We start from the raw sequence: 72089 nt of genomic DNA on the forward strand, positions 1-72089 counted from the left end.
GTATGTTTCAGGAACAATATATTAGCTGAGAATTATTCCTATGTCTCAGGAGTCTTTGCAAAGAGACACCCTTCATCCTGAACAAGTGCCAGCTATGTTAATTAAGAAAAACTCGTGAAACACAAATGAAACTACACTGCAATATTTGGTTAAAACTGCTTCAGTAAGTGCTTAAGATACTTCATCCAAACAAACCTTTTCCTTTTCCTTTTGTCTTAATAGACAAAAAATCAGATGAAGCTCCCTAATCCTAAGAATGTCTAATTTGGGGCCACCCTGAAGATCATAGAATCACAGCATGGCTTGGATTGGAAGGGACTTTAAAGATTGTCTTGTTCCAACCCCCCTGCCATGGGCAGGGACACCTTCCACTAGACCAAGTTATTCAAAGCTCCATCCAACCTGGCCTTGAATGCTTCCAGGGGTGGGACATCCACAGCTGCTCTGGGCAACCTGCTCCAGTGCCTCACCACCCTCATCATGAAGAATTTATTCCTTGTATCTAATCTAAATCTACCCTCTTTCAGTTTAAAGCCATTGCCCCTTGTCCTATTGCTACATGCCATTATAAAAAGTCCCCCTCTAGCTTTCTTGTAGGCCTGTTTCAGGCATTATAAGGTCTCGCCAGAGCTTTCTCTTCTCCAGACTGAACAACCCCAACTCTCTCAGTCTGTCTTCATAGGAGAGGTGCTTCAGACCTCTGATCATCTTTGTGTCCCTCCTCTAGGCTTGCTCTGTCTTCTTATTTCTGTCTGTTAAAAGACCTCCTTTACTGGTGTATGAAAGCACATTGTAGAGGTTGTGCCTATAAAAATTAACTGTATGTATGTGCAATTGCATTGATTGGTTCCTTTAACCGATTTTAAAAGTACATGTTCTTAACAAAAAATGTGGACTTACTTTCTACAGAACACATCACCCATTATTAACACACTGGAATACTATCCAGGTGTTCTGATATGCTGGAATTTGGGAGCTCAGGTCAGGCTGCAGCCATGATCAAGAAGCTATAATTATGAAATTTTGTCTTGGACTCATATCAATACCTCAGGACACTTGGCTGGCATCATGGCTGCACCAGGAAAGCGACTGATGCAAAGACCTATGGCACAGGGTCTTGACTTCATGAGATTCTCCATTGCAGAGAATGCAGAGTAGGTTCAGAGAGCAGATATATTAGCTAGCCGCTAACAGAACTGGCCAAATGCTAAAAGTGAGCACAGATGATCATCAAAAACGTGGGGAAACATGCACACTGAATTGATATGTTGCAATGCTACTGAAAAACCCTGTTCCTTCTGAAATACTTTGCACTGTTCCTCACTGCTCCCAATGTCCATGCCTGTCTGTAAACTGCTCAGCCTTGCCTACGCTTTGATTCGCAGTTGCAGTTTAGACTTGCATCAGATACTGCTCTGGAAAACACATTGCACTAATTCTGGTAAAAGCAGAGTGAATTGAGAAGCAGCTGGATTTTTGAGGAACGCTTTCTGTGCTGCAGATTTCTGATTTTGTAAGGACAAACAAGTAAAGACTTAGCCTGCTCTCGTTACAAAGCAGAGGAAATCACTGGCATCAGATGAGTACTGCTACCACATGGGAATACAGATAAACAGGCTTAGAAAAACTGAGACATCTGGAAAAATAGAGTAAAAATTATACACAGAATACAGTATGTAACCATACAAATGGCTAATGTAAAAGCAGCTCCGGGATGCAGCCAAAAGTCTCTTCACTTGGGACTGCGCTCACCCCAGTGGTTCACGCTGGATCTGCCCAGTTGCTGAAAACCACCAGCCAGGTGAGCAGTATTGGAAAATTGCTGTCCAAAAAAGGTAACAGTTCAGAGCACTGCCCTTTAGCCCCACTGTCTTTCACAGAAGTAAGAGGTACATGACTGTCCCTTTTCCATGCACAGAAACAAAAATTTCACACAAACGTGGTTCCTAAGGAGTCAGAAAGAAGTAAAACCAAGATGATGAAAAGTAATCCCTTCTTATTCTGTGACTTGGCAAGTTACCTGAATTGTTCATTACCCAGATGCTCTGAAAGTAAGCTGTGAGTTAAGGGTTCTCAGTGTTATGCTATTAAATGCAGAGGTATATAATTAAAGCCCTTCAAACTCTCCAAATGAAAAGTAGTTCATATTGCTCTCGTATTTTTTCTCATGATGTCAGTTCTCTAGATGACTGTGTCCTCTGCTGAAGTCATCCTCGAGGTAGGGTACTGTTGGTCTACCTGTCAAATTGTTCCTCACCTTCACACATCCTTGGCATTGGGCAGTCTGCAGTTCTCACCTTGTAATCTGGCTGGTTCTGACAACTCCCAGTTTCTCATTTCTTTCAATGCTAGATCATTTATTTGAATCAGTTCTTTGAAAAAGTGACCTTTTTGCAGACCTCTGATGTATTTCTTCCTTCTCCTCCAGGGAATCCAAGACAAATTGCTTTATTCTGAAGGTCTTCTTTTACTACTGCATCCCAGTTCCTCTGCTTTTTAATCAAACAGATTTTCCTCTGCGTCCACTGCCAGATTTGTTTACCAGTAAATATTCCAAAAACATCAAGACACACCATTCTACTTTCTCCCAAATTGCCTTTTATGCATGGGAGGCATTTCTTTAATTAATTTCAGCTCTGAAACTCTTTGCTATAATTCTAAACAGCTGCTGTGCTGTCCCCACTGTTAATGAGTTTTGTCTTCATATGACTGGGAGAAGGACAGAAAGGGGCCATGCTGGCTAAAATTGTTTAAAATTGGTTTTCAGCATGCAGAATAGACTGGACAGCTCCTGCGTGAGACTGATTGTAGTGTCACTCCCCCCTCTGCAGAAATGCAGTCTGTCTGGCTAGGGAGGATGAGACTCACAGCAGGGGCAGAAGGTATTGACTTTTCCACTTAAAAAAACTTTTTTTTTTTTCCAAATTTACAGAGGCTGTTCCATCTGAATTGTCAGTGTTAAATAATTGTCCTAGTAGGAGCAGTACATTTCAACCTCATGCCATCCTTTGAAAATTTAGGCTAGCTGTTAGACAGAGAGATGCAGCCTGACATTCTGAACCTCCACGCAGTGTGAAAAATTGCTTTGATAAGGTTGTGTTTATAATTTGAGGCAGTAAAATAGAATTCTTACTGATTGTGTGTAAGGCATGATGTATTGTGTAATCCACAGAGAAACTAATTTCAAAAACACTGTAACCATAAAACCAGCTGTTCCACTGAGTCATTTTCCCAATGTGCAACTTATAACAAAGCAAAACAGAGAAAAAGTCTCTCCCAGTTGTAACTTACTTGTGTTGATATGATTATGGGGTAGAATAATGCTAGCAGTGTGGGGAGAAACAACAGAAAACTCATCTCCACATTCCTTTTATGCCAGAAGTTTGGAAACAGGAAGAGCCTTCGGAGTTAAAACCAAGAAAAACCTGAGTTTTGAAGAGATATTGGTACCTAAACTAAATGATGAACAGCAAGATGCGTCTTAATAGTCAAAAATAATTTCAAAGAGAGAGTGAGTCTGGGATTAGAAGGAATGGAATTGAAGTGATAGAACAAGATACTTCAGTTAAATACCTAAAAAAAAAAAAATCATGCCACGTTTGTGCATGTGTGCATATGTTCATGGTTGTTCTATAAGTATAATACAGTCTCTGGAAGAGATAGTAAGATCTAGTAAAGGAGGTGGAAGAAACTGCACTACATAAAAGGAAAATAAAGAAAAAACCAAAATGTACTGCAGGCATTACTCTTTCGTCAGTAGAAAGTTGAGTGAACAAGTGAACAGCCCTTTTCATATTTAGGATGACCCTCCATCCCACCCAGGAGGGAAATTATAAACTAAGTTCCATAAGGATGAGCCTTATACTGAATTCCAAACAAGATTAAATATTTTTTCTTGGGGGAAAAAAAAAAAAAAAGAATAGAACATTGAGTGTGTTTCTATTATATGACTGTTGCAGGGACCAGAATGTAATTTTTGTAGACCTGCAATCCAGAGATGTTTACTTCCCATATTGTATGCCCTGGAGATGCAGAGCTCCAAAAAGCACAAAGATGTGACATGCATGTGTTTTTCTTGTTTACAGATATCTCAATAAGCTTGCTCTCCCTAGTTGTCACAGCCTGTGGTCTCGCTCTGTTTGGTGTCTCTCTGTTCGTGTCCTGGAAGCTTTGTTGGATCCCTTGGCGAGAGCGTGGTCTGCCATTTGGCAACAAAGACAACAAACAAGAATCACTGAACTACACAGATACAGAGACCAATGACCATGACTACAGTGAGGATTATCTGGGTCAGCCGACAGCCTATCCGGAGTCCTCCATGAAGATCAGCCACACCTCCCCTGATATTCCATTAGATGCTCAGGCAGGAACGAAGGAGAACTGCGTACACAATGTGCGAATGCATCGTCAGATCACTGAACCAACCTCTTCTGCTCGGTCAGTAACTCCAATTTCTCTCTGCTTTTAATGAATACAGGTACAGTCAGAAGAGCACAGCTTGATTATCCAGTACACTGATCTATTAAAAATGCATAGTTTACTTTCCACAGTCTTAAAAAAAAAAAAAAATTACACATAAATTATTCTTTGAGGTGCACAGACCTCTTAGGTTGAAAGGACAGGATCACAATGCTATTCCAGTTTTCTATCAACTACTGTCTCGTTTGTGCCTCTCCCTCAGAAGCTGGACAACACAGAGCACTGTGTGTCCCTTAAAGCAGCAGAACAGCCTACATTTAGCTTGTAAAGCATATTCATTTGCACTTAGCACTGATGCTGAACACTCAAAGATTTTTGGAACAGCCAAAGAAGAAAAGTAGGGCAAGCTAATGAAACACTTGCAAGAGTTAGAAATAGGATTAAAAATCATATATTTTAGCCACAATCATGACTGTGTGGGGAAAAGTGACTGAAGAAGAATCCATGAGGTCTCCCAGGGAACTGGAGAACCAGTACAGGAGGAAAGAGGGAGGGTGAGAGTATGTGCAGGGGCAGGTGATAAAAGGATTATGTTTCACACAGTAAGAAAAAGGATCAGCATGTGAAGAGCCAGTAAATTTCTGAGTTGAAGCAGATGCACGTCAGCTGGAGAAGGTACAGCACTAGCCCAACTGCTCTTTGCTAGCCTCCTTTCTGGCCATCGGGGAAACCAAGTTTAGCCAAGACTCTTGCCTGCACATATCATCTTACCTGAACCTGGGCAAGATGACAGCAGCTGGCAGCCAGTTCAGGCTGCCAGTTGTCCAAAACATGCCTCAGAAAGAATTTGAGAAGTTCCCAGAACATTATTAATGCTATGCAGCAAAAGCTCCAGGTGCCCTTCCTCCTTAGATTAGCCTAAGAATGGCTTGGGCTTATATTGCTGTAGGAATCTATGGGGAGGTCAAAGACATAATTATGGATAATGAAACTTGCCCTGCCATATACAAGGTTGAATTCCAGCTAAGGACTAATAGTCCAGAAGTACAGTACAGGCCTGGTGCTGCTGTGTTTTCATACTGCTGGGAAATACGCATGTCATGAGATTCATTAACAACAGAAGATTCATATCCAACATCTAACGCCAAGAGCTCTTACATGTGTCTTCAATACTGTGAAAGTATTGAGTCTGATACAGGTTTTGCTACAGCAGGGCAGCAATTCTGGTACTTAAACAAATGACATATTCACAGCATAGTCATCTCACAAGAAGCAGCAGTAATCCCAATCCGTAAAAGAACTTGCCTCAGCATCGTCAGTGCATGGACAATGTCTTCATTCCTGTGTTTCTCTGGAGACCTTTTTTCTGGCAACTGTTCCCAGTCTGGCTCTCTCCAGCAGGTGTTAGAGTAGCTCTCTGTCCACAAGGGTATGGCTTGTCCACCCCTGCCCTATACTGTTTGCTGATACAGGCTTTGCTCTCCTTCATTGTCCCTTACTTTTGCCCAGGTCTTCTCCAAAAGTCTCTTTCACTGAACAGGAGGGGCCCATCTGCCTTGTCCACCTTTGCTGCTTTCTGGCATAACTGGGTAGCCAGCTGTGGCTTTCCTGTGCGGCCACGGCGACTGGGCACCTGCCCCTGCTGCAATCCTTGTTAAGCTGGCTCTCCAGTACCCTCCTTTTTATTCCTCCCCAGGATATTCTGCACCTCCCACTGTGATGAGGAGCTTAAGGGTTGAGCAATATAAATCTTTTTTTTTGACATGATAATATTTTATCATGGAAATGAATAATGTGTAGCTATAAAATTATGTATTTATTATGCAACAAAAGAAAAAAAATTAGGATGGTATATAAGAGGCTGTTCCTGTTTTAAGCATGCGTAAACATATATTTACAAGGAATGAATGAACAGTGATAGCAGAGGAACTATTGCTGATTGCATTCAACATAAATAGCTTTGGACTAATCCTGTGCTAGCATTTTCCATGTGCTCTTTCTATGTTCAAACACAGCTCGTGGTACTCCCAATACACTGACTGGTTGCTGCATAAGAATATGACAAAAAAGTGGAAACCAGCTCATATAAGATTAAGATTTTACCTAATCCCACTTTCCCATCCCACTACCCTGACAGGGTTCACAAATTTGATTTCTGTTATCATCTCATGAAGTGGAAATTTCAATCACAATAACTGAGTGACTCCAGGTAATAAATTTCACTGGATGGAAGCTAAAAGCAACTTTCTCTCCTCAGAGTAATGAAACTAAAGGAGCTTTTCAGCCAAAGTACCACAGAACTTAATTACATCAGGTATGAGAGAAAAAACAAAACAGTTGTTGGGGTGGTCCACAAACCATTTCAGACCAGAACAGCTCACTTGTAAATGAAGTAGTTGTAGAATTCAACATGTAATTAAAATGCAGAGATGTCAGGAATTGTCCTCCTTTGTCCAGCTTTACCTTAGAACCAGAAATCAGCAAGCTCAGCTGGCATAATAGGCCAGATCCTGCTGCCATTTACATAATGGAACTCATTTCATAGGCATTAATCCAAAGGATTAATTTGAAAATGGTAACTGATAAGAACAGCTACAGTTCTTACCGTATCACATTATACTTGCCAATAAGGCAGGTCCTTTGGATTTGCAATGGCCATGAATTTGCATTTGTTACTTTCTTCAGCCAGGTTGGGAGGGTGCATACCACTAGCTTGCGATACAGGATGGAAAAATATGTGTTATTAGCTGCCTAATGCTGAAGGTGAGCTCTCCTAGCTGTTGAGTATCACACTCAGTAATAATCTGACCTTGGCGTACATTACAAAAACATGTCAAAAGAGAACAGGATCTTTAGTGTGTGCACAGATTCTTGTAATCTTCAACACAATCTATTTCAATTTTTTCATTTTTGCTTAAGGCATAATTCAATCCGAAGACAGCTCAACCTCTCCAACCCTGACTTCAACATCCAGCAGGTTCAGAAACAGGAGCAACTGACGGGGATTGGCCGCATTAAGCCCGAGCTATATAAACAAAGATCCGTGGACACAGATGATGGCCGGAGGAGTAATAGCAAGGCATGTGGAAAACTGAACTTTATTCTGAAATATGATTGTGATTTAGAGCAGCTGATAGTGAAGATACACAAGGCCATCAACCTGCCAGCAAAGGACTTCTCTGGAACTTCAGATCCATATGTGAAGATATATCTGCTTCCTGATAGGAAAACAAAACACCAGACTAAAGTGCACAGAAAGACCCTAAATCCAGTATTTGATGAAGTTTTTTTATTTACTGTCCCATACAATGATCTGAACGCAAGGAAACTCCATTTCTCTGTGTATGACTTTGACAGATTCTCCAGGCATGACTTGATTGGCCAAGTGATAGTGGATAATTTTTTAGATTTGGCAGATTTTCCCAGGGAATGTAATATTTGGAAGGATATTGAGTATGTCACCAATGTAAGTACTATATTTTTTCTTTTTGAGATATTTTTGTTTCTGATTTTAACTCCTTAATCTGATTATAATTTAAATTGTCTGATAAATTTCTGAAGGAAAATATTCTCTCTCTTTTGCAAGCTTTGACCTTAATCCAAGGAAATTCACAGTACATTTTCAGACCTGATTTCTCATTCTTTGGATATATTAAAGAATGTCTTATGTAGGAGATAGTGGGTTTAGTCATTACCCTGCTGAAAGGGTAGAAAAGCTGGAGAATGTTTTTCTCTTAATCTCACTTAATCTAAAACTTACTTAAGGGAATACTGCTTTTCTAATTTTGCCTGTCTTTCTGTGGTTTGCATTATTTGCCACATAAATTACAGCATATGAATCAGCCAGAATGGCAGATTAAAGATTTCTTATGTAGTGATCTTCAGTCCTTCTAGAGACTATATTCTCATAAATTGAGGTAACACCACATCTGTAATCTGGGCAAACAGAGTGCAGACAAATGCTGTCCAAAACGCAAGTGTCATCGGTCAACCTATAAAAATTAAAGCTATAAAAAGTGCAAAGCCAATTAACTATAAAGCCTACACAAACTTAAAAACATAACCACCACTTCAGCACATGTTCCATGAAAGCAATGAAACACACTGGATTGTTTTAACTCTTTGTTTGGCATCACTTTGTTACATAGGGAAATGGGGAATTTATAAATCTATCTTTCTGTTGTCCCAAAGTCTCTGGTATCAAATTCCACTCAGGAATCCCATTAGTGATTAGGTACAAACCCACAAAAATTACTTTTGGAAAAGAAAGAACTTTCTTCTCTTCTCAAAGCATGAGCCAACCTCCTTGTAATGCTACTAAAAATTAATCACGCGCATCCTATGAAGAACAGATCTTCAACGAGAATGATACATTACAGAAATCCACAAAGGTGAAGCTACTGGTGCCAAGAGTCAGTAAATATTTCATTTGCTATGTCAAACCATACTCAAATGGAATGTACACTTTATAGTCAAATAAACCAAACATCATTAACAGTAAGATCAAAGTGGAAGTTCGTTAGACCTCAGTTCAGGAAAGCATTTAAGCATATGCTTAATGTGTAAGAAGTGTAAGAAGCTGATGAAAAGTAGAGGATGTTCTGAGACAAATACTTTCCTGAATTCAGACCCTCACCTTATACATCTGTGGTCTGGTAACATGCCCATATTACAGGCCAAATGGATTGAATCCACTCTTCTGTTTGGAATTTCTTTTTGAAAATTGATACTGTCCTTGTTTTAACTTGATTTCTCAGTGTTCTTAGTCAGCATTACGGATCCGTGCATGGAACATGCTGTGCACCCGCTGCACAATCCTCTTCCACACTAGGATGAAGCTGCAGCAGGAGCACAAGCAGTTCCCCCACTCAAGGTACAGGCGGGGGCACGGACACTCAGTGTTTGAGAGGGATGAACCTGGCTTTCCTGTGAAAAGTTACTGCTCTTCAACTGCAAGGGAAAAGAATCTGACAGAGCAGATGACAGTCATTCTAAGTGAAAGCCTGCCTTCGTACAGCATTAAGTGTCCCAAGCTCAACTTTCCAGTTTTGCAGTCAGCTAATAGTTGAATGCACATGCACACTGGAGTTACTTTGGTACGTACTAGGCCTTTTTCCATGCTTTAACTCAGGCAAAAGATTGGCTCTGGTATTTTCCTTTTAATCACTGCCCCTTTCAAATTTCAAAAGCGATGCAGCATAAAGTTTGTATTCGGATTTTCTGTAATCTCTGAAATTAAATTCAGAGTGAAACATGAATCATGTATTAATTCCTACTAATATTAATTCCTGTGTGAAGTGTAACCCTGTTTATCCAAAGAGAACACATGACCTGCCATCTAGACTTGTCACTGGGTTTCAGCTAACAGAGACCTTTTCAAAGCAAGTGACTCATAGTACATAGGAGACACAACCCAATTTTGGCTAATGTGAGTTCTGAGATAAGAGTATCAGATAAATGAAAGTGTGGAGTACTCAGCTTACTAATTAACATTTCCAAAATTTCAAAGGTTAGAACTTACTCCATAAAGTTATGAGAAACCCTCCAAGCATCATTTAAGAAACCCAAGTTTCAGCACATTTTCTTGTCTGCGTAGCTTAGCTATCTCGCAGACTGACAGCAGAAGCTGAACCCTACGGGCTACACGGTGAAGCTGCTGAAGTGAATATTCCTGTGGCTGCACTCCAAACCAGGCCAGCAGGCAGTATTAGTGAAGCTCTGAAATAAATTTTAGCAAAGTTTTGAGCACTGTTGAGCAGCTTGTGGTTGCAAACAAAAACTGCATCAACTGTAGTAGGTTTTCAACCATTTTATCTTTGAATGACTTCTTGTTTCAAATAATAATTACAAAACAGACAAATGCTGGGCAAACTTACTGAAGGAAATTCACTCAATGTAGATCAAAAATGAGTGCAGCACAGGAGGGAAAAACCAAGGAAACGTACTAGAAAAAGGGAAGGTCCACACAACTACACATGACAAGTTTGCCATACTTTTGAAGAGTACATTCATTTTAATTCCTTGTGCATCTCACTGTGCTGCATAACCAGTGATCCCAAAGGCCTTTATTTTACATTCTGCATTTTATTATGTTCTAATCCAATTTGACACAGTAATATAAAGGAATGTATCAAATCCTTCTCTGCCCAGCAAAATGGCCTACTTCAAGTGAGCCCTGCAGATTATGCCTGAAATGTCAGCTTTACTGCAAACAATGCCATTAAATTGACCTATTATGCCATGTGCTTTTTTCTGTTTTCTAATAACACTGGAAGATTTTTTTTATCCAAAACCAACAGTTTTGATTCTTTGGTCTATAACATCTGCTACTATCCCAGAGTTTGAAGTTATTTCATAACAGAGACGCATGTCAGCATAAAAATTTTCTACACGCTCAAAACCCACAAATCTCCAATATCAAAATGATTGTTCTTCTAATCCCAGGTCCTCTGAGCATAAAATCTCGCTCCTGTAACACTGACACTTTTTCCAACCAGAAAAGAAGCAGTAGTGGGCTGTTTAATGGAAGAAATAATTAAGTGGGTCAACTTTAGATGAACATGAAATGAACTAGATAAGCTTTTTATGTATCTACCAGACAGATTGCACTGGTTTCTGCCTCATCAAGAAAAAAAAGATACTCTTTATTTTTAGGATGGGTTTCAGTAGTTGGTATGTTTTGTTTAGTAGCCTCTAAATTATATTCAAGGGTTTGGGGTGGGGTTTTTTATTTGTTTTTGTAATGTTCATAGACTGATGGCATGTTTTGAAGAGAAAAGAGTTGTTAATATTTCCTCAGTTGCCATCTTCACATTAAAATGTGATCAGGCAAAAATACATGGCTTTGTCACAAAATAAAATAAACAACTATGAAGGACTGGAAGCTGTCAGAAGGTGCTCTTTCAGAAGGTGCTAAGTACCCACTTGCATAACTTGCTGTGCACCTAGAAAGGAAAATATTTTCTGAAGAATTACTTGTTAAACATCATCGGGCAGCTGTAGGGTACAGAGAAGGATTTCTGTCAACTGGAAATCTAGCTCTGGTTCATACTGGCTGTTTGGGTTCTCCAAATGCTCAGCCTTTGCCACTTGCTAAGCAGGTGATCTTTCTAGACAAGAGGAGTATTTAAAAATGGCCTCCACTGAGAGCAGGGGGATAATCGGAGTAAGAAAGAACAGGGTAAATTGCCATTCTTAGCTGTGCCAGCATTTTCCAAAATGACTACTCATTTTAGGAGGCAAATTTGTGACTTTGATCTTATAGTATATATAGCTTTTGAGACTGATCTTTTCAGTTGTCAAATACAGTTGTACTTGACATCTAGGCATGGTACTATGAAAACCGTTCTTTTTCTGAATGTCTAAGCTTTTACATACACTTAAAAAAAAAAATCTTATTCATTACACCCCATTGGCACCTTTGCCTCGTCTTACCCTGAGGTTGAACATCCCAGACTAACCTGTTTTCATGAATCTTTCTATAACATTCTATTCTCAAAGGACATTTAAAACAAGATTTGCAGTGACTATGCACCTAATATTCTAACCTGTAGTTACCATATTGGCTGCTACCATTTATCCTTATCTTGTGGTTCCTCTAAGGCTCTTTGCTGTATTCACTTCCTATGAAGGTATGAAGTAAATTGAAACTCTGGTAAGGGTGAAAGCAGTTGGTCAGATTCAAACCATGGTTTATGCTTTATCTGCAAACAATCAGAGTACTACAAAGGATTCAAGATGTTTGAATCCTTTGTAGAGGTTTGAATGTGGCTATTTTGAAGTACTTCTGTTTTTCTTCCTATCTAAGTCTTGAAGAGTATAGCGTCCAGTCCCCAAAGTTAAAAAACAGGGTACAAAAGGAGAGTGAAAACACAGAAGAAAAATATTTCTGAAAGAAACAGAGAAAAGATTACAGAAAGAAAACCCTGGGTAATACATGTAGAATTTGAGAAGTAACATGTCACAGACTTTAGAGAATATGTATAGTTCACTGAAAACCCAAAAGATAGTTATGGAGAGTTCAAACCTATGAAGAAACACAAGCTGTATATCAAATTATTTACTCTGACACCCAGAAAGAGCCAGCATATGCTAGAAGTTGCAAAGCCAAGAAACTGATTGCATCTGTTTTTAAGAATCTTCAAGCTCTTTTAGGGCATATGTAGCGGCAAGAATACAACACTGTGTCAGCTAATGCTGAATTCCTTTTGCATAGAAGCAGTAAACAAAACCATATTTTATTTTATTTATTTTTTAGTTATACATGCTAGTGTTTTGGCAAAGAGAGTGTTAAAAAGTAGGATGGTTATAAGTATTTGAAATTCTGGATTCTAGAAGTGCAAATTGTTCGCTGATGTTGTTCTCAAGTTTGCCCAAGAAAAAAAGATTTGAGAATTTGTATTTTTAGGCATTTGTGTTGTATAACTGAGATGCAACTGGAATCATAACATCACCAGAAGGAAGTTTCAAGTTCCCTATTTCAGAGATGTTATTGGCAACAACAGTATGTGTGGAAGAGAGACAAAAAGAGACTAAATTATTTCAGTCAGTTGTTTATGGACAGCATAATAAAAGTCTAAAATTTTGAAACCTGACCAAACCCACCAGATTTGCTGCAGTTCAAAACTATTCTGTCCTCAAACTGAAAAAAAAACCTTCCTCAAAGGTTTCACTGCTCAGGACCACTCCTGCTAAGAGGCTGTGAGAAATTTAATTCATGCCAAATGCACATGTGTAAGTGCAGGTCATATTCCTTAGGGCTTACACCCTCAAAACTTGAGGAAAATAAACTTCCTTCTTTGAGAGAAGTAGGTAAATACCATCCCTAATTCACTGAGAGTGGAACAGAATCAGACAAAAAGGATGTGACTTGCTTAAGACATGACACTACTTAATAGCAGAAATGAGACTGAGTCCAGGATGTACAGATTCCTGGCACCAGCCTTAATTCACTCGATGTAGCCATGCTTATCTTCTTCGACAGTGTGCAGATACTGTAGTTGGCAGTAAGTCAACTAAGTCCACCTACTCCACTTTTAAAAAATGTTTAGCTTGTCAAGATGTTTTAGCCAGTATTTCTAAAATTCCTATTTTGGCAAGTTGCTGGCGTTAGGAAAGTGATGGCATTGAGCAAGATTTCAGAAAAGCATTTAAAATGTTTACAATGGTTAACAAAAATTTTTGAGTTAACAGTTTGAGAAGGAACAGAAACAAACCAGATCTCCTGCTCTGTGTATGAATTCAAATCCAAACCGTCCATGTTAAGTGCCATATCTACTTTCTAGGACTGTAGCAGTAAACAGGAAACACTAGGTGATTTTTTTTGTAACACAGAAAACTTATCTGGTATTAACCTGACATTCCATTTGTTTAAAGCAGGTAGGCTTTGGCATCAGGGAGGCAATCTGGACAGGTACCTATTTAATTGATTTGCAAATGCAAGTCTCTAGAAGAGATTTGCAAACCCATGTATCTTGCCCATGTTAAAGCATACTTCAAGTTAAAGGAGCAACAACAATTACTCCATGTCTAGACAAATTAAAGCAGTAAACACAAGTGGTAAGATTCACCTCACTTCAGTTTTAGATTTATTAAAAAAAACCAAAAACCACAACCAAACCCAGAGGTGCTCAAAAAATACAGAAAGCATAATTACCTTCAAGAGGCAGGTCAGTGGATATTTATCTTCTAAGTTGCAGAGGTCACTGTGTTTAATGATTTTTTCTGACTGTTCTTACTTAATCAAATGTACAGAAAAAATAAAAGTCCGCATGTAATGAATCATTTCGTAGTCAAAATATGCTGAAAAGGCATAGAACTTTAATCTTTCAGATTTCTAAGGGCCACCACAGTAAGGATGAAAAAGAAATTAATTAGCCTTCAGCATCAGCACAACAGGTATAGTAGTTATAGTACACTGGAGAACAGCTGCAGCCAGTGTTCTTCCTATGGTTTTTACATTTTTTAATAACCACATATTTAAATGAGTTAATTTTAAAAACTGGGCTTTTCCTTTTGTCTTTTTATGTTTCTTTTTTAATCTAATGATTTTGCTAATTACTTTGTAGGAGGAGATTTGTCAGAAAATATGTTTAAGTGATTAGGAGACAGCACTCGGCTAAACAAAGGACAATTATATGGGGTAGAGATAAAATATTGACGTGTTTTCAGAAAACTTAAAGACATTGGATGCCTAGTTTGGAGCAACTGGGTAACACTGAGAGCAATATTCATTAAAACTTGGGATGGGTCTGAAGTAAAAAAAGAAAAAAGTGAAATGCCTTGAAGAGCACTGAAGTTTGAGCTGCAGCTAGGCTGGTCCCAAGCTTGGCTCTAAAAATGACTTTTCAGTGCAAGTGATTCCTAGCAGCCTGGTAGCCCCACGGGCATGGTCAGAAACAGGATGAATCTTGTAATATCACTGAGCCTCAGCTAACATTTATTGGGGCTTGGGGACTAGTCTCAGAAAATGGTAATTCGGAGAATTGTGTATCGTGTATGTACCCCTTGAAGTTAACAGAACGCAGGAGTAGAGCCATCAGAGTTTCCAAATGAGCTTTTTCAGCCTGGATATTTCTCTACAAAAAATGTACATACAAGCAAACAAACAAAAGAAACAAAGCCAAAACTAAGCAGACGTGTAGTAGAAATGGGACCATTTCAGTTAAAGAATTTAAAAGAAAACGTTCTTGAAAAGTCAGTATTTCGAGAAGACTGAACACCCTTCTATTGCAGTATTTTCAAATATTTTAGAAGTTGAAGTAGGAACAAAACACTGGTTTTTATCAAAGCAAAATGTTTCAAGTCAAGTGAGGGACATTCTGCTTCAAAATGGAACTAGCTCAAAATTCCTTATGAAATTAAAATCCTGGTTACCATGCTGTTTCTCCCCCCACCCATTCAATGCTGCGTATTCTTGACCACCCAATTCTGTCTTTGTCTTAAGCATGTTACCCTGGAGCACCAGCCCCAGACAGCAATGGTGTATGAAGAACACTTTCCTCCACACATTAGCTGCATGCTAAAAGAAGATTAGACCCAGTCCTACGTTCCTGTTTTTCTAGATTACTGGGAGAGACTGTAACTATCCCTCTGCTACCCATCCCCCTTCCGCTTTCTTCTCACCTTCCTCTGCCAATTCTTTTTTTCCAGAAATCTCTCTCTAAACAAGACTCTCAGAGATAGCCTTCAGTGAAACAGCTCACGGTAACATACACACTGCACATAAAGCAAAGCCAAAATGTGATCCCAGTCAGCCAAGCATGTCCTTCCATTATACCATCCAAAATTGTTAGTGGGAGACGCAAACACCAAAAAATTGCTTTATTATTTTCAATTCATAGGCAGCAATTCTTCAAGATGAACAAAGAGCACTCGCACAGCATTAAGGCTAAAATAGCTGTATTAAGATGATCCTGGCTGTAATGATTCTGCACATAATTCGAGATTAGACTGTGCCACAGCCTTTTTTTCTACAGGGTTACATAACTTTCAATTTAAACATGTATTTAGCCAGGCAGGGAAAAAAAATCACTTCGAACACGCATTTAATTATTGAACAGTTTTGGGAATGCTTGCTTTGTCTTTTTTTCTAGCAGAGGGCACAGAAAGCACTTCAATAGCTTATGGATTCATCAAAATTTCTGAAAAATCCTACTCTTTAAATTTAGTTTCAATATTTGGAGCAGAACTTGAAAGTATTCTTCCCTCTGAACATACTGTGCTTATGTGAAAAGCCTCAAGCCATTTTTAGTCTTTAATCCCCACAAGATATCACAGCCATCAGGCATCTTTCTCCGCCAAACAGGGTATTTCAGAGTTTTACAGTTTTCCTCTGTGTACAGTCTGTTTACCCATTTCTCATGTTATTTTCCCATGGTCTTATATTTAAGCAGAAAGTGGACTTTTTTGTTACTGTGTATTATTTACTTAGGGATTAACTGTACCTGTGCTCTGAACTCTTACCAAGACATAGTGGGTATTTGTGCAGGGGATAGCCTAGCTACTTGGGAAGCACCTCCTGCACACCATACCTGACGGGCTGGCATCCCAACACGATCCAAAAGGTGTGCTTGCTGGGGTACAGTCCCCAGGTAAATAGGTACAAAAGAAAGTGCCACTATACACAGGCTCTTCTCACCCAGAGATTTGTCTGTCCTCTTTCAAACCCTCATCAGAGGATGTAACATACCTCGCACTTCAATCATTCAGGATTCCAGGATCTTTCCAGAGTCCTGTTACTGAGGACAAAACATCAACATCTGTACAGAAGGAAGGAATTACTGGACCATAACTGCAGTGCTTTGGAGACATGTTTTTTGTGCTTACAGCCTAAATCATAGAGCTTTTCAAAATTAAGATAAGGCTACACCATTTGCTAAATAATCGCACAAGGGCTCCCTTCAGACCTCCTCGCTGCCTTCATGGGGGTGAAACACTAGAAGTTGCAGCTGAAGTTTGAGCTGACTGGCGGAGAAAGATATAGCTAAGAGTCTAGGAGACTTTTAGAAGATGATCATGTAGTTTGAAAGACATAAAAGATTAAACAAGTGAACTGACATAAATGAGAGTAGAAACTTTAAAAGACACACAATACATTTTGCTAAGATTTGGCTCTATGGTCAACAAGTATAATACCAGATATTATACAGGCCCTGTTTGTCCCTGGGAGGCCTCAGAGAGGCTTTTCTCTCTTCAACCCCCAGCCCTTCAGCACATGAGGTCCACTGCCAAGGCTCCGTAGAAAACCTTGCTCAGATTATAGCAGAAAGATACATGGCTATGCTCTTCCATTCTTTCACTTTGTAAAAAATAGATTACTTGGCAGCCTAACTATCTGAGGGAAGAGGGACAGAAAGGCATCGTTCCTTCATGGCAGTTGAGCTATTTTTCTGAGAGTGGAGCTTAAGAAACAATAGCAGAACCAAGGGACCTATAACCCGACTAAAAGCTTTTTTATCAAAATTTATTAGTCCCAAGTTTACTACCTTTTTACAGCAGAGATCTTAATTTTAACTCACTCATGCATATACATTTCTCTAAACATTCAGAAAGATATATGTGTATTGGGAACAACGTATAAAAAATAGTGTTCCCTGCAAAAATCCAACAGGCCACTGCAACATCGCTTTGTGCTTGCCTGGGTAGGATTAAATGAAAAACACAGGCAAACCTCTGACTTCTGCACCAGTCCTCACAAATGCTGAAAGACCATTTGCAATGCACACCCAAATTCTAGAATTGCAGATATAATAACTTCTGTGGTCAGTCCCACTGAAGTCACTGGAGGTATTCACATGGGTAAATGAAGCATACAGTCCATTTGCAGAGTCTGAGCCTTCCCATGGCTCCCTAGTAGAGACTTAGAATGAGTATTTCGCACCAGGTACTTTGGTGCAGTGGCAGGCTCAAATGACAAGACTGCATTACCAACATCTGTGGTATCATGACATTTGAGATTTGTATAGCTACATGTTTCTGGCACTTTGTTGCTTGATTAAACACCTTGCTCTATTTACTCAAGAAAACAGTAGTCACAAGCTACAGCCTACCTTAGTGAGTGCTTAATCATTCACTACTCCTTTCATCAGACAAACTCAAAATTAAAGCTACATAGACCATCTGGAAGAAGATTTCTGACTAGTGATGGCATCTTGCTTGTGATGGGTAGGGAAGCAGAAAACAACTGACAGCTGGAGGTTTTCACAGTGGATTATGTGAACTATTGGGATAAAATTCCCCACTCGGATTCTTGGGCCAAATCTGGCATCTTAAAAATAGCAGTTTATCACAGCATCGGAAAACATAACCTTGCTTTGTCAGGCAACCAAGTACTAACAGCATAGTACCATGGCTGAAATCCACTGCTCCTCCCACCTACATTCCTTCTTCCATTTCCTGCAGTAAAATTATTTTAACAGGAGCAATGAATAGGAGGTTATCCATACCGTGCAATACCTACTATTTTCTATTCACATAGAAACTGCTACCCAAACACCATGAAAGTTAACAGAGAAGAGCAAAAGAACAATTCCCACACTGTATTTTGTATATTTGTTTTCAGAATTCATAGAACTCTTCATGTGTCTTCTTTATAAAAGCATGCTGGGGCTTTATAAATATTTTTAAAAGCCAGCTGTGGTTTAATCAACCATCTGATCTGCATTACGGTAACTCTTCTGAGCAACCCCAACAATAATATAAATATGTATGCAGTAAAGGGAAAGAAAGCGCGTACAAAAAAGATAGGAAGAAAACAGCAGATTTTGGTTTTGAGTCCCCTGGAGAGTTATTTATGATCATCAGGAAGAAAGGCATCACTTTAAAATAATGAAAACCTTTCAATGCCTGTACTCCACTGAGCACAGAATCTTACAGTAAATGCTAATCTAACAATAAACTTCACTCCATTGGGACTGCAACATTTTATGCAGGCAGAAATTAGTAGTACTGAGGATCTTGACTCTACTGTAAAGTCGGGGAAAGAATTCCCACTGAAGCTCAGGTTTTGTGTATACCCTCTGCTATAGTTTGGAAATAGTATCTTGTAAACAGTACAAAATGACACATGAAATAATGTAAACAAATCACCTGAGATGTACCTCAGAAAATTCACTAGAACAGCTGAACAAGCAAATTACCACCCTTTTATTCCTCTCCGCAAAACAAATACATGACAATGACCTGCTCAACAAAGACTGAAATCTTCTCCCCCTCCTCCAAAATTTGATGGCTAAAATACGAATGAGCTATCAAATGTGGTCCTGGAGAAAACAGACAGAAATCTCTCCATCAGAAATGACCTGAGTTCTGCATCCCTATCTTCAACTTTTGACTGGCTGCAGCAGTCCTAATAGAATGAAAACAGAATAGATTATATTCCCTGGAGGTTTCTGCAATGAGCACCCCTGACCCATTCCTTTTAATAGCTCAGCAGTGTTTTTCATTTGCCAGCTCCCTTTCCAAATTCTTCACTTTATTCAGTATATAGAGTGTCAGCATTCTTGGGAAAGCCATGACAATCACTTCATTTAACAAAAAGCTTTTGTTATAAAACAACATATAAAAAGCTTTTCAAGCTATCTATAACTGTAATACTTTTTTTCATCAACATATAGGTGTTTTTTAAAAACAAACCAGTAGATAGAGCAGTAGATGCTCATTCTCTTCACCCCATCCAGCCACTCACTTCTCAAAAACCTTTCAGTGCTAAAGCAGCACACAAAAAAAAGATACTATCCTTTTCAGACAGTCTTGCTCCAAAAGTTATGAGTCGGGATGGTCAGAGATATCTACGCTAAATTCTTTCAAAATCGTACTTCCTTCCAAAAAATTGAAGTTGGGCCCTTTTAAGCTGTCAAACTGAGTACCCAAAATCATTGAACATTCTGAAAGTAATAGAGTTCTAAAGGGAACTCACCATTTAGGACAAGTCAACTCACAACTTTGATTTCTTCAAAACTATTAGACTGTTTAAATTATAAGCAACTAAACCGAAAATTTGAGAAGGCATCTAAATGACTGTGAGATTAACTGTTTACTAAAACACTCATAGACTTTGTAAAAATGCAACTTTTTTTCCTACCTGTAGGCTAGTACGTGCTTAGTAACACTAGTTATTCTGAATATAAACATAACCAGGTAAAAGTCTGGGCAGCTCACCGGACTGATCTCACACAAATATACATGATGCCATCAGGTAGAGGGTAAAACAAGCCACAGAAAAAAACCACTTTCCTCTCTAGGTACATTTTACATGTAGCATGTGTAAAGTAAAACAAGTTAGAAGAAAAGTCTTCTACGAGGAGGAAGTTCTGTTGACTCACTTTTATGCACTTCAAGCACTAAAGCACTTCTATATTTAGTGAGGTCTTTATCTCACATCTTACATTACCCTCTGCATTCTTCAAGAGAGAAAACGCGCTCACTAAAGTGGTCCTAAAATTGCCTGCAGTACACATCTAAATATAATAGAGGCACAAGCATATCTGATAGAGAACAAGTATTACAGAAAAATAACTGTTATCGCAATCTACACAATCACATCTTCCCCTGCTCACACTGTATAGACACCTGGATGATACATTTGATTTCAGAGTCTGCATTTTCTAAAACAGATTTCTGTCTTCTTCCTTCCCCTTTCTTCAGCTTCCTCACAGTCCTTAGTTTATTTTAAAGCTGTTTTTTTGTACAGCTTCAAAGTAGATGTGGTACTGGATTGGTAAACTGCTTAACAGCTTCAAGAGTAAAATACTCTATTTGTTTGCAAGGCAGGTGAACGATACACAGCAACAGCATACATTTTCCTTCACCGCATCTGCATAGCCTAAGTGTGCTAATGGCAATAGTCCAGAACTGTCTCTGAAGAAAAGAGGGTAGCTGGATTTGCGTGAGCTTTGGGGCAGCATCAGCAGCTAAGATACTGAGAAACACTGCAACATTCCTGGCATTGCTTAAGAGAAGTGGTATAAGTAACCTCTTGTTGCTAGATCACTGCAGATTCCGTGACATTGATTCAGGAGGTGAGTCAGGGAGGTTTGCCCTGAGAGGGTTATATACCAACAGCATATTACACCATCTGCAAATCTTACATAGCAGTCTGTTACAAAATTGTCAGTAGCATCTCTGGGAGGAAACAGAAGAGCCTCCCTTCTCTCCCAGGTTTCTCCCCACCTCGAAAAAGAACCACCAAACCCCCAACTTCTCTCCTGATTCAACTGTAAAGTTTTCTTTGTAGCACAGTTTGAGAAATAAAGGATAAAAGCAATTGTCTTTTTCACACTTCTGGAATGACACTGTCTTGTTATCATTAACTTTGTCATTCTTCCTGTCTCCCTCAATTATTTTAAATCCTTCTGTATTTGAAAACCAGAGAGATTCTAAGGTATAAAAGGAGACAATTTTGCAGTATTGAAGATTTAGGGGGGTTGTCTATTTTTTTTGACATATTTAATACATGTATTTTGTAGGATTAACCTTAGAATCCATGATTATATTCTTCTTACATTTAACTTGCAATTAAAATGGAATTGCTCTGCAAGGACAATCAAAGCAGTACAACTGCACCTTTTCACCCAATCCATTAACAGAATATTGCTAGCAGTGAAGTAGTCTCTTTACCTTGGCTGCCTCACTTTGAAATTTGCAGTGATTTTCTTTTCTATATGACCCATTTAAATAAATTACTAAGTAAATGAAACTTCCATGGAAATCGCTTTACAATTGTTTAAAAGTGGCTAATTGTATAAAGAAGTGTTACTAGTAAAATGCATGTTGTGAAATTTAGTTGTGCTTTCAGTCTAATGGAAGGAATGCTCTCAGACCTGGTTTTAAGCCATAATGATCCCTTTTCACCATTTCTCTTATGTCGATACTTTCTGTGGATGGTGCATTTGAGTCTGGCAGGTGCCAGTGGTACTGCTTGTACAGGTGACAGATCACAAGGCAACCTCCTGTATTTAGTTACACCACTTCATAGTAACCAAGTCCATTTCAAAGGTAACAGGGTTTCGGCATTGGGGAGCTCTAGAAAAAAATCCTACTTTTTACCAGCAAAACCATGAAGTATTCTCAGTAGTTCCTGAACTGAGGGGATACACAATACAAGACGACAGAATTGTCTCTAGAAACACATGGAGAAACTTCAATGATACTTGATCCTTGTCTTTAAAATTACAAGTAAATGACAAGTAAAACCAGGAAAGGTACCTATTTGCAAGAAGAAATAACTTTAAAGCATGATGAAGAAAATCTCTGTGTAACTCTTAGGAAAAAAAAAAAAAGAGAAATAGATTCATAAACCAATGCTTCTTTCCTTACCTGCTAAATGGGCACCAAAGTTAAAGGGAGATGCACACAGAAAATAGTGCCTTAGGTAACCATATAAATGGTAATAATTATTTTAATTGTAATAATTCTTTTATTTCATAATGAGATGAGAAGCCAAAAAGGATCAGAAAGAGAGAAAGAGCACACCAGCATTTTCATTGAACTTGGCTTAGATTTCCAGGTATCACAAGAATTTTAAAATTATTAGATTAATTGCCATACACTGTTCACTAATAGTTATTTTAGTGGTCTATGAAAGGAGCCCATTATAGTCAAGTGGTCAAAATCTAGGGGCAGAGTGCTTCTTTGCTGCCTTTTTACAATGAAGCATGCACCTGTGCTTCTCCAGTTTCTGCATTCATTACACTGGAGCCCTGAGCAGAATGATCCCCTCCAGGTCTTCCCAGGGCACGTACACAGATATGTGTATAGCAGAACACCATATCTTCTCTGCTGAAATTAGACCTGGGATGCAATTAGGCAGCAGATGGCTAAAACCCAACAAGAGAGATTTGATTAAAATAAATAAATAAATAGATAGATAGATTAAACACATCTCAGAGACAAGCTCTGGAATGGCAAGAAAGACACACTACTGCAACATAGTTTGACATTAGCTTTCTAGTTCTCAAGTACACTGTATTCTTTGGACCATTCTGTCTTTCATATCTTCTTCAGAAACAAAATTGTAGAGCAAACTTTTACTTAGACTAAAAGTAGATTCAGATTTATAAAAATGGCCTTTCCTTATTACCCATTTTGTGTACAACCTGCGCTAAGCCTGAGTAGAAAGGAAGTCAGTAGAGAACACCTAATGGAAGTATAATGAATACATTCACAAAACATTATATGTGCTTACGCAGACTGAAAAGAACATCTTTTTCCTATTACTGTGACTCTCTCCATCTTTTTTCAGCACTACCCAGATACTTAAGTTTCTCTCCTTTTCAGAATGATGTGCTCAGAATTCACGATATAAAAGGTGGCTGCTTTACACAACACAAAATGCAAGCACTGAGAATGGCATTCAGTGCTGAGGAAAGGCGAGGAACTGTTAGTAGGGCCCAAAACTTTAATTTCATCTCATTTCAGCAGCATGTCTATATTAGCTTTTTTTAATACAGAATGACCACTCTGTGAGACTTTATCCCTAATCAAGACTCGGTTAGGGCACAAGGGCTGGCTGCCCTCTGGGCTGGGATGCCGGGAGCAGTGGGGGAACCTGGTGCTGCCAGGCAGGACCTTGCCAGCCAGGTCCCATCCCACCGCCCCAAGCAGGGAGCAGGGCAGGCTGAAGAGCTGGGGGGCAGCCCCTGGCATCAACCAGCTCCCTGGGGATAGGCCAAGCCAGGCTGGGAGGTGGGCCCATGGCAGGGCAGGGCAGGTCTGTGGGGACCTGGAGACCAGCACCCTAAGGTGTCACTGGGGCAGGGACCAACAGCCCTGGGCTGGGCTGAAGTGGGGACCTGGGCCATGGGCAGGGTGGGGGGAGGCCCTGGGTGTGGTGAGGGCTAGCAAAGGCCTGGTAGTACCCTCAGGGCCCTGCCATACTGATAGCTTTCAGTCCCCGTCCCCAAACAGTAATTGCGTGGGGTTAGAAGACAGAGCATCTTGCAGTATTTTAGTGAAGCTTTAAGTTCACATGCAGCCATTGTAACTCATGGTAGAGAAAGGCCAATCCATTTGCATACAGATTCAGTTTAAATTGACATTTTCGTTTTAACACACTAGGAAGAAATATTAACAGGCAAGACATTTTGGATCAAAATATTTTGATTAGTTAACTTAATTTTTAAAACCAGTTTCCTCCCTTGCAATTTTTCTTGGATGTATTTGAGATTTTCATTATTGGTGGGATATTGAGATAATTAAACATTACTTTCAACTTATGTCAGAGTGGAAGCAAGAGGTAACTGGCAAATAATTCATGGTAGAAATAATTTTATGCATTAGAATAGATTTGCTGCTTCATTTTCTTCAAGCTCACGTTTGCCTAGAGATAGTGAATGCTTAACATGTAATTTAGCCTCCCCTCTTACGTCAAGCCAGCATTTAGCCTTGAAACCATGAGGGCTTATTTTCTCATCTCTTTCCATCTGTCTGATGTTCATCAAGAGTTTTAAGTCACCCAGGTTAGCCTGTATTGTAAGCTACTGCACACTACAATGCCATTAACCTCTGTTTTTCTTTGGTTTTTCAATCTTGGTTTTTCACAGACAATTGAGGTCTAATCCAAATCAGTTACAGCCTGTTGAAAAGTTATTGGGTTTGACATAACAGATGCTGATGGACATTCATTAAAAGCTTTGGTCCTTACTTCAGGAAACTGCTGCCCATTTTTCCAGATTACACTCTTAGACTGTTTTGTGAAACTTCCCTCTGTGAGGCATCCCCTGTCTGCCTGACCTACTTGTCCTTCCGTTTTTACTGTCTTCACCTAACATCAAAACTGCCAGCTGAAGCTCTCCCTTACCTTTCCTTTCAAGACAACAGTTGCCCTCCAAACATCTATTCCTATATAGAACAGTTTACATTTCATTGCTGTTCCCGAGCTTGTCAACATTTCTAGAGCACCACTGCCTCCTCTGCAGAGAGAAAGGTTTAAGTCAGCTCTGTGTGAAAGTACTCTCCTTTAAAGCTTTGGCATTCTGAAATCAAACCCACCCTCAAGAGGCTTCCCTTTCAAAAGACTTTTGAAGCACAATACTGAAGGTGGCAACCTGTAAACACTGACAAGGTGGGATACACTGAAGTGGGATACACTGGAAGAAAAGGAGGAGCAAATCTGTCCACAGCGCCTCACTTGTAAATTCACATCTTACAGGTTATGACATTTTCATTTTTAAGTATTAGATCAGGAAGATTCAAGGATCTTCTCTAGCTCTCTAGTGTTCCCTATCCTCCCCTCCCCACACGCACACCCACCCCCTGCCTTCCAGTAACAACCAAAATGATAAAAGGCAGCCTGCAATGCCTGGAAAAGAAGAATCAGGGCAGAGTTTTTTTGCATTATTAAACCTATAAAGTTAACTTTGTATTTTGTAGAAAGTGACAAGTCATAAAAGAGTTGCGTGCAACAATAACACTTCAAGAAAACAAAATACTATTCAGAACAGTTTAACTTGCAAGGAGACACTTAAACTTTAATTAGCAACTTCTTTCTCTGACCAACAATGCCATCTAGCAACTTTCTACAGAAGTTTCATTTTCAGAATTACTTATTTCTGGTTTTCCTGTGAAATCAGTTTCTGACACAGCCACACACACATAAACAGGACAAGTACCCCAGCTTTTCCAATCATGTCTCTACTAATCTTCATTAGCTCGATTCAGACTATCTCCCCAGTTCATCAATTTAGTTTCGAACAAATTAAGGCTTTATCTCTATCTCAATAGCAACAGGATAATTCATTAGATTCACTCTTAGGCCCGGATTCAGCAAAACACTTTAGTTGTTGGGAATTGCTAATCTATGTAAAGGATTCAAAGCCAGTAAAATCTATAGGATTTAAGCACATGTTTAAAAATAAGTATGTGTATGAAGTTTATCTTTACCGAATGGAGGCTTTTTTAAAGTAAGGCTCTTATTATAGAATAATTTCTCAAATCTTAAATGACTCCATAAGAACAAATATATTCTGTCAATGCATTTGGATAACTGAGGACAATATGCAGCTAACCAATTGGAAAGGGAGTTTCAGTTAATCACTGCCATCCTATTTATAGGATATAAATTATGACAATGGAGATGCTGGGTCTTGAGAGAGATAAGTACATTGACTGCCTACAGGAAAAGGCCTCTGTCCTTGACTTACTAAGGACATTGTGGCAAGAGCAAGATACACGTATGTTCTTCTTAGACACATTAATTGGGTTGTTCTGAAACATATATGAAGGCAAAAGTCTTATTCTTTGACTCCAGCTACCCACATTCTAAGATATCTTGGCTGACTGGTGCAACATGAAGTCATGTCTGGAGGATCCTCCTTACATGGACTGCAGTGATCTGCCTTACAGAAGAGTACCCATGACACAAGGATGATAGAAACAGGAGAGAAAAAAGCCCAAAAATCTACATCAAAAGATCTCCTGGCTCTAAAGAAGAGATGGAGGATATGCTGTCTGCTGGATGCTTTGCTTTTGATACTGTCTTTATAAAGAAGTTGCCAAGATGTTAGGCAAAACTATGAGTAAGTTAAAATAAGAACATACACTCCCTGAGTTGTTAATCATAGTGGCTCTCTACAACCCAGTCTGCAGGAAGGATTGCTATTCCTTTCAGTCCCTACAAAGCACAGCACAAAGTTGTGGTATTCAGAATTGGTCTGTTGGGCCAGACGTCTGTCCGACTATAAGGTGCTCCAGAATACTTCAGAGAAAAGGTAATAGAAACTCTGTTGTGGTATCATCTTGGCATTACTAATATAAATCCCAATAGAGAAAAATAAAGCTGCATACTTCGTTAAGCAGCAAAGTCGAACTTAGCTGTCAGAGGTTAATTTTTTTTAATCAGAACACAAAACACCTTCTGTTGGCTGGCTGGCCTAAGTATTTACTTTCCCCCTTGTAAGGTTTTCTTGCTTAGACTCTTTTGCTGATGATTCTTTTCACTGTATTAGTCATGCAAGAATCTCTCAGGTCCAGCATTTTTCTCAATGTGCTGAGTAGCAAATGGTAGCAAGCCCATGGAGAGAGTACTAAGGATTCGCATGTGCCCTTGCTTATTCTGCCTTTTTGTGCAGGCTAACTTCTGCATATACACTTAGTGCAGTTGTATAGGCATACAAGGTGATAGCCAGCCTGTGGCTTGACATGAAAATTGTATTGTGTACCCAAAGCAGTATAAAATCCAGAGTGAATTACATTCAAACACTTCAGCTTTCTTATATTCCTTCGCTGTAAAAAAACTACATTTCTGAATTGTTTTTTAATGTTCTTTCCTACTAAGTGAAATCACTCATTTTCTCATGCCTAGGCCTAAAAACTTTTTTACTTATTTGCTTTCATTTTTAAAGAAAACCACAAATAAAAGAAATACAGACAATTAAATGCAAAAAATGGAATCACACTGAGAAAATAATACAATATGCAAATTAACTTAAGACATGAAAAATAGCCTGACATTGATGCATTGAAAGAATAATTGTAAAAGATAGGCCGATTCCCATTTTCCACAAACTTTACTTAATCATATCTCTGCAGATATAGTTTGATTGAGGCATTAATAAATGCCTACTTTACTAGAATTCATTTATTTGATTTAAGATGTCATGAAAATAGAAATTTCCAGTCATATCTTCTCTTTTCATCTTAAAATGTGTAATGAGAAGGCAGCTGGCACTCTTCTAGTCACGTGCAAATTCAATTATAATTAAACATTTCTAAAGAGTTTTTCTCAATATACATTTCTCATACATATAACTCAAAATAAGTCTATGATGAAATAATCAAAACTGTAGAGCTAACTTCATGAGTTCATCATGCTAGGTACTTTAGATTCATAATCATTCCCAAACAGATTAGGGTCTCGAATTTGTTTAGTATTTGCATAATATTTGTGTCCTGGACATGTACCTGAGCTGAATTAACATCTTAGCTCACTCAAAACTGAATTGAGACTTATCAACACAGATGAACAATTTAATAAATGTATATCCCAAAGAGCAGATAGCACTTCTTACTGTATTTTTAATTAATTTAGACTTAACACATATACCTAGTATACTTAAATTATCCTCATCTCAGCAGAGTGAACCCTTTCTAAAATAAATCCCTTTAAAGTTCAAAACCCTTCATTATCAAATATTTGAATGATGTACAGTAAAAATTGTCTTGATATTACAGAAGTATAACTCCATTAATTTCAGTAAAGATTATCAAATAACTAGTAAGATTTTTTTTTTTGGTTTAAAATACAACTAATGAGCCTCAGCTAGGAGGAAAAAAACTCACCAGATAATTTAATGAAATACTGGTAATCAATCCTTGCTGTGCTTCAGAAGCTCAGATGATATAATCTCATTTTGTGAAACCTCTGCTATTTTTCTCTTTTCCTGTGACCTTTGCAGAGACATGTATAACTACTAAAAGAGGTAGTATGTAAAGTTACCATTGCCTGAGCTGTACAGCTCTGACAGAGCAATAAGAATTTATAAAATCTCTAAAATCACTAGTGCCTTGAAAACCTCTTTCAACACTCAGCAACTTTAAAAGAAATAAGCAAGGGCATCACTGCCTGTAAGTGATCCCATTAATGGTAAGTTGATGAGATGCATAAAAATATATCTATCTGAGCACCTCACAACCCATAATTAGCATTATTTTTGCAATGTACTAGAAAAGTAAAAAGTAGTGTCTGTCTTTTTATAGGTGGGGAACTGAGGAACCTGGTATAATTGAGACATATGCTTTAATTAGAATGGCACAGGCAGTGCGTGATAGCAAGCCTATCACAGCTTGTCTGCTCCAGAAATACAAAACACAAGTTTCTGAAGAAATGGGCTCAAAACTTATGATTGCCTAACTCAAGGACAACATATCTTCTTCTAGACCAGAGGCAAAAGCAGAAGGTGTAACCTACAATTTGTCTTGTTTCCTTCCATCCCTTGCTGCCTGTTTTGCATGATTTTACATACCAATTCTCTGCACCTAAATGTATTTATGAGAAGGGAGAGGAGAAATCTGATCCCAAATGTCATCCCCATTTCTCAGAAACTCCCTAACTACCAAGTAACTTACAGGTTTCACTGAGAAGGTTTGATCCACCCTGAGCTTCTTAATGCAGCCTCCAAGGAATCAAAGGTGAAGCCCTTTAAGGACCCATCGATGCAGTCTTCTTTAAGATTACACATCTCCCTGTTTAATATGCTGAGTTATACTCACCTAAGAACCAGCATGGAGCTGTTGACACAGTACTAGGGAGTGATTTATCCTGCAGGCTAATCTCTAATGAAATTACGAATTTTAAAACCTATAAATACTGTGCGACTATAGACTGGCAAGCTATTAACATTACTATTGGAATTCAGCATTTTAAAAGATATATTATCACTTTGTTAGTTTTACAGGGACAAAACCAGAAATGTTTTCTGGGAAAGCAGAAAGAAGAAACCTTTTAGTAGAACCCACTGAACATGATACTAAGAATATGATTTTTATGATATATCAAGTATTTGCACCAGAAATGGAACAAGGAGGAAGCATAATGTGAAGGAGGTCATGTCTCCATGCTCCTAATAGCAATGAAAGGGTCTTATTTATCTTGAGCTTCCTGTAAGAAATTTGTTCCCTTCGTGAAGATCAGTTTTCAGGCAAACCTTGTGATTTACACCTCTGGTTTGAACTCACCAGCTGACTGCTTACCCAGTACTGAATACAGCTAAATCTCCCAGGTAACACTAGGCAATTTTTTAGGGAAGAAACTTCATGCTCTTGCCCTGTTGAATAAAGGACTACATTAACAGAACATGGGCTCAGAGACAAATTTAGGCAGGATTATCAGAAACAGACAACAGCCAGGTTGTGGGGCTCACTGTAAGGCACAGCTAACAACAGCAAGGCACTCAGCCATCACCCCAAGCCTGAAGCTGAAGCCTGGGGCACTGGAAAAGCAAAGAAGACATCAATCTTGTTCTACCTTCTTTAGAAAACAGGAATGAGCAAGTTATAGATTAAAAATTGAGGCAGTGCTTTCTTCCTCTGATCATGGACAATTTTTGAGGACAATGGGAGAGGAGCTTGGACCTTCGGTATGTTTATCACAGCATATTTGTTCAGTTCTTACAATATCCTTCCTGATGAACTAGACCAAAATAAAAATTATATAGGCACTACTCCTATAAATAAATTATTATTGTAATTTAATATTCTTTAAAATATTTTCTTTTAAGTTATTAATACTATTAACCAGCCTTTTGGTCTGGTTATATTAGGGCTGTCTTGGTTGCACTGTAACTTGCCCAGTATGACATTACTACCACACTAAATAAAGTTAGACGCAAATTTAGAATGTACAAAATACACAACATGATAACCTACAATATTATGAAATCTTTTCCTAAGCAGGAATTTAAAAATGTCTCTGGCAGTATAATATTTATATTGCCACATTTTGTCATGCAGACATAGTAACACATAAGCACTCACTTCAAACAGAAGCATAATCCTTGCAGAAGATCCTACCCTCTATGTTTGTTAATTCTGTTCCTTCAAGCTATTTCTTGACAATCCATGGCTTAAGCCTCTGTGATTTTCAACAAGTGAAGATGTGCAATAGTCCTCCCTGTGCTCTGTTACATAGACCTTGGTTCTGTTAAGAAACTGAGTTTATAGTAAGGACCTGTGTTTGCTGGATGTAACAGTCATGCCTGTGACACTGCTGATCACCAGTCAGAGCATGTTGCCTGTTCCCCTGCAGTTACCCAGGCAGTTGAACACTCACATGCAGATTCTGTGGTGCAGTCATGGCTTGTGGTACTCTTTGAAGAACATTCCCTCATTAAGTTGAACCTTGAAGCCCCAACAGCAAAATTTACAATGTTTGGAACAGTTAAAAATGTTGCCCTTCCATTAGAGAAAATAGGGGTAAGCAGGGTGGAATAGCCAGGGCACTAGGAAAGGCTCAGTCTATTAGAAAATCTAGCTTTCCAAAATTAAGAAAACATCTACAAGTTTTATGGAGTAATAGTTAATGTCCTACAAATCAAAATGAAAGTGTGAGAAGACAGGGCTTCTTTTTCAGACTCAGAGAAGGATTTGCAAGGCAAGAAGTACATTTCTCTCTTGCTTCTGCCTGCAAGTTTTCCTTCAATTACGTTCTCAGACTGTCATGGTTAGATTACAACTAGCATTGGCTTATGAACAGACTGAATCTCAGAATCATCTGTGGTCTATTGCTACAACACCTACAACTTCTAGAACTGGAAAAGACTGAAGAAATTGCAGGCTCTGTTTCCAGTTTAATGATTTTTTCTGTATGATGCCTGGTGCAATTTTTGGAAAAGCATTATCAAAGTATTTTTGTCATCGTAGCATTTGAAAAAAAATACATCACAGTGTAGATGAAAATTACTTTTGAAATGTAAGGCAAAGTTTGTGGATAAGTATATTATGGCATAATTCTTAATACTACTTTCACCACATGTGATCTCTTCTTTCCTAATGAGTTCATTTATGCAGAGGGATAACACGTTTCTTGGAATTTGTATCTGAAACAATTGTATTGTAATTCATTTACCGATTAATTTCTTGATAAGAATTGATAAAAGGTTTTACAATGTTCATTCAGAATGACCAAGTCTGAAAGGGAAACTTGCATTTGGTACTAACAGTAAAGCATTTACAGTACTCACATGATGAATTACCTGGTCACCAAGTGGAGCACTGGAGTTGAATTCAGAATTACTTTAGCATGTTTGACAATATCTAAGAATACCAAGATAAACAGTTAAAACAACAGATGCCCGATGGGCTTCTTTATGGTCAGGGAAAAAACAAGTGACTCAACTATGCTATCTTCTCCTAAAAGTTTGTGACCAATTCATGAAAAATAACCACTTGATCAAAATTTGCCAGAGTGACAAGTTTCCCAAATTGCCCAAAGCCAGCTTCACTCAATTGTTTCTTTAAATGGCTATGAAATTCTGCCCTTCCCCTGCCCTTGCCCTGAGTTGTATGGTTACCAGCACAAGAGAGAATTCCACATGTACAAATCTCAGCACCTCAGAGCTGGGGAAGTTAAACACTTAAATTCTGCAAGTATTCCTTCCTCACAATGGGAAGGATAAGTGAAATCTTGGCTTCCTGTTCCCCAGGTTATAGGTATCAAGTTCCAACTGACCACTGGGAAAATTTCAGAGATCAATTATTCCTCCTGTAGCGTTAAGTGCGGGTGTTAGCCAAGAGAAATTTCTCCTGCATGTGCTGACATCACTTTAGCCTCTAGGACTTCTTACAGCGTCACCTTCTCAAACAGCACTTTGATCCTCCTCCAGTGAAAGTGAGTCAGTGGCACAGAGTTTGTTGCAGCAGGTCTGCTGCCAAGTATGATCCATCAAGAGACACTAAACAGGGTGAGTCATATCAGCTATCTTGGTATTGTCACAACCTTTACTAGCTTTACAGCAACCACGAAACACTGATCTTTAGAATGAAAAGACAATAGTTGATGAAGTCAAGTCAGGGTTAAAAGCTAGTTATTACTGACAAAAGGCCCATAATATCAGCTTTTTCCTTCTTTGACAGCAGCTCTCTCCAACAGCACAAGGAAAGGACCTGTGTCTGAATGAATGTACATGATTTTTTTTTCCCTTGCATGAGCTGAGAAGAACTAAAGCAAAGATGCCTCTCTTGAGCAAGGGTTGGATCAAATGACCTCTAGAAATCGCTGCCAACATAACATTTTTCTACAACTCTGTGACAGCAATTCTTTCTGTCCTGCATGTCTCCCCTGCTAACTCATTGAACTATATAAAGTAACTGCATAGGCTCTGGGGCATTGGCCTATACAACAGCTAGCTCAGAGACAAACACTAACCTGTTAGGTGCTGTTTCAAGGGATTTTCACTCACCTTCTGTGTTATCCACCACCCTTCATTTTCTGGTGACTGACACAGAAGGAGCCAACCTGGGAGAGAAGCTATGCACAAAGTTAAGTAGGTAAGATACACATATTCCACAACAGCTGTATTTCCCTTCTCTATAAAACCTAGAATGTAGCTTTGAATTTGCTGGATGGGATAACTTTTTTCAGTCAAGAATAAAATATTAGGTTACAGAAGATAGTTCTATAAAAGTACCAGTTCACTGCTCAGTCAAAAAAATGCAAATCAAATCCCAGGAATCATTTAATACAATCCTCTATCCACTGTATTTTTTTATAAGAGAGCTGGATTTCCTTTTAAGAAAAAGACAGATGCTTTGTAACTGCAAACAGGGTTTGCTCATTTTCTACTCCCTTTCTGAAACCCTGATGCCATTAAGTCAGGAAAGGGCTGCAACTCATTCTGTCAACAAAGTAGGTGGATAAGCTTACTAGAGGAAGCTTACTTGTCCGCACAAAGCACAGGGAGTAATGTCCATACTTTACTCCTGGTGGAGACTGCCCTGTTACCATATCAACTTCACCCCATCACACCTGAGTTACACAAGCTTGAGATTTGCATAAAACTTTGCCCTGTCCAACCGATGCTCCCTCTGTGAACCTCTCTATGGGTATCCTTCTGCAGACCAGAAGGAAAGGCACAGAGATCTGTTGCAACCTGTCAACGATATACACAAATCACCACAAAACATAAAATAGAACAAAGGTGTTCCAGTGCCTCACACTGTACCTCATCACTTAAGTGTGTTTCATCTCCAAGGACTGAGTGATACAAACTGTAACCACATTTACACTTGAGAACCTTGGTGGTCTAGCAACAAACATAGTGACTTCCACATTGTATGCAGATATGTGACTGTTGTTTCAGATATGTTTCACAGTAGAGAATTCAGCTTTTACTTGCATAACTTCAAATCCCCAAAGGCGTATTTTACCTTTAGCTCCTGTTATGGCTAGGGAAAATTGTTCTGCTTCATGTTGTCTCTCTTTCCTTGGAACAGGATAATGTGGATCTGGGTGACCTGATGTTTTCACTCTGCTACCTTCCAACAGCTGGTAGATTAACTATTACAATAATAAAGGCAAGAAATCTAAAGGCAATGGATATCACAGGAGCATCAGGTACGAATTAATTTAATGCTCAATGTGGATTTCTGTCCTACTTCCCTCCTGAGTCACAGAAATCAGCACTGTCAATTCCCAGAATGATTTTTGAGAAGAGGGTTCTTATACTGCAAGCTCTTGAGTTACCTGAGTACCGGAGTTTCTGAGAAGTAAATAATATATTTTAGTTTGTTCTGTTGCAACCAACAGTTTAAAATAATCTGCTCTTAAAAAGACAGCAAGACTATTATTTCTAAAGCCACTGTGATTCAGAATAGCACGAGTTGGCCAAATTGCATTCATAACACTGGGAATTTGTTTGTACAGCAGCCTCGCTGTTATGGCTATGGCACAGAGGCAGACTGACCCTCTCTGACAGTCTCCAAGAGCCACTGAGCCAATTCTGCTGTCGTTGGCAAAACAGCGATCATCCCAGACTCCTTTCAGCAACGATGAAAACAGGAAACTAATGTAAATCAGAGTTCACAGATGACTTCTAAATACTAGCAGGGAGTTGTAGAGTCACCAGAAGGGAGCTACAAAGAAAAAGCTTTTTTTACTACATTCAGGAGTTTAAAAATAATTTTAATTATCTTGAGAAATACAAGCCAGTAATTGTTACACTCTGAATTATATTTAACCATACATCAGTAAATCCCACTGTGTAAAATATTGTCACCTTCTGCCTGTCCTACAAATCTGTGCAAGTGATTAGGCTGTTATAAATAGGCTGATACACAGACTGCTGTATAAAAGTCACGTCTAACAGGGTTCAGTGGATAGTTTAATACCCTTTGAGAAGTCGGTACACAACAAGAAGCTTCTTGATCCTAAATTGTTCATTATAAGCAGTCAACCAAGTAAAGCTTTCAAAGCTCCACTGCCTCCCAGGCATTCCATGGTAATAAAGAAGTTTAAATTCCAGTCAGGTCCAGGTGACTAATTCTGGAAAGTAGGTATGGGCATACAAGAAGGCTGCTCCCTTCACTTTCCATTTATGTTTGCTTAAAAACAAAAAAGCAACAGAAAACCAACATTGTTCTTATGATTCACACAGATCCCTACGTGAAGGTTTCTTTAATGTGTGAAGGAAGGCGACTAAAGAAAAGAAAAACTTCCACCAAGAGGAATACCCTTAATCCTGTTTACAATGAAGCCATAGTCTTTGACGTCCCTCCAGAAAACATTGACCAAATTAACTTGTCGATAGCTGTTATGGATTATGACCGGTGAGATACCTGTAGCTGTAAAATATCATCATCTATTGGCTTATAAAATCATGCACAGCAGATTTGCATCCAGAAACAAAGTTATAATTTTTTCCCAATAAATGGGAAATTAATGTCATGTCGACTTTGGTAGAAGACTAAAATTTCTTGCGTTGCCAGGCAGAATTTCCTTTCTAAATTTTTAAATACAGATTTGCACCCATAACTGACATAAGTAAGCTGTATATATGCTTACCAGAACTGTAATATCTGAACATATAATCAGACAGTCCACACACTGAAGTTCTGTCTGTGCACAATGACACTAACCCCTTAGACATGCGCCTCCACTTCTAAAATCGTGGCCTAGCGTTTACTTGTATCTGCAACTATTTACAGAACACAGGCAAAGAACTTTTTACATTCTTCATGCAAAAATAAGAAACAAATGCACCCAGACACACAGTGTATGCTATAATGGGGAAAATACTAAATTATTCTGATTAGTGGGAAATGCAAAGAGCAAACCTATGTAATTTATAGTTCATTACATTTTTCAGGCAAGAATTAACTCTAAAAATCTGTGATTAATGTTTCTAATGAAATATATAAGTGGTATGGTTCTAAAGGTAAAATTTTAAGAAAAAAATATTATGGAACATTTTCACAGTGTAGGTCACAATGAGGTCATTGGAGTGTGTCAAGTAGGCAACGATGCAGAAAGTCTAGGTCGCGACCACTGGAATGAGATGCTCTCATACCCTCGGAAACCCATTGCTCACTGGCATCCTCTTGCAGAGGTAAGACTTTTATTTCTTGCTTCCCCATTACTATAATTGTGAAAATCTTCCATATGACATTAGAAGTTGGGTGAAATTTTATGAACAAAACAAGATCCACATGCATGCACTGAATCCTAGAAAAGGGCCCGGAAACACCTATATTAAAAGTCAAACACAACGCCCAAGTAAAGTCTGCTCCTTTCAATTTTAGGGGGACAAAAGTAATTAATGTCTTTAATATATACATGGAAACACCAAACATTATACACTGGATTAAGGGTTTGGTTTTGTTTTTTAAGTAGGATCTTGGGTAACTTTCACTGGTAATTGATATAAAGAAATGGACCTTGTTTACAGAACAACCAAGACCTATTTTTTTTATATATAACAACCTAATCTGACTTCTTTTCTCGTAAGAATATATCATCCATGCCACTAGCACATTTCAAGGGATGCCTAACTGCACTGAAAAAAAAATGTTTAAGTGTCTCTGGAGATCTGAGGCATTGATAAGAAGCCACACAATCAGAAAAGCTTTTCAAGGTTCCTATGTTTTTTTGTTTTGTTTTGTTTTGTTTTTTGTCTTTAGGGCCCTATTCAGCAGAAATGTTATGCAGGTCTTCTGCGCTTGGATGGCTGCCGAAGAGGCTTCCTCACCGTCCTTTTAATCCCTCTGTCTAATCCTCTTCCCAATACAGGGAATGCTAATCCTCATTCATGAGACACAAAGGTTCATCAAAGATCTAACTAAATTGCTTCCTAAGAGTTACCATCATTTACTTACTTTTATTGTTGTTATCACTGGCTAAAGTCAGGCAGTAATCCCAGTCAAAAGACACTAATATGTTTATGAACAGCCACAATGTTGCCCCCAAGGCTGAAAGACAGGAAAGACCATCGCATTCATATCAAGCCACAGACAATGCCGTAAGCACCTAATATAGAGAGGCAGGCAGTTCACAGCCTCTCTGTGTATGCCTTATGCATCAGAGTGCAGCCACTTTACCAGAATGCAGCTGAGGGCTTTACCTACTTGGTTGTAAGCACTAACCCTAGGCAGTTCCATAAATAATTGCCAGGCAATAGGAAGATGCTATAAAATGGCAAAAATACCACAGTCTTGCCCTGTCTCCATAAGCAATTACATTTATTGGTGCCTGGGGACCACGGCAGCAGTTTTGGCAGGGAGACCTTTGAGTTCTCCCAGGCTCTGTTGCAGTGGGAATGCACCGTGCCTTTTCCAAGCGAGGGTGCTGCCAACATGCAAGTATGCTGTGAAAGAAGATTGAGCAAAGTGGGGGAGCACTGCCTATATCTTTGTGTCCTCAATGGCAAGCTAGTTACCAGCTGAAGTGCCACACTTGCGATGCCTACCTGAGCATTGGGGGAGCTGGGTTTAGAAAACACATCACCAAGCTCTCAGCTGTAGCCAAGCACTGATAAGAATGGCTTGACAAAGCACGTGAGGAGTAGTGTAATGGTTACTGTTTCCCAGAATATGAGAAGTGTCTCTTAGAAGAAGCTGTCTGCATCCTTATATTCAACCTGTCTTCCCTCTTTGATAAATTTTATTGCAGCCAGAGCCCACAATTAGGTTTTGACAGCTCTTCCATTTTTACAGGCATCCTGTTCTTTTCATACATGCCTGGCTAACTTCTTTAGATTTCATTATTGTGGATTGCTTTTCACATCACTGAGCTAAACAGAGACATATTTTTTTCCTTCCCAGGAATCAAGTGGGGGAGGGTGTCCAGCGCATCCAGGCTGTGCAGAGAAATATATACACAGCATATCATTTTGGTTCCTGAATCAGGATTAGACTCAGCGAGAGCTTCTGGAACCTCTGTGGCCACAGCCATAGGACCCTGAATATTTGCTGAATAGGACCCTCAGTCTTCTACTGTGTGAAGAGCTATTGGTTTCAAGTAGCGTAATGTTATCCACTTGTAGCATTAATTCTCCAGCTGACACTATTGCTACTGATAGATTATTTGTATGGTCGAAAGGATTACCCAAATTCAAGTCATAATTTCTGTTCATTAAAATAACCCAGGTTTTACACGAAATGTGATAGCAATGGAAACCAACAAATATGGGAAGCAGCAACAAATATGGTTCTTGTATTTGCAAAAAAAGCTGCAGTATTGTGAATGGATAGCTTTCTAAATCTTTTTTTTTCAAGAATGATTGTCATCAGACATTTATTTTTTGATGACAAGTTGTGTCCTCAGTCTCAGTTGGTGCCTCCTTTCACCTTACACAAAAACAAATGAATATGGTTCTTTGCAGAAATCCTTCAAATCTGAAAAACTGGGAAAAAAAAGTTCTATTGGGTGAGAACGAGATACATATCGTATTTGTAATGACAGTATGTTCTTTTAGAAAGAAGATAACCATCTGTATAACATGGAGTCTGTTAGTCCTCAACCTTTGTAGATGATTTTCCAGTCAATGTTTCCCGGTTGTGTCCATGACACTGCAGAAGTTGGAAGCATATCACAGGCGGCTGTGCTCTATCGTACACGCAAGCTCACACATGTGCGTGCATGTGCACACACACATCCCCAATGTAATTTTAAAATGCTGTTCCAAATATATAGTGCCTGTGAAGTCTTTCTTTGCTATTTGTAGTAGAATTAACAAGGCTATCTTACATGATGGTATATTCTGAATGCTGACGAATTCTGACCATTAAAAAAAAATAAAATTAAAGCACTGAACTCTTTCAAATGATGAAATCTATACCCCAGAACAAGGGCCCCTGGGATAAATTTTTGCCACTTACTTAGCCATGCATGGAGTTTTTTCTTCCTTCAAACTTTTCTAGTGAGAATTTGATTCAAGTTTTTACATGGGGATTTTTATTTTAAAAATGCATATGCGAAATATAGGTATTTTATACAATCTAGTTGCCTGCTACATACTTACAGATAGGGAGCCCTTGTCCTTATATATAGTTCAGATAAGTTTATGTGCATACACATTGCTTCCTATCTTCTATGTGTTGAATGTTCACCAAGCATTTTGGGTTTGCAATTTTGCTGACACAAATACGCATGCACAGATTGAAGAAAATATTTGAAATTTTGATCCAAAATCTGAAAAATTAGTTTTATAACATATCAATTGAGGATCTTCCAGAAAATCAGAATTGCTAATGGGTAAAGCACAGCTTGGCACTTGCAGGAAATCTTGTATCTGTTGTAAATGTGTGTGCAGCTATAAAGCAGAAGTCCTGTAAGTACTGGTTTTCAAAAATTTCATGCCACGCTATGGAGAATACAGCTAGCACATATAAGGATCCCCCTGGCAAACTAAAGAACTCTTCAAAACCTGCCCAAGCAAAATTTCAGATGGATAACTGGGCATTTCCATAAAAATGAAAAATACAGGTATAAAGTTGACCTGGCAAAACTATTTCACTACACTTTCAACTGAAGCTTTATATCAGCAGGCTGGTGATACAATGCAATGTTCATATCTGTTCATGCATGATCCTCAGCAGGGACTACCAGAACAGAAAGCAAACCTGTAGTATAAAAGACCCAGTGCTCAAACTGTTCCTACCAGTCAATGCACACTTCAGCTTTCTATGCCAGCAGATCCATAAAACAGCAAAGCAGGGCATATGAGAAACTTGTTACACAGAGGTCCAATTTAACTGCCAGTAGGGAAACTGCTGGTTCAATCCAAAGTGAGACAACAGCAAAGGGCAACACAAAAGAATGACAAATAAGAGGTTATTTTAGTCCACCTTGAGGGGTTAGTTTTTGGTTTTTTGGTTGTTTTTGTTATTTGGGGTTTTTTTGGTTTGGTTTGGTTTCATTTGTGTGTTTTTAAACACCAAACATGATATGTAGCTATATTAACATGAGCACCCAAAGTCAGAAGTACAAGAGACATATTTACATGTTTATTGCTTGGCAACATTAGAGCACTGAGGGGGCCTATTTGCCACTGAAAAAAAAAACAAAAAACCAAACCAAACCTGCAAACTCTCTTTTAGCTTAAAAGTAACAAACAATAAATGGGAAGGGAGAAAAAGGACTGGAAATTCAGTTGAAAAATCTGTTTGTCCCAATTAGAAATCTGTCTGAAATTATTGTTAATGCATTTCGGTTGAACAGAAAGAAGTGAAAAAACATAACTAGGTGACTCAATCTGAAGTGTCGTCAATTAAATGCTTTTTTCCCTTTAGAACAGTGCATTGTCAAATGATTACATCTCAGTATCAAGAAAACAATGACTTTCTTATCTACAAGGAAAAAAGCATGTAGAGAAAGTAATCCGCAACACTGTAGAATTTAATAGAAGCCCTCTGCGCTGCGAAAAATGGCAGCAGGACTTGTAACAGTGTCACCTTGAATCTTGCTGTAATTAGTGCAAGGCCTTGCTTGCAACTATAATTCTTTTCTGAAGTGACCGCCTTGCAGTATGTGAACCAAGCTGTGCAAGGTGTGAATTATCCTGTAAGGGCACTGCACATTCAGGGCTGAGTAGTTTCAAGAGCTGGGTTTACAGTTAATTTCTAATACAGTGGGTTGGGCAAGGAACTACAGCTGGAAGTTCTCCAGAGTGCTGCAGTTCTCTGAAAGGACCTCCATCTCCTTGAAGGTCCGTAAAGTGCACTAATCCAGATGGCCGTGATGGATACTATTCAGGAAAGGTATCATCAGGACATACCTCAACTGCTGACCGAACACAGCACACGTGGCACAGAGGGGAAGATGACATGAGGACCTGTAAGCATCTGGTCTGTTTGTTTGTTTGTTTGTTTTGTCCGGGTTTTTTAGTTCCTCCTTCTGTTGCTCAAATGTAGACATCGTAAAACTGGAATGTTTTACTCAGTTGCATGCTGGCCAGCTGTCATTTTTAATATCCATTGCAAAGGTGTGTGAAGAGAGGTGTGTTGTTTTGGTATACTTTTGTTTTTAATAACACATGAACTTTGTACTATGCTTTATTATTTCTTGTTCAATAAATAGTCCTGGTACCTCTATGTTTCATGTCTAATTTTGGAGAGTAGAGCCATACCTGTATCAAGGCTCTCTCAATTAGGTGGGCATTTTGTTCGTTTAGTAGAAATAATGCATGATTCCTTTTGCAGTGATGGTTTGAGGGACAAAAAATTTCTTAATTTTATAATATGTATTACAATCTTCTAAACACAGGTAAAAATGTACTGTGATTTATTTATATAAATCTAGTCTGAACAAATAAGTTTTGATCTTAATAAAAACTCTGTAAGAAATTGTGCAATTGTAGTTTATTACTATTTTGTATTTAAAATGTTAAAGTTCAATTCATTACTCAGAAAGACAGCAAACACTTAAGAATTGTTTTAACTCTTCTCCATAGATGTTGTGTTTTGATAAAATAAATGAAACCAGAGACAAAGCTGTTAATATGACAGTTATTTTACAGCACTCAAACATAATTTGCGAGTTTGGATACTAAAACCTCCTCTTGTTTCATCCTATGGCCACAATCATCATTACAGAAAGATTTTTAGAGATATCAAACATGAATCTCATATATACTTAATGTTAAGAAGAAAATCAAGAAGCTACTTGCTTCAATCAAGAAGTTTCTACCAAGTGACAGTGTGTTAAATTACCAAAATTAGTATTTGGCATGGCAGGCTAGCAAAATCAGGAATCCTTCTGTCAACACCTGACATGTAGCTCAGGGAAATTCCCAAGGGTCCCCTGGCAGAGCCCAGAAACAAATGGAACGGAGAACACAGATGTATCTGGTATGACCATACAAACTGCACCTGAAAAGGGGATGTTCTTGTCTTTTTTTTCCTTGTCGTTTTTCACACCAACTGAAATTACATAGCAAGAGTTCTACATGTACATGACATCTAATTAAGTAAGAGTTTCTCTGTCTCTTTAGGGATAAGCTCAGTTTCCTCTAATTTGGAAGATCTAGCCTAATTGCACATACCACATAAATAAAGGGCCACTGACATACAAAATGTAGCACAAAGCAACAATTTCATGCAACTAAGAATTTAATATAGTTCTGTTCTCTTCTTGGGACTATTTGATATCACAGACACATGGAAAAGAAATAAGAACACACCTGTAGTTTTGAAGTTGATGTTTTACTTAATAATGGTAACACATTTAGGCCCTACATAGACTCCTGTTTTTCTGCATTACATACAGGTACCTGCAAAAGACAGCTGGCATGCTAGGACAACAAATGAGATGGAAGCTTAACGAAGAACACATATATAGGCATTTTGTCCCTGGGAATGAATGTAGTGCTAATTACCCCTCTCTGTCCCATAAGCCACTATAATATAAACTGCACTACAGCAGAGGAGGTGTATGAACTTTAAAATTGTTTTTAATGTCTTTCAAAAATATAGTTTTGCATGTTTCTATTTCTTTGTTTAAAAGCAAGCAAAAGCCTTTTCCTCTGTCAATACTGGCTCACACGTCTCTCCTTTCAAGACACTTTTCCAGCAGAATCATCCTTTAAGCCTTTATATGTAGCCTACAGACTTGAAACGAAACTCCATTAAGGCTGGGACAGCTGAAAGACTGATTGCAACAGCCTGTTAATCAACTGAAAGTGAGAAGCCAAAGGTTGAGAATCTTCACTGAAAAAGCTTCCTCAATAGCAAAAAAGACCCCCCACATAATGTTAGACCTGAGAAGTCTAGTGATCCTGTGCACCTAATACCCACTGAGGTGGAAATTAAGGGAGATGATACCTTGTTAATAACAAGCTTTACTAGCGGCTGACTATGACTTTCCACAAGGGGAATGCCTAATGAGGACACGCAACAAATTCTAAAAACCACCTGAAGTGACAGAACAGGGGTGTGAGTGCAGAGTGATGACCCTGAAGAGCCGAAGACACGGGCTGTTACAGTAAGAAATCAGTAACTCAGAAAGGAGCAGAGACACAGAATGGGGCCAAACCTCTGCATCTAAAGACATGATCAAGTTGGCAAACTTTGTGACTCCAAAAGCAAACTTTCCAGGGAAGGAAATGATGTAGTGTTTTCTACTGCAAACTAATTCCATTCACATCTGACAATATCATCACTGAAATACGTCACGGTGGGCCCTAACGGAGGCTTCTAATATAAGCAACATGCACATTTTTATAAGACTTGTGGTGTAAATTCTAAACAAAATTAAAAAACACCTCTCTGCCTTGAAACACAAATCAATAGATTTATCAGGGCCGAATCCTTCCCCTGCCTGGCTTGTGCAAATGGGAGGTCCCAGCACTCAGAACTGAGAGCTGAAATTGTCCCTTAGTAGTGACAAGAACAAAGTCTATTTCAAGCCAGTGTTTTTTTTCACCCTGACGGGTATTCTAATATTGCCATTTAAACAGCATCATATAATTCACTGGCTATGCTTACACATTTATCACTTCCAAATTAATTAACCACACACTTCAGTCTGGTTGACCACACCATCCAAAAGGTCATGGCCTTAAACCACTTAATGACTTGCAAATAATGTTCAGTGAGTTTATGATCCAATACAAGCACAAGTAGAAAAATCTGTAAATGTTCCGTAATGTAAGATGTGCCTCAACAGACAGTCTGGTTCAAAGAGCCTAATTAAAGCAGCTTAATATAAAGAATAATTTAGAAGTGTGAGAAATGTCAATAAGCCAGCTAGTGTTAGATCCTTACCCAAAGGAAAAGCTGCCAATAAAAATATCTTTGTTGGGGAAACTGATCTTAATAACAACAACATTCTATACCAATCCTTTATAAAGTGTTGTCATTTTCACATTAGCAGGTGGAATTCTGTTGCTGGAATGTTACTATAGCCATATCATTTAAATCCTGGTGACTGACACAAAAACATTCTTAAAACAATAGATTGATAGAATTTACCTACATTAGGACTCAAAAAAAAGAAAAATAATTTAAAAAAAAATCTTTTAAAAATGCAGCAGTTTTAGACCTTTTGAATTACTTTCCCCCTTTTTTGTTTCACTACATAAAATCAAAAAATAAATAACTAAATAACATTTGATAAATAATCACATAACTTAGCTTAAAAAACAATTCCAAACTCATAAATCAGTTCTTGTATCAGTTCTCAAACTCAATTCCAATTATTTACTGTTCTAGTGAACAGTTCTTCTGTTCACTGTTCTTCTTCCAGAAAACAATCTTTTGATCATACTACTGGTATTTCCTCACTTCAAAACCTCAGCTCTCCAAACGTGATGGTATTTTACTTTCAGTTCAAAGTGTTTTAATATATATATATACACCACATGTTTCAGGAAAAGAACATGAAGAATTCAAAAAGTGTTTGCTAAGTCTGGCCTGGGTCCCCTCTCCTCAGTTACCCTTGAGGAATCTCACCAGCTTCTAGCTTAGGCAGGCCATGCAACAACATACATAATTGTGAAGTTCAAATAATTTTAAAAAATATTCTGCTTCATTTTGAATTTCATTACTAATATACTACAAATAAATAAATCTTTTAAATCTCATGGAAGAGGAATTTGGGAGCTACAGGAACCGCAAACATCTATAAGTCTTACGGCTGCACCAATTAGAAACAAGTACATTTTTGGTCAATAAATAAAACAAGTTTATGCCATCATAAATGGTAGAAGATTCCCTAAATTGGTACTATGCATGAAAGGTAGCAGAAACCTACTGTAGACCTGGGATGATGCCTATATTCTGTTCAGCAGCACACAGTTCCAGCAATAGTAATTGGGAACAAACATTTTTTGCCATCCTATGGATGGTTTTCTTGCTATTGGTAGCAGGAGCTAAGGTTTTTTGTCATATTTTCCCAAATTTATTTATTTATGGCATCTTTATCCAGTTGTTTGTAAATGTCCCACGACTTCTTCCCTTTCTATACTACCTGACCTACTTGAAAAGTTAAAGTGGATTGAAATGAAAGCAGGAATTCTCAGTATGACAACAGAGCTGAATCTCCTCTCTGTGAGAAAGAATGGGAAGCTATTTCCCCCTACTCTTAATTTAAATCCACTTTAAATTAAAATTAATTACTTCAAACACTGCCAAATAATGGGTTGGGCTCTCTCAAAAAAGAAATTCCTTCCTTTCATCAGGAGCAACTTCAGGTTTGGGTGTGAGGCTCTGCTGAATTGCCTTCTCATTTCCTCCAATCTGAGAACTGGAGTGCTGTTCTCTCCCACTCCCTGTTCTGCTATCACCCTGCTAAGGCAGAACAGCACATTTCAGCAAAACCTGCAAAATGTCTGGAGCTTTTCAGACAAGATCTAAGATGCTTTGCCTTGGAAATTCCATTGCAAGTAGAAATAATATGCAGGTTGCATCTAGATATATGCCCAAGAGATTTGCATTTTAATTACCTACTGGTTTTACTTTTTTTCCACTTTTGATATCTGCCTTTTCTTCTCCTCCTATTCTTTCCTCAAAAGCTTTCCCGCATCACCTTTCCCTCAGTGACTTTTACCAGACAGATGGCTTCAATCATTCTCATTCTTCATATATAAGAGAACTTTCCCAAACACGTTGATTTCTCCTGCAGTTTTCCCAGTGAGACCAGGTCCAACAGACAAAGCTGGCAATGAACTTTTTCAACCTTTATGCACGTTTCATCTGCTATTACCTCACAGCAATAACATTTTCATTAGAAAGGTGTGTATTTTGATTTCAGGTAGCAGAACAAAAGTGTAAGGACATAAGGGCTGCTACAGAATGTCAGAACGTGGTAGAATCAATTGCCAGATTGAAATTTAATGAGTTAATAGCAACAGCCAGGCCTGAACCACTTTCGAGGAATGTTGCAAAATCCAAGGTGACAGTAAATCACAAAATCAATAGTTACTCATGTCTGTTCCTAAAGACATCAAACATTTGTCAATACACGTGAAGTTTCAAAAAGTAATTAATAAAATGTTTCAGGCCATAACACAGCCTGAAATGTCAGAGCATTCTGACAACAGTAATGTTCAGGAATACAGTAATGTTTGCTCTCAGAGAGCAAAGGGACAGGCGAGAAAGCTGTGTTTAAAAAAGGTGTTACCGTAGGATTCAGGTGAATGGGCACAATACTTACGCTATCCAACTGCCCAAATAAAAACAATTAATTGAGAAAAATACTCTGGAAGTTTTATTTAAACCAAAGGCACAGTAAACCCCTAGTTCACTGTCTTTAAGAGAAAGGACCTCTAAAGAAAATAGATTTGGATTTAATACTCTGCATTAATTTCCTTTCCCCTTTGCCACATCCTGCACCTTCTAAGATCTGTTTCAAAAAGGTTAATAACATCAGGGAAAGCAAAAAACTGAAATGTCTAAATCAGTATTTGTTTGGGATGCTTGAGTAAAAAGCACATTTCAGGGGGTAAGACAAGTCAGCAGCTCTTCAATGTGGGAGGAATGCAAAACATCATGCATTTAGTACTAATAATTGCCAGCTACTCACAGAATTAAAAGAATTAGCTGTTTTTTTCTGTTCTGCTGTCAAGATGTTATTACACATCATTTTAGGTATATCCTTCTGAATAACTTACTGGAGACTATGGAAACAACATATGTACAATATGCATGTTCATGTGCCATACAAAGACTACACCCCATATGTATATCAGAAAAATATTTGTGTACATAGTAAGCCATGGAAAACAGAACTAGGGAAATCCCAAGTCAAGAAGGCTGAGTCTATTTTACTCTGGACTTAACTATAGCTCCTAGATAATATGAGAAAAATCAAACCAGCTTACAGCCTCCACTGCCATTCTCTCCTAAATAGCTTTCCTGTAGGAACATAAATATAGTATCAGACCTTTGCTCACACTTCCTGTCATTTACTCCTTTGTTTTACAGATAGAAACATATTACTATAAACAAAAAAGCATCTTGGTAGTTTCTTTCTACATTATTCAGAGCAGCAGATGACAATCAAGCAAGATACCGGAGTGGAAGAAAATCTTCCTGTCTCCTTAAGCAGCTGGCATGTTGGATTAGTCTCCCTCAGTTCTTTCCCATGTAGAGTAAGCTAATAGAAGGAAAGAAAATTAAAGCCAATCTCACATAAGCTGTGGCTCAGCCTCAATAGCACAGAAACACCTGCCTTTTAAGTTCATAACAAATTTCTATAGCACATTCTGAGAGAATGTGGCTACACAGCTCTCCAGAACACTTTACTTGTCCTGTCCTCAAAACAATAGGTATAAAATGAGCTACTGCAAAGGAAGAATGGAAGTACCTTGGTATATCATCTCCATTTTATATATGGAGTGCAGGAGCACAGAGAAAATAATATTAATATCCTCATTCAGGTGCCAATTCAAAAACTCGGTTTGCAATAATACGCATCTTGGAGCAGGTTATTGCCTCAAAATAGAGTTCTGCACAAGCACAGGTACTATGCTAAGAGTTCAGTATCTTCCCTAAGGAAAGCACTCTGGACGCAGAATACAAGGCAGATGCATCACGAAATCTGCAACATAACTAATTTGCTTAGCATCGTATAGGAACTCTTTGGGAAAAGTGGGCACAGAGCATCGAAGTTACTGTCTTCATCCAGGAGACTCTCCTTTCTCTTTGGAGAATTCCCTGCTTAATATGCCAGAGCCTTCCTGTTGCTTCAACAGCCAAGACAGCAGTCTAACAGACAACTGATCACCACACATCCCTCCTTGCTCCAGAGAATGCTGGCTGCTTCAAATATGGCAGGAGCATGGGGAGCAGAGCTAGAATATGACATCATCTTGTTCCTAAGCTGCATTATGTCTCTTACCCAGACTCTCCTAACACACTATTACAGGAAGGACCTTCACATTATGTTAACAAGAGGAAACAATTCACCCTGACTCTTCCAAGACCCCAGATACCATCAGCCATTTTTATGTAACACAGTCTGCAAATGAAGCCTGAGATTTTTGACCCGGAAGATTCAACACAGAACTGAAAAAAAATAATTCCACCAAAATCACTGTTATGCTCCATGACAGTAAACCCAGACAGAGATTATTACAACACATATAGCGCTCTTACAGCAATTCATGTACCTACGCATGATGCCTTAAATGATTTTACCTACACATTACCTTAAATGATTTTAATTCATCTTTCTGCCTTAAGTGCTCCAATGGTGGGGTTTTGTTTGTTTTGAATTCCAAAATAAGAACCATGGGTGTGCTGCAGACTGTGCCTAAAATAGCATTTGGTTTTTAATTACTGTCTGAGACTTAAATTACAAAAACCTGTCACTCCATGAAAAGATACTATTATTGAAAAGATCTTGTATGCATAGTTTGTCTGCATGCTCAACCATCAATTAAATCATTACCATCTCAACCTGCTCATAAATGGAGTTTCACAGATTCCAAAATTCCTGAACCTACAACAATTTGTTTCCAAGTGAAAACTTAGCACCTAATGGTAATGACTTAAGAAAAGCATACTTCTTCTATGGAGATCAGGGCTGCAAGCAAAGCCTTTTATCTCTTTTCTCAGTGAAAGGTCATACAACTGCCAAGTTGCTAATTGAGGGGTAAAATCAAGTATTGTTTATACACCACAGGTAGGTGTGATAAAGGCCAATTCAACTCAAACCTATGTGCAATGCTGAGTTTTGTAGGGTACCAAACAAATCCCAGCTGCATCTGCCATCACAACTCAGTCTGGCAGCACATAGCTTTTGTAATCCAGGATTTTTCCCAGACTTCCCAGTTTCTACCTTCACTAATGGTTTGTTTGTTGTTTTTTTTTTTTTTTTTCCTGCAACTGGCCGCATACATCTGACACTCATAAGACTTTTGAGCCCAATTCTTCTTTCTGGTATGCTTACCAAGGGAATGGGACAGTAGAACAGTAGCAGAAACACACATCATCTTTGTGCTGCCCAGGGCTGCGTGTCAGACAAACTCAAGGGACTGGTATGTATTTGAAGAGCCTAAAAAATATGCTTCGTCTCCTTCTATTGACTGACACAATTTCTATGCCAAATGTGACAGCTCAGAACCAGCATAATGCCATAATACTCTGCAGGGAGTCAGCGGAGAACTCAGTGTTCCCTTTGGGGGAACCTGTGGAAAGAACCACCAGACTAGATTAGGTGGAGGAGGCATTTATTTTTCTCTGATGGGCCTTTAAAGCCTTCACACCACTCTCAGTGCCCTGAAGCTCCTGAGAGACCTTTTTGTCAAATTTTTCCCTCATGCTGCAATGTCTTAAATACAGATCATCTCTGACACAAAGACTTCTTTTTCTCCAGTGTAAAGAATTCTTCATCCGTTTACTGATGGCCAAAGGAAGGTATCTAGAATGGGAACTGTTACCCAGCTTCCCTTAGCGTCATTCTACTGACTCCAATTTTGCTGCAATTAGATTGTGGCAAGAAACCTGTAAAAAAATTTCAACTATGCAGACTTTTTATCAGTTCACTTAGGATAAACCTAGCTACTTGCTTTGCTTTTCAACAGCACAAACAAGAGTCTGGGAAGTCAGCCGGCCAGCTGGTCTGGGTTTTCAGATACCTAATCCATGTTGCACTGCTAATGGAGAAAAATAATTATAAAGGATAGCATTGTTGAAGTCACTAAATTTCTGTGGTCTGTTGGCTGGAAAAACTGCTTTATTGTCACAAAGCTACTTCAGCAGAAACCGGGGACTACATATCTATCTTCGAAGAAGTGTTATTCTGATCCATTTTACTACTTACATCAAATGTTCTCCAGCGATCTGCATAGATACTTGAAAAACACACCTCTCAAAACCAGAAATGTGAACAGAAATATAGATTTACTTCTAAAAGCAGCAGTTCACTAACACTCATTTTCTATGTATAGCCTGGCCCATGCTAAAAAGAGCTGACAATTTCATTTACAGGTGTATCCTCATTTAGTAAGAGATCAAAAAGCTTCAGGACTATTCCAGACTTCACATGATCATTATTATTATTCAGTGCTTGTGTTCTGGTATATCTGAGATGCCTGCCACGCTAGGCAGTCTAAAAAAGCCTGATTTCTTTTCAGAGCGCTAGCTGAAGAAGCAATGAACCAAACACCTAGAAAGTGAGTGAGAGAGCGAGGTTTATAAACAAATAGGAAGAGACACTGGCTACTTACATGGGGAAAGGACTTAAACTGTAATTTTAACTTTTATGGCTGGTCAAGAACCACCTAACTGGATCATTTTTCAGGGGACAAGAATGTGTGCATATCAGCCTGCACAATCAATGGCCATTAATACTCATGAACCACAGATCTGAGATGCCTAGTCCTTTTAATCTGAGATACTCACCCAAAAGGGCTTTGGTTTTTGGTTGGGTTTTTTTAAAATATATCCATCACTTGTACTGTGCATGGGTGTTTCATTTTCTTTTTCTTTTGTTCTTCTTCTAGATCTACAAATAGAAAGTTTCAGCTTGATGCAGTTCCATTTACTTCAGGATTTCCTATACACTCAGACAAAGATCACTGAATAGGAACCCACTGTGAAGAGTCCAAAGCTGGGCACTCAGAACTTCACCAGATTTACTCTACGCTCATTTTTTTTCCAAACTGCATTGAATCCTTCTAGGACTGGCTATTAATAAGAAAAGTAATAATAGCAATAACATCTTTTAGCTTCCAAATCTGGAGCATCTGAGTGCTCCCACAACATACATGTATATATATATACATATATATATATATATATACACACACACACACACACAAAGGCTAGCACTCTGGCAGAATGCACTAGGAACAACAGCAGGGACACAAAGTAATGCCCCATTCCCTATAAGTACCAGCAATACAGAGACGTCATGGCTTTGCAGTATTTCCTTTGGTCTGTCTTCAACTATTAATCACAACCTTTATTTGCTAGGTATTCCTATAAACAAATTGTCTTTAAAGTTATCTTTTTTAATCACACCAGTCATAAATCCATTTTCAACTTCTTGGTGTCATGAGCAATGGACATCACTACTGATTATGTAGAGGATACTGAACAAATCAAGCCAATGAAAGTGACATTCTTCTATCATGCATCCTTATGTCATTCACCATGTGTCTGAAAAAAGCCCTGTACTACATCTCTGAAAGACAAAGATTTGGGGTTTGCTGAACTGGATGAATGAATTCCAGCATCACTTTAGACAAATGAATGTGATCTGATAGGAGCATTATGCCTTCGGGCCCTGACATTTTCTTTTGTGCTACCTACTCTGGGCATTCCCCTTCTGTGCTATGATTTCTGTTCTAGAAATAAAAGCTAAATTCATTTTCCTTAAGCCAATAAAATGAAAAACACAGGACATATCCTGGGAAATACTAAGAAAAGTACTGTGTAGGTGTATTTCTCATCTCCCAAACCATCTTCATTCATCCTTTTGCAAGTAATCTCCTTCCTCTGCCTCCCTGTAACTCTTCTGGCTGCACAGGCTTAGAAGGTTTTCCCTGGATATGCATATTTTCCATCAGAAGAGTATTACTCCTACAGACACATAGAATTTATTCAAAATCTGTCCCCCTGATCATGTCTTCTCTAGCAAAATGTATTTCAAAGGATCAGCCATTTTTCTTTATCTTCTCAGCAAGGACTAAATTTGCCCTTGTCCCTGCCTACTGCATCAGAAAAGATACCCCAGAATAACACTTTTATGGGATGATTTTTGCATGGCTCATTCATACAAATGTGAAAATTCATACAAATTCATGTGAATGTGTTTGAAGCTTTAAGCCTTAAACATAATCATGGAAGATCAATGAGAGATAATTTCCAAGAGGCACAGCTGTGAGTCTGTTTCTAATATTTCCTATCACTGCAACTGGATGTTAGATCTAAGTCTCTAAGTTTAGCTCCAGATCCAAGCCTATCCATAACAGTTCTTAAGAATTTATACTGAGGTCAGACCCAAGGCTGCCTCACGGGTATAAGCTGCTGTCCACAACTTCAACTGGAATCCCATTAGATGGCTTGGCTTCTGTCAGGATGGTGAAGTGGACAGGGTGCCAGTAATGGAATAAGATCACAGGCTTTTATTCCTTCATTTATGGTATTGGTTTCTACAAGTCTGAGTCATCAGCCCATGCCTCAATTTCCCTCTCTGTAAATCAGGGATAAATATTTTCATCTATGAAGTATATCAAGCTGTGTATATGGCAGGGGCTACAGTAGCTGACTGACAGTTCATAATTAATCAAATAAATATTATTTTTGCTTTATTAATCTAAATTACTCCTGAAACAAATTCAGAGAAAATGGGCATAGATTTTTAATGACCCAACATTATGAGTTCCCAACTGTAAATAAGCCATCATTAAATTAAAAAATTTTGAAAAGGGAACATTTACAAAACATAATAAACATTATTTAAGAAATCATAAGCTTCAAAATTTTTTACAAGTGTGATCATCCAAATTACTGGCAATGTCAAAGGACAGTAATATTAGAAATCATAGAAATACTTGTAAACTTATAAAAAAACCCAAAATGTTTTATTAGAGAATAGTAGTAATTTAGTATTATTTCCTAAATCAGCTCTCAAGATTTGAACAAGGTCTGCCAGTGTACAGTCAATTAAATATGACTTCAGTAATTAATGTGAAATTAATTCAGAAATTAATGTGAAAATATTCAAAGTTACAGTTAAAATGAAATAGTAAAATGCACCACAGCTCGTAATTTTGCTGAAGTAACAACAATTTCTTCTACTCCAGATCTTTTAACATATCCTTGCATAGCTATTTGCCTCTTTTCAGCATTATGCAGTTATTTGGCATCAAATGACAAATACAACATTTGACAATTATGAAGGGTGTTGTAATGAATGATCGCTTTCGATGTTTCATGAAAACAGCTTCTTTGGAGTTAGAATGATGCACACTTCACAATGGCACACTAATTGAAGATGAGTCAAACCAGCCAGGCATAAAGTAGATTTTATAACAATGGTAGATGTTAACTAGCTCTAGGCAGAAGCCATGAAGAAATTGTGAACTTCTAATCTGAATCAATGGCCATACTTTTTTAAAATTGGAGTAGAGAAATAAAAAATGTAGGCAGGATCTACAAGTCCTTTGTTAGCTGGGGGTTTCAAACCTACCAGCTGCCAGTTCCCAAAAGATACAAAGCCACTAACTAATGTGGTAATAGGTTAGAGAATAATGCAGTAACAGGTTATGTGAGGAGGGTATGGTGATACCGTCCATTTTTCTGAAGTTTGCAGCAAAGAAATGGAGTGAAATGAGCGGCTTAATAAGCAAAAGAAGGAAAAAAAAAATTGCAGTCAAGGTTCTGTCTGTTAACTGCAAGAGTCAAACCCATGTTCTGGTACATGATCTGGTCCAAGGCTGTTTCTATATTTTGTTCCTTGCTTTATTTATATAAAATATAACTGGATACCCAGGTCTTCTTCAGCCACTGATTCTCCACATATAATTCTGGCAAGTCACTTAAAACCTTGGTATGTCACCGATCGAACGCTTTTGCAAACCCCACATAAATATCTTAATAGAGTTAAAATACTCAAAACTGCAGCTTTGGCTTTAGGCATCTAAATTCCATCCAAATGCCTACTTCACACCTTTAAATCCATTCTGATCATTAGTGACAAAATAATCACAATTTTTTCATCAGTGTTACATGTTGAGCATATTTCCTTAAAAGCAAGTTAGAACCAAGACACTGAACTAGTATTTCTATCTTTCACTTAGTTTCTGAGAAGATATCTGAAGAAATCTGAGTGTTCAGAAATCAGGGAGTAAATTAAACCATCCATATTAGTTACTTCTAGACTCCAAGTGATTTTCATGTGATCTTCACATGATCTACGGTTTTTGAATTTGTGACTGTCTAATAAACTTTTCTATTTGCACAGTTTCAAGTATCCGGTGGGTGTGGAGCTCTTATGGTGGATTCTGTGGTGCTCTCAGGCTGTGCTGTAACCTTGTCACAGTCATAACTTTGAAATGGCAAGTCAAGTCCTTTGAAATGGCAGAATTAGAGTCCTCTTTTCATACTTAGTTTTTGGATACCTTCTGGCCATCTGCTGAGAAACTGAAAAACCACAGAGTGCTACTGGCTCCATCTAGTTTCTGAAGGAAGCTTTCCATTATCTTTGCCAGAATGCCTCTAGCCTAGACTAACATGAAGTCTCTGTATTTCAAACAACTGTTGCTGCTTCCTAATTGCAGTGAGCAGTCCCCGTTAGAGATTTACATTCTGTTTCAGAGCAGTGAGCTTGAATGATACAGCCCTTAGTTTTGCATATAACCTAACAGATGAAGGCATTAGTACAGTCCCTCAGAGACTCAACAAAACATTCTAGTCAAGTTTTAGTGCACTTTTCATGCAAACAATGACTGCATGTTGTGCTCTCATTAAAAAAAAACAAACCACAAATATTTTAAATAGGCTTCAACTTCTTGAAAAAATAATCTGTTGTACCCTCATTTAATTCAAGCAAAACCAGCTTTCTGGCCTATTGGCCTATTCTTGTACTCACTAACACTACCGGGAACATTGCCATTGACTACAGTGAGGAAAAATGCCTAGTTTAATATATGCTTCATTTTATAAAATACTAAGTCAACAAGCTGCTTAACATGGTGCATATCTGTTCATTTATTTTTATACATAAAATACAAGGACCTGAACACATAGGGCAGATAGAGCTAGGACATTAACAAAAGACTGTAGTGCTTCTTTTTGTTCAGTATTAAAAAACCTAAATCCTTGTTCAAGTATATTATTAACTTAGCATTATTAACTTGGTAGTGTGCAAGGGATATGTTGCACTCATGGATGTCAGAACAGAAGGAGGATGACTGGATGGTAGCAAAGAAAAGTATTAATAGTCTCTGTCAGATCCATCATGAACCACAGGCAATTCCTGCCACCTCACATTTTTAACCATTAACATCTATATTCTGTTGCCTCAGCTCATCAGAGACTGGAATGACAATGTTCAACAACAAATTAATAACTTTCCCAAGGGCTTATCATTCATGAGTTAGCAAACGTGACTTACCATGCAATCTAATGAAAACAGCTCTGTTGTTATTAAGTAGTCATTCTACAATTAATTCACTTGCGTTTTCAGACGAGTTGCACTGTAATCACGTGAAGACTGTAACTGTACTGCAGAAACTTCTTGTCCATTTATCCCATTGATAACATATTATTAAATGTAAACATTTTTCCCATATCCTGCCAAGCCCATCCATGGACACCATTGAAGGAGCAGTAATTAATACTGCTAATGATTCTCCTTACTAGTCTTGTTCTCTCGTTATAAACCCCCGTATCTTCTTGACCTTTGTGCAACAGAAGGCCCCAGGTGAGGAGGCTGAGAATTTTCTCTATCAGAATTCCTTTTAAAGCAAAATTAATGGTTTTTACTGACTCAGTGTGCTTCCACTTTTGGTGTGTCCAGCTGGGAATGTACTTAGGGGAAAAGATAAATATATCTGCAGCAAGGGCTTAGCACAAGTCCCTTTGTGACACAAAAATATAGACACTCAAGGTTACGCATCACTTCTGAAAATCTTGTCCCATCTAAGTGCAACAAATTCAGGGGCATGATTTTAAACAGCTCCTGTTGCTTAAGAATTTTACATCTATCTATGAATCTGTCTGTCTATATTATACATAAACAGTATTTATTTGATATATTTCCCAGTTATTCAAGAGATCATGAGTAAAAATATCTAAGTGTTGAGCTTCTGCAACACATGCCATAATAAATACACCCCCAGATTTAAGCCTTGTTTATTTTTACAAGGCTTTGCTATTAAGGGATTTTATTTTGTTCCAGTGTTCTTTCTCCTCACATCAAATTCGGAATGGTCTTCCTGCTTATCTTTTCTTTTCTACATTACAGACAGTCTTTTTAACTTTGAGCAACATTATCAGAGTAGTAATCAATGTTCTGCTGAGACTCCAGGGATTCAACAGCTTCTCTTAAACCACATTACTCAGAGGCTCCTGCCCACAATTTGGAATAAATGTCTGTATTTGAAGAATGGAAATATCATGTAAATCATGCCTGTGATTCTTCATCATATGGAGAAAAATTTTATTTCAAAAAATGAATCAGAAAGCAAAGCAGCTAGAGAGCTGGAATGACAAAAAAAAAAAGACAACAGCAACAGAGACAGAGAGGAGAATATGATGGAAAAAATGAGACAGGGCTAGAATTAGAGGCAATGATGTAGAAAAAAACCTGACAACTTTAATGGGTTGTCAGAAAAGAACTCCAAAAGCTCCAAAACAAATGAAACAAAAAAGCAGAGCCATATAAACATATATAGAAATGAAAATGCAGCAAAGTATCTCAGCTGTTACTTCAGGCTGCCAAAATCAAACTACACTACCTAATAAACTAAAAAAAGTGTTTATGAAATGCTGTTTTAGTTTATCACATCTGCAGCCTGTATTGGTTCTAAAGATGAACCTGGATCAAAATCTCTCCAGTCTGTTTCTCCCGGAAAATGTTCTTAGTTTCCATGGTCTCTGATGCTAAGAAACCATAATAATGCTATGCTTTCCATCTTTCTTGGATAGAATCAGGTTGATTAATTACTCTGCTTAACAGCACTACATATAGTAAACGTGCATGCATGTGAGTGCACATGCATGTGTGGCTTCTTCCCATGCTGGTGAGCAGGAGGAATGTTTCTTAATATTATCAGTTGTAATCAATATATCTACAATTCCAAATAAGAGCATTTCAGAAGAAATGAAAAGTGCAAATCATGCATTGAGGACTCTTCTGTGGTCCTTAAACCCTGACCTACATCAGGATGATGTTGTACTATCAAAAAAATGTGGGATTTGATTGGGTCTTCTGATACTTCGTTACATCTTCAGGCATATCAGAAGAGATATGCTTGTTTCTTTAACCAAGAGAAGAACGCTTATTTCTCTGATAATCACATCTGCTTTTATGTGCCTCTATGGTACAGAATAACCAACCCTAGGTAGATTTAAATTAGCAGATTATGTTTGTAACTAATGAAAAAACAATACAGGTTATTTTCTATTACTTTTCTAGAGAAATTTAGCTTTAAAAGACAAGATCAGATAAAGTTTAAATGGGAATTAATATTTGTACTAAATGGCTGAAGCCATGTTAAAAATCTTTCAATATTAGGCCTGTATCTATGTATATTTGTACTCACACACACACTGTACCATACTCAGTATTGGAAAAAAATGTATTAAGAAGCTCTTTTTCAACAGCAATTGTCACCCCTGAAAAGTGCTGAAAATACAGCCATAAAAAGCAATCTGTTTCTGTGAGTCCTGTGTTTCCTTTCCTCCCCCTTCCCTACCATTTTTTTTTTTAATTAAGGTCTTTTTATGGAAACTAGATGGGTTTTTTTCTTATGAGTTAATCTATTTCTACTGCTCCTTCCCTATCTTTGGTTGCAATCCCTATGTTACATGGTATTTCTGCACCAGTGAATAGTATGGGATAGCAGTGATAAACCTGAGGGTCCAGCAGGGGTTCTGTTTCCAAGCTGGCATCCAGATGTTACCACATAACTACAGTTCTTCCCTGAACTTCCTCTTGTACCTAACATTAACAAGTCTCTTTATTTTTAAGCTTGTTAGTGAATTAATGGCAATCATACAAATTATGTCATCATATTCATACACGGACAAAAGGAATGGAAAACCAATAAAATGTTCAAGAAAAAAATTGTACCCCTTTATTCTGTTTTCTGCGTTTCCATCTGTTTTCATCTTTCACAACATTCCCACCATTACTGCTCTGAAGTTTAGTGCTGTACTGATAAATGGGGTCAATGCAGCACTAGTCAGTAAAATGAGGTAGATGCTGCATATGAGATCTACTATTTTGATGTTTGTGCCAGCAAAACTTTCTGATTTTTACTTGTATTCAAGCTCTGTAAAAAAAAAACACCGACCTATGTTAGACATTACTGACACCATGTTTTTGTGGTTTGTGTTCTTTTTTTTTTAAAAAAGGCAACTTGTACAAAGACCTCCAGACCATGAAGTGCTAATTAACTGTTTGTTTTTTTCTATTTTATGTAAGTGTTAGCTTAGGGAAAAAGGAGGTTATATTCTTGTTTAGGATAATTTTCATTTATTCAGTATTTCCAAACCATAATTTTCTATTTAGATTATTGATCAATGATCATTGCTCCCTATGCCCTGAATATTTATGTTTTAACTGGTATCTAAATCCTTAGTTTGAAACATCCTACCTGATATAAATATTACTTAAGAAAGAGATTTCCACCAACTATTATTGTTTCTATCCGGATTTCTGTCTGCAGAGATGACTCTTTAGGAGGTGTATAGTTAGCATTTTGACTTCTAATATTACCCCTCTGACAAATAATGTGCAACTCCTCCATTCTCTTTGGGCTTCTTTAGGAGGCCCAAAAGCTCCTAAAGCAGATCAAACTTTATTTTTTTTATAAAAAAAGCTGAAGCCTTAGCTCTGAATGCTCCTGATCTAAAGGAAAACTTCAGAGATGGAGATGTCAAATATAAGAAATGTCATTTGTAACAAATAATGCATATGATCAAATAACAATTAGATTAAATAGATCATCCAAGAGTCTCAAGCAGGGACTGTTGTTTGATATATATATATATATATTTGTAATATTCCTAGAACATTAGAGTTGATCTGTTTGGTAATATTAAATGTAAACATTAAGTAAATACCACCAAGGCTATTGCGACTAGGTTTTAGAAAAAGCAATGCCATTATGAATGGTATGCATTCACTCTATAGCATGTTCTTGCTTATTACTGCTATTAGAAAACAAATCAAAAAAGTCAATACTTTTCTCTCCTGCCAATTGGCTAACCACTAGTTTGTGTTCAGTTTCATGGAAATGCACACATTTATAACTGTACTATATGTGCAAATAAAAGCCACAAGCAAGTTGTTTAGCTGCTTTAATGGAAGTATTGTAATCAACTGGCATTCAGTCACACACAATGCATGTCTAATTCTGCTTTCCACTATACTTCTCTAGGACCATCACAGGAAACTGAAATTTCTTATTAGTACAAGCTAGAATATAGACTGGCAGTTTGTTATTATCAAGCTGATACTGATAAGTGAATTATGACTATTACACATTTGGGGAAGAGTGTTGTTAGTGTATTTCCATGAAAACAAATTATAAATTCTTTATAGATGTGATCATTACTGGGTGATTACTCTGGGCCAATAATTTATGCTCTCTAAGCTGCTTAGGAACCGTTTCTTCTATATTATGCATCTGAATTGTGTTATTTTTGTTCAAGGTCACACGGTAGTTTTGCTGTTCCCTGACTTATTAAAGATTAATTCAAACAATAGGAAATTTTCTGAAAAATACTCCTCACTGATGCATCTAAACACTACCACAACAAAAGCAGCAGGATTAGTCATCACGATGCTGGTCTCATGGAGAGAGTGAAGAAGGCAGAATGGGGCACTGAGAGGACAGACTTCAGTTTGATAGAACATCTAAGTAAGTGCTTACATTTAAGCCTGTCATTAACTGGACTTTTACTCATACAGACTTTAAACTCAAATCTTTGAAGGGAAAAAACCTCTCAGTAAATACTAAAGCAAGAATTTTAAAAATACAAAAGAAAAAATTTGGAAAAAAAATTATACCTTATTGAAAAGTGCCATAAAACTGTAGAAATAGGTGTGGAGGAGACCCCAACAGGTCAAAGAGATCTCTTGCTCATCCTCATTTATACAAGACAATCAACCACATCTAAAACATCCTTGACATGTTTGCCCAGAACCACTCACAGGTCTCACTACCATTGCCTCCCCAAACTGATTATTGAATTCAGTTGAGTCCTGCTATGAGCTCCAGAACCATTACAAGATGAGGCATCACTGTCAGGTATTCTTTATTCTGTTCATACCGCAGTCCTTTCCAGAAGACCACACACAGAAGATATAATCCTTCCCAATCACTTTAACCTCACGTGATATGAACTATGTTGGCACAAATTTTAGCTGTGAGGTAAAAGTAGAGGTAGTAACAGCTGGCCAAAAGCTCTCCAACTACATCTTTGTCAAATATGAGGAAATACAATGAGGTAGCCTTAGCAAAAATACTGTGTTGACAAAAATGAGCAGGAAGCCAGAACTCAAATTGCTGAGTAGCGCTCTAGAATGATTGCAACTACAAAAGCTGTGCAGGTGATTGAAATGGCCACAGAGTCTTGGTATCATCAGCGTAAATAAACACTAATGGGCAAGAACTGAAAAATAGCAAAATATTTCCAGAATGCAAGTAGGTTAGCGTTCACAAAGAGTGAAAATCTTTGAACTATAATGTACCTCTTTTCAAAAGTGCAGATGTTGCAGTGTTTTACAAAAACAAATCAGTAATGCCACCTGTAGACGCAGGAACTGAGTTACAGAGATGAAATGAGTTGTCTGCAGTCATTTAGCAAATCAGTTTGGAAGGCAAATGTACTCTAGGTGTTCATCTCCTGAATATGCCAGCCTGAACATCAGAGAACGCTTTTTCAGGTTCCTATCCACTCTCAGTAACTTGGGATCCCTATTCAGTTTCAGTATATTAGTCCCAGTTCTGCTCCAGTTTATAGTCAATGAAATAGCCAGGTAGCAATCATATATGGATTGAAAACCCATAAAAAATCTGGTTTGTCATGCTCAGGTTTGGTATTGATGTCAATCACTATCCCAGCTGTGATGAAAATTGCACACAAATGAAGGGCAGTTAGAATCTGCCGAGTTGCCCCTTCAATAATGTAAGAAAACATGACATCATTTTCCTTGTTATTAAATATACATTTTGCAGTGCAAAAATAAAATGTAATGATCACTTGATTATAAAAATCTAGTTAAGATCAGAAATCACAACTATAATATCTGCACTAAGGGAAATACTGCAAAAGGAAAAGCTGCTGACTATTAAACTTCTCCAGTATTAGGTTTTCGTTATACCCAATGATATGTGAAGTATGAAGCATAAACAGTTTTCTAAATAAAAAAGTAAAGAACAGTTGCCATGGAGACATCATGAGTTGCCTTGGGGCTTGAGGAAACACAATTAGCCTACAGGATGGTTTTCAAACACTTTAATTTGAACCTTTTGGAGTTTCAGCAATGCAGTGATCTGCTGAAATAATTACTTGTGCTCTCTGTATTTTTTCAGCCAATATATATTACTGTGTGTTCAAAAGTAATGATTATGGAGGAAGATCTTTTCATTCTGATATTTTAAATTGAATTTGTAGAAGGGCAACCTTCAGCTTTGACTTTTTAACACTGGATTAAAAAATACAACTAGTTAGCACAGAAATCTCCTTTTTCCTCTTCAAACCCTTCTGATTTTGCAACCATGCAAATTAATTTTTCTTTTACATAGATTGCTCCTAGCAAAAAAAAAAAAAAAAGTGTTCCACACTGACTCAAGTATTACCTGAAAAATTGCTGCTTGCTAATTTTCAGTCTGTGAATCACAATCCTTGTTCAACAGCATGCAACAAAGGGCAACAGAAAAACATGAGTTCTGTAAAAGTGTCTGTAAATTCCATGTTCTAAAGACTTAATTCTTTGGAAACATTTGCAACTTTCACATTTATAAAACTTAGCAACTTTGTTTTCTAAAAATAGGAATTGGACTAGATGATCTCAAAAGGTCCTTTCCAATCTCAGTGACTCTCTGATTCTAAGATGTGCAATGTAAATAATCTTGCTGGGATTTCTAACACTGTCACCTGCACCTTATATAAGCACACAAGCACACATACATATAAGAGGAAGTGAATAATAGAAGGTAAATTTAAACCAGTACTCACTAACAAGCTGCATTGTCAGACTAACCTTGAAAGGTAAGGATGTGCTTTTCTCAGACCTTCTGACAGCTGCAAATCTATCTGTGAATACATTTACTCACCTGCTAAAATCCTGTGCAACTTTTAACATTCAAACATAGGTCTCCCATCCATCATCTTGTTCATGCCACATCTATTAAATTCTTGTCCCTTACTCTGGCCACGCTAAGGTATGCAAAAGGACTCTATGTCTCAAAGCTCAGAATCTGGCTGGAGAGGAATATTTCAGCACAAGAGCTGAGAACGTTTTTGAAGGTGCACAAGAGGACTGTCACTTTGCAGGGCTTTCACACGTGAAGGTGAATACCAGTCAGATGAATAAGCTATAGAGGTAATAGTACTAGTTCTAGGAGAGAGTTACCTTAACTTGTATCACAAACAGAGCCGATGCCCTAAGCTCACCAGGCCATTGTACATGGAGACCAATGGACCAAACTGTCAGGCATCTCGTTATTTGAAACAGAGTCAAGGAGAGACAGTTTCTAGTTTCTGAGGCTCTGGAGGATACAACTGTATATGCGATACTCATCAAGTTTGTTTCGGCTGTGGGCTGGCAATGACCAGTTGTTCCCGGTCACATTCCCTCACAGCTCTGCCACGTCCTGTGTCATTCATGATTTACTTCTCTAGAAGAAAAGGATTTTGTAACCACAGGACCTTTGGTCTGCATAGCATTAGTAAGGCTCAACAGGAGCGGTTTTGCAGAGCAAAAGTTACTGCTGAGGACCTGACATCTAAACTCTATGACAGTCATTTGAGTTCTGTTCTTCGTTACATGTTATATACATACACTCATGTTTTAGATTCCCTTTACACCTATATAATACCAGCATGTAGGAAGTAACATACCACATTCTTGTCATAAAGTGCTATAAAGTGTAGAATTGTGTTCAAATGTATTCCTACCTATTTTCCATTTTCGCAGAGGAGACCATTAGCTGATTTAGATGGCAACCTAAACAAACAAAACAAAAAAACCACACAAGCCAGAAATTAATTCAAAAAGTCTGGTCAATGAAATCAACTGTAAAAAATGTTTGGTACAAGAGAAATTTAAAACTGAAAAAGCATTAACAGGAATTGTGAAAGCAGCACTAAACTGAATATAAGTGAAAGATACAGAGGGTATATATTAACAAAAGGCAGAGCAGACAAATATAAACAGCAGCAATACTCCTGTATAGAAAGACCTATAGACTTAAACATCCTGTTCTTTTATTTTATTAAGCACTGTGTTCATTTAGAGCACTTTATAAATAACCTTCTTTAGGATAGATTTTCTCATTTTTACAGAAAGGCATTAGAAAAATATACATTGAAAATGATTGAACAATGGTATTCATTTAAATATTATCATTATCTTAGACCACTTTACCTCTGTATTTTCATTATAGGAAAGCAAGCAGGCAGATTTTAGGTGAATCTCGCATGATTTTAAATGACTTTTTCATATGGCATCTCTGTCTCCATTGTTACCACCCAGGGGCTCTCTGCATGCTGATTTTAGCCTTTTGCAGATGATGCCTATGAACTTTGCACTGGCTAAATGTCCAGCATCAAACAGCAGATGTTCATATCCGCATTGAGATCATGGCAAGATTATATTGTCCCACAAATGTCCTTGGTAGTGAAAAGCAGGGCATCAAAAAGGACCACCATAAATTAATTTCAATCAAGATATGCACTGCTTATATTTAAACTTCCAGTGAAGAAAACAGTATTTTTTCTTGGCTGTTATTCTAAGTCAGCTCTCATTAGAAAAAAGCAATCAAGGATTTGTGGAGAAGTGTATATTTCCAGCAGATATACACTCTGTTTCTGATTTGACAGTACTCCCTAATCATGATTATACAGACAGAAGCTGAATTCTGTAGCCTTCAGGATATCTACGCATCTTTCCTTCCTTAAGGGGTGCATGGAAGTAATTCTAATAACTTTTTAACCCACATCTCTGTGTTGAGGTGTGCATCTAATGACACATTATTATTAGCAAGGTCTTTTAGAAAGAATACATGCTTCCAAACAGAAACCTCAAGAGATTAATCACTCAGGCTAAAAGCTGTTATGTGCTTTTAACACTTCAGATTAAATGAGCTATTCCTGACTCTTAGATCTACCTAAAATCTTTGTATTTCTAATAATTTACACCTTCCTTTAATCATCTGAACCTGTTTCTCAAAGGAAGCCAATTAGCTTCAATATATCTTCACATATCATTTAATATAAATAGAAGAAACATATTTCTTGGTAGGTTTTCAATGTAATGGCAACTCCATCTCATTTCCCCCTTTATTTTCTTTAAAACAAGCTGGTAGGTCATATTGGAGATTAATGCTCTGATCTGAATATGCAAAGAACAGGTCTCCAGAAATAATTCTGATTAGGGGAAATACAGCTAAACTTTCCATTTGTGCACTGAAATAATGTCATGTTACAAAATGTTTTGAGATCCTATGCAGGAAAACAGCACTAATTTTACAATTATTACTTTTGAAGTACAAATATAATCTCAGAAGATCATGAGTAATGGCACTACACAACTGTTTGTTTAATAGTAAAAATTATTTTAAAATAACAAACAATTAACCACACACATTAGTGTGTGTGACTTAAGGATCAAACAGTCTGCCTTTACTCTGTGCTGCTGTGATTAACCCATTCCTGGTACCCCAAATAGCTTCTTGTAGTTGGACTGAATTGCAGCGTTCAGTGTTGACAATCACAATCACTCCAAAGTCTGCAGTTTTAAAATTATTCTACCTATTCAGCAGAACCTGAAGAAAGTTTCAGTAAGTTAGCAAATAGGGAATGAACAGCTCAGGAATCCAGAAGAATAGAGGTTTGTGAAAAATTCAATAAAGAGTAAAAATATACCACATTATATCTTGATTTCTACTAGCTCCTTCCCTACCCATATTACACAAATGCAGGATGTCAGAGACAACAGTGTGTTCAGTTAAACAGCAGTAGTTAACTAACAGTCATTCCAGCAGCAGAAGAGTTTTTAGCCCTGTTTCTGTCTAACCCCCCACTGATGTAATGTGCATTCAGGGAAGATGGGCTGAGCCTGTAAAAGGAAAGACTGCTCTGCAGAAGATGTGCTGGGTTTGCCAACTGAGCTATGCTTGCCTTAGGCACACCTCCCTAAATTATTTCTTCTAGTAAAACACATAGTATGAACCTACCAAATATTTTACTCCCTGAGAGGAAAGATATGACCAAAACAAATTTTATCAATGAAAGCCAAGCACATAGACACTTAAGCTATAAACCAGTACATTCACCATCAACAAGGGAAAAATATTTCTTGAAATATTATTCGCAAAATATATTAAACAGATATGCTGGAACAGAACTGTGACTTCAATACTGTGAACAGCAATTTGGAAATCCCCTTTAACGGAAGTGTCATCTTTCCTAAACTGACATATGTTCCAAGACAAATTAAATCAAACATTTTAAAATACATTTTTTCATCTCTTAGCAGGAGAGGTGTCTTTCCTCCCTAGTCTATCAAACTCATCAGATGTTTTTTTCTCTACAAGAGAAGTTCAGTTGTAGAACATTTTAAAAAGGAAAGATTTCCTGAAAACACTGCCACAGTCCTACAGTGAGATTTCATGAGGTTGAACCTGGAAAGATTAGGTCTTTCTTATGTTGATTGTTTTCTCTCCTACGCCTACAACCATTCAACCATGTAGCACACTCCTGTAATATATGAAAGCAAGCTAACAGATTAAATTTATATTCAATTGATTTTACAGTTTTTAGGAAAATCAACAAAGAAAGGCACAACAAGGGGAGACAGAAGAACTGAATTGGAAAACACTAAAACTTTTATTAATGTTGGACAGGGTCAGAAGTATAATTTTAATGGGTGATCCAGTCATACTATATGATTTAAGAAACAGGTTTTCTTCTTTCCTATCAACATTTTTCTTCAGACTGTGCTTCACAGCTTAAGAGAGATTCCCTGACTCTGTACTAAAATGTCATATACGCATGATGACTTGACGCTTTCTGAGACAGATTACTTGCTATACTTAAACCAATTCTGGAATATGGCAATCCATAAGTTCTACTTTATCCACTAATGCAATTTTTAAAGAGTATAACTAAAATTCTTTTACATATTTACAATTTACTACCATTTGAACATGTTTTCACAAAACAGAAAACTCTGTATCTGATAGTCTTAGAATGAGAATAAAAATCCTTTTTAAAATTTATAGAATCACAGAATCATAGAATCGTTTAGGTTGGAAAAGACCTTTAAGATCATCAAGTCCAACCGTTAACGTAACACTGCCATCCCACCACTAAACCATGTCCCTAAGCACCACATCTACACGTCTTTTAAACACCTCCAGGGATGGGGACTCCACCACTTCCTGGGCAGCCCGTTCGAATGCCTGACAACCCTTTCTGTGAAGAAATTTTTCCTAATGTCTAACCTAAACCTGCCCTGGCGCAACTTCAGACCTATTGCCCATTACCAGGGAGAAGAGACCCCCCCTTGTATCTAACAAGTTATTACACTTTGTCATCAATGATACCAGCAGTGATGTATACTGTCAGATAATTAAAAGTGCATTTATGGTATTCACATTTTATTTTCATGTGTCTTTCTCTATTAAAGCATTCACCCCAAATTTGCATCTGTGAAAGTTTGAAGAGTCAAAAAAATCTGTGAGCCCAAACAGAAAATAATGTGCAAAGAGAACATAGAAAGTAAGCATTAGATAAGATTAATTTCACTAAATGGCATTTTGACTGAAGTGAAGTAAAAAACACAATCCCTAAATTCCAGCAGTAATTAATTTTTTTAAAATTACCAAAAAAATAGTAGTTCTTTTTTCATCTATAACTGTGTATTACCTACAAAATTTATTCCTTGTGATGCTACGCAGTACCTCTTAATCTACTCTTACGGTAGGATCATATCAACATTTACAAATAGAACCTAAATTTCAAGGATAATGTTGAGTTATGGGATGTAAGAAAACCTGCTTTATGTGTAAGAGTATGTATGTGCGACCAAAAATTTTATCAAAGAATATACAGTTGTGATGCAGGAATTCAGGTTTTTCCACTTCTACAGACTGGTTAATAACTACTAATGTTGAGCAACATGTCTTTCCTGAGCAAGACAGCACAGAAAGCCTGCATGTAATTCTGCCATCCATCAGGCATCTTTCTATTCTCCAATACTACAGACACATATTTTACTCCTTTATTGCAACATTTCATTGCAGAATCTCAGCCTAAAATAAAAGCACTAATAGTGGTGTGAACAAAATGCAAAAAAAAATGCAGGAGGACTTTCATAAGTCTATAAAGGATCTGAAACAAAAGGTGTGATAGATGTGCCCTGTTCAGTTCAGTAATCCTTACTTAAGAAAACTACAAGGTAAAAGAACTACCATGAGTCTCCTCTAAGTTGACTGCTTAGGAGCTACCAGATGTAATTCCCTTACCATATTTCTGAAACTGAACTAGAAGTTCCAATCCCATAGTATGGGGATCATTAAAGATGTGCTGAGATGAATGAGGGTTGTGCAACATGGTGCTTGGCCAAAAAAGTGAATTATGTAAATGCCGTCCCTATCAAACAGCAACATCTATACAAAGAGCATCTTTTACACAAAAAGATCTATAGGATATTTTCGTATCATAAGATTGCCCTGACCATGACAAAGCAGGTCTGACAGGATTTTACCATGGCAGGACTGCTTGGACAGGATCAAGCTGGCAGCATACACCATGGTAAGTACCTATCTTATGGCATCATTGTCATCAACTTTAGTTTCTTTTGAAAATTGTGGTTCAATATTCTTTCAAAAAGTCTGTTTTATTAGCAGGAAATACTAATGGAACAAATGAAAGTTAAAGCCTCAAAAGAAACTTAAAGCCAAGAAATTGCCTGCATATGAGCTACAAAAAATTGCAAGTAAAAATGTGATGGAAAAATAACATAGGTGAGAAATAAAACCTGGTTCAGTTATTGAAAGAAGCACATAAGATGAATCATTGTGACTCAGGGAGTCCAATGTTACCTCTGGCTCTTTCATATTCACCAAGTTGTGCATCTGCTTATCAGAAAACTGGAAATGGCACATGAAAGCACAAACAATGGATACGTCCTAACATTACTTCATTTTCATTTATTTTTACATTTTCAGACAGATGAAACCTGAGAAAGGATTTTAGAAAGTAACAAACCATGGTTTTAAGTTACAACCTTTGGAATTAGAAATAAAGTTGTGTTCTCTCACAAAGGATACTAGTCATTTAACTGCTACCAACAGAAGTTTAAAAACCGAGAAACCTCCTGAACTAGGGCACCAGCTGTGCAACTATCCTAATTTGGCTAAGTATGGGCATCAGATAAGTACAAACAAAAAAATTCACCAAACTGAATCTTTAAAATAAGATAATTAATTAGATGACAATGTAATTAATAGCTAATAACATAAAAAGTTATTATACAGCCTGCTCGCTACCAGCAGGTCTGATCTTAAATCATGCAAAGCTGATTGCTAGACTTGGTGACAGTTCATCTAAAAGATGAGAGGCTTTCTCAAGAACTTGCTCCATAACATGTAGATGGGGAGCTCTGTAAATTAATTCCTCATCAGTAGCCTCCTCAAAAAATTACTCCTTCATATTTCTGCTGAAGTCATTTCCTGATGATGCATTGACAATGCTCCCTGGAAGAAACATGGGAATTTGCATGCTCTGTGGGAACTTACCACATCAGTGAGAAAATCCTGTTCTGAAAGCTTTAATCTTTCTCCTTGAATTACAGTTGTACTTCTAAGCTATCATTTGGAAAATAGCTTACTGGTATTCACACTTCTCTTTAGGTTTGTCGTAACAGACTGCCATCTGAGAAGGGTTTGCACATCCCTCTTCTGAATGCTTCTTCACATACTTACTGCTTCTTCATATAACAATGTGTTTGTAACAGGTTTATTTGACCCCAGGTTCCAACTCTATCCCAGGGTATTTTCTGAAGAAAACAGACAGCACCACATAGCTGGCTACCTTCAAAAGAACCCACCAGTGTTTGCCAGAGACTCTAGTGCTTTGCCATGCACAAATGACTGACTTGTGTGAAAACTAAAGAGCTGCTCAATTAATACATTTCTAGAAAGTTTTGGAAATGATTGTGACTCTACACTCAAAAATTTGATAGATCTCCTGTGAAACAACCGTGACCATCTCCAGCCTCTCATTTATTTTATTTTTACTTTTTTTTTTCTTTTTGGCTCATTTGTTTGTCTGGGATTTTGTTAAATATGACAGCAGGGCAGCTTTTTCCTGGGAAACTGCATTACAATAATGCAAGGGGTGAATTTACTGTTTGAGCTTCGTGGATTTGACTGTGAAAGTCAGAAATTCTATTAATAGCCACATGGTAAAATCCTCTTGAAGCATACCAAATGTATAAGTGAAAAGTCAGAAAAATTCACAACAGGAGAGAAATACTGTGTTTATGGGGGTTTTCTTCCTGAAATGTGTAATGGTATTGCACTGACAATCATTAGAACTCTCCTGAAAGTGGATGCAGTATTCTAAACAGCGAATAGAATAATCTCTGCCATTATACCTAAGATTGGTTACCTAGCTCAGATCTTTTTGACAATACTGCTTTACATACAAGAATTACAGTTCTAGTACAGATTTTTATATATTTTATTGAAATATTCTTCTTTGAATAAAATGTACTGGAGAAAGTTGCAGTCTAAGCTACCTCGTTTCTTTTATGTGATGTCAAGGTACTTGATTTCAATAATATAGTGGCACTTTCTTCTGATAAAGTAATATGGCTTGACTTTATTTTGTTTCTGTTTGCATTTTTATATAAAATATTGTAATAACCTATTTGGAAGATCTAGTGACTGCAGCAAAACTATACAGTTGTAATTACTTTGCTATATTCTAAACAATATTATAATATATGGTATAAAACACTAAATACTGTAAAAGTATTTGTATCAGAGAGGACCAAGAGCAGCAGAGAGAAGGCTTTGTGCTCTTCCAGTGTGTATGTTGACCTTACACTGATGGTAGTTGTAGTTATATACAAGTATCAGAGGAAGTAACAAAGACACAAGTGGGTTGTAGCCATAAAACTATAGTTTTTCCAGTTCACGGGCAGATAGAAATACCCACTCTGATGAATCATTAGGGATTTGATCTACAGCCTCCTTTACTGTTACAAACATGAACCTTCCTTCTGTAGCTAGTTCAGACAGACAGCAAGCAACCACAATATATCACAAGTTTTGCTGTGTGAGGCAAACATGTCTGAGTTAAACACCTCCAGAAAGCTTGCAATCCTGCCTGACAATGGTGGGATTCTCCCAGCTTAAAGAAATCCTCAGAGGATGCAAAACTGACAGGGCAGTCATTTTGCACCCTTCTAGTACAGTAAGAATTTAAGAGCAGGGTAAGGTACTTGGAGCCAGGAACCCAGCAAACACTGACAGTTCTCTCTAAGCCAATACTTTGGAGATTGTGATGAAGGATACCTTTAATTCCAGTTCATGTTAACCAGGTGCTTCTGGTTAAGACAAGATAGTTTTAGTGTTCAAAAAAAGTCTTAGGTTCTACTTAGAAAGAATAACACAGATAATCTCAAAGCCTACTTCCTTTTCTTCCAGATGCAATTTAAGCTGTCTCAAGCTTTGCCACAGATTAAATACTTACATATGTGATTAGACCTTTAAATCTCTGCACAAATTCGTTTGTCCTTAATATTTTCCTTGCAAGTTATATTGCTATTCTCTCAGCGTGATTGTGCAATGTTCTTGAAATGTGTGCCTCAAAGAGTAATTTAGCCCCATCTACCTTTTTACACTGCTATAATAAAAAGTTTTAGTCTCCCACCTGCAATTTAATCATATTCATACCACTTAAAAAGACCGGAATGCCATGTGTTTCCTATATCGGTCTATTTTATGCTGTAATCCCTGCTGATATTTTAGAAATTAATCTTTCCCAGGCTGATGGAATGTGAAAGAAAAAACAGTTATCATCACTTATCTGTGCAGAAAATAATAACTTTCTTACTCTTCTATACATTAATTTATCTTTCAAACAACAGATCAAGACCTCATCTTGGAACTGCAATATCATTCATACTTCAGTTATTTGATCAAATGTAATGCAAAGTGTTCCAGATCATTTTAGAGCTGGATACTGAGATTTAACATGAAGCTAAATTACCATATTCTTTAGTAAAATAATTAATCATGACTGCTTTTGCAGCAGAAGCCTTCTCCTTCCCTGCCAGGGTCATCTTATTCTAGGAGAACAGGAACATATATATCCCCATTTTTCAAGTACAGAGTATGTCAGATTAACAGATTTCTCCTAACATGAGGCCATTTTACGAGTGGGCAGGGAAGCCAGACAACTTTCCCACAATCATTCAGAAAGTTTGTTATCTGACGAGGATTTCAACCAGCATTGCCATGTCTTGGGCTGGACAACCGTTTCTCTTCATCTGTTCCCTCTCTCGGTAGGAAGGAATACTCAAGTCATGGATGTCTACACAGGGAAGTTCTCCTCATCCCTTTCCAGAGCTCTCCTTCAACTTCATTTCAAAGAATAAGCACTAATGAGACTGTCAAGCTACATTTTGCTTTTTTTTTTCTTTTGAAAGTAGGCAACAGGCAAAGGGATAGCAAACAGCACTATCTGTGTCCTGAGTACTGCCAGGAAACTGTGTGTAATTGAAAAAAAAAAAAAAACCAAACCCAAAAAACCTGTAAGATAATGTAAAGCTAATCAAAATCACCTTCTGTTATGAATTGTTCAGTTGAAACCCACATTTATGGAATACCTGAGTCTCTCTCCTGAAAATGGATTTCCTCACTCAGTTAAAAATTGAGGTAAAGTGATCAATTTTTTCTTAAATCAAAGATGTTTTTTATATCTAAAACATATAAAATCTTCATCAAATACCTTTTGCATCCCAAAGAACATGAACAAGATGTTAAGAGTAATGAAATGGCCTAAAGAAACCAACCAAAGGATGCATGAGATATGTATCATTTCCTTCAAAAATGTTGCAAAATTTATTTGTATCTACAGCTCTTGCACAGAGCAAAATTATTCCCCACAGTAATTTTTTTTTCCCCATTAGGAGTTATCAATTGCACTTTAAGTGCCTCATGTAATAGATCTTCCATCATTTTCCACGAGAAGTTGCTCCACAGTTTAATAGCTAAAGATCCAGAAAACACATCCAAGTTAAGAATGCTCTTTACTTGGTGCCTGGTCATATAACCTAGTAATTATCCTTTTTCTGAAGTTTAATACTCAGATGAACT

The 72089-nt window shown here is 37.7% G+C and overlaps 1 protein-coding gene across 1 annotated transcript; it reads left to right on the forward strand.

Moving 5' to 3' along the window:
• The first annotated feature begins 1714 nt into the window (after positions 1 to 1714).
• On the forward strand, positions 1715 to 36660 carry SYT9 (synaptotagmin 9). The gene is made up of 7 exons (XM_009641358.1): positions 1715 to 1835; positions 4086 to 4437; positions 7339 to 7885; positions 33847 to 33967; positions 35007 to 35178; positions 35828 to 35957; positions 36529 to 36660. The coding sequence occupies exons 1-7, from the start codon at positions 1715 to 1717 to the stop codon at positions 36658 to 36660; spliced, it is 1575 nt and encodes a 524-aa protein (XP_009639653.1).
• Positions 36661 to 72089: the final 35429 nt, after the last annotated feature.

The sequence above is a fragment of the Egretta garzetta genome, unplaced genomic scaffold, assembly GCF_000687185.1.
Source record: "Egretta garzetta isolate BGI_Z169 unplaced genomic scaffold, ASM68718v1 scaffold976, whole genome shotgun sequence".
NCBI lineage: Eukaryota > Metazoa > Chordata > Aves > Pelecaniformes > Ardeidae > Egretta > Egretta garzetta.

Bases quoted from the DNA above. Each gene is read 5' to 3' on its own strand.
- SYT9 (XM_009641358.1), top strand. From the start codon at position 1,715: ATGCAGCCAAAAGTCTCTTCACTTGGGACTGCGCTCACCCCAGTGGTT. The intron at 1,836-4,085 runs GTAACAGTTCAG...TCTTGTTTACAG, and splicing joins AAAATTGCTGTCCAAAAAAG to ATATCTCAATAAGCTTGCTC. The intron at 35,958-36,528 runs GTAAGACTTTTA...TTTTGTCTTTAG, and splicing joins ACTGGCATCCTCTTGCAGAG to GGCCCTATTCAGCAGAAATG.